General features: G+C 38.2%; 1 protein-coding gene across 1 annotated transcript; it reads left to right on the top strand.

Annotated features, from left to right (window-relative positions):
• The first annotated feature begins 21,746 nt into the window (after window positions 1–21,746).
• KCNMB2 (potassium calcium-activated channel subfamily M regulatory beta subunit 2) lies at window positions 21,747–54,714 on the top strand. The gene is made up of 4 exons (XM_046003221.1): window positions 21,747–21,817; window positions 37,386–37,556; window positions 39,964–40,159; window positions 53,578–54,714. The coding sequence occupies exons 1-4, from the start codon at window positions 21,762–21,764 to the stop codon at window positions 53,860–53,862; spliced, it is 708 nt and encodes a 235-aa protein (XP_045859177.1). The 5' UTR covers window positions 21,747–21,761; the 3' UTR covers window positions 53,863–54,714.
• Window positions 54,715–72,089: the final 17,375 nt, after the last annotated feature.

The following is a 72,089-nucleotide window of genomic DNA, read 5'->3' as shown; positions in this document are numbered from 1 at the left end:
GTTACAATCCTAGTCTTCAATGTACACCTTTCTTCAGACTGGATCTTGGAAAGATAGAGGATAAAAGAAATAAGGATGAGCAAGAAAAAGAAAGAGATCTACAGAGAACTTACTACCTCTCTCTAGTCCAGGTAGCCCACTTCCTCTAACAGAATACCACAGATTAAATGGCTTATAAGCAACAGAAATGGATTCTCACAGTTCTGGAGCCTGGCAAGACCAAAAACAAGGTGACAGCAGGTTCCATGTCTAGTGGAGATTCACTTCCTTATTCATAGATGGGTCATCTTGTCACTGTGTTCTCACATGGCAGAGGATCAAGGGAGCTCTTTGGAGTCCCTTTTATACGGGTGGTAATATCATTCATGAGGGCTCCACCTTATGAATTAATCAGCTTCCAAAGGCCCCACCTCCTAATATCATCACCTTGGGGGTTAGGAATTATAAACATCCAGTCCATTACAGTGCCGTAGGGCCCTCTGTTCCCTAGATCCCTTTGCTTCCATCTCAGTCTTGAGGAATTGGTTAGATCTGAACACTTGGAGTTCCGTGATTCATCATTCATATACCAGGATAAGTGCTGGCACACGGGGCCCGAACTGTGTCACAGACTCTGGAGAAAGCATGCACAGAGAGGACCCAGCTCTGGACTGGAAAGGACACACATGTAATAGACTTTTCAAGAATTACTTATAGAAGTACAGGAACTTCTTTTTTTCCACTCAAACTTAGAACAACTTTACCATCTTTCTCTTCCCTTCTCTCAAAGCAGATAGTAGGGACAACCACTCAAAACGCTACCAACATTTTAGATGTCATTTGAAAACCTAGGGCAGTTTTAAAGGTCAAAATTGTGTTCTCTCTACCTTACACCTCAATATTTTCCTTGTCTCTTTGACCTTAATGTTGACTAGAAGGTCTTCAGTAAGGTAGCAAAAGATTTCAACTTCCAGAGGCTAATAGGCCTCCCAGAACCGTCCTCATATAAATGCAGGTATGGAAGTGCTTTCTTATCCAGGCTCACTTTTCTCTATTTCATGTAATATTTGCAGCCTGATTCCAAAAAATGCATCAAAGTTCATCTTTGATACTCTGGAGCAAAAATTAATATTTAATTCCCACAAGAACAAATGGGCTGGAATGCCTGGGTGGCTCAGTGGGTTAAAGCCTCTGCCTTCAGCTCAGGTCATGATCCCAGGGTCCTGGGATCGAGCACACATTGGGCTCTCTGCTCAGCAGGGAGCTTGCTTCCCCCCCTCTCTCTCTGCCTGCCTCTCTGCCTACTGTGATTTCTGTAAGTCAAATAAATAAATAAAATCTTTTAAAAAAAAAAGAACAAATGGGCTATTAAAAATGGTCTGCAGTTCAATTAATATTTGTTGTGAAATCACCACAGTCACTGTCATGCTTAAGCATTTGATTCCTTTTAAAATTCTCATATTTTTGATAATGGCCCAAAACAGAGAATTAATCCCTCATACCCTGTATGGTATCTGACGTAGTACATTTCTGACAAATATTTCATAAATGAATATATTAGTAAATGAGAAGCTCACATAAAACTGTTTAAAAGATAAAAAAAAAAAAGAATACCTTTTTCTAGAGAGGAAATTGAAGAATGACCTAACATTTGTATTCTAGACAAAGTAGACTCTTAACTCTTATCTTCCTGAGACCTAAATTTCCTGTATTTTTACACTAAAATATTAGATTCTTACAATAAGAATTCATTTTCTTGAGAGAGAACCACTTACAATCATCAGACATGCCATTTATACCAAATGGTCACCCTGCTAGAGTATTCGGGGAACATTTTGAAGTGATGAATATGGCTCTTGTCAAACATCATTCTTTATGTAAAAGTAAATTCATTTACAACTGACAAGGCAATAAAGAAAGGCTTTTGCTTGAGTTTTGACACAGGAAGACATCAAGGGCAGCTCTGAGACTTCATCCTCTGGGGCTCTCAAGAACAAAAGCTAAACTGTAGCACACTGACTACATCTGGGCCTCCCATCTGATTTCCTGCACATATCCACTGACTGCAGCCCTCTATCCTGGATGTTTTGACTGGCATTTTCTTTATCCTTCCTGATCACCCCTTGCCCTCCACCAAACCCCATCCACCTGACCCCTGCCCCCAAAGCACCACTCCTTTTACTACATTGCCCGCTGTGATAAATGATGCCACCATCTACACAGTTCTCAAGGGAAACCTGAAAATCCTTTTTAAATCTTCTTCCCATCACAGTGTCTCCCTTTAATCCACTCACTCACCTTATAACCTTTCAAAACTGCCTGGATCTCTTCATCCTTTACCATCTCCACTTCCTCAGGATCTTGCCTGGATTATTGTCCTCATTATCATCTATTCCCTGCTAATCATTTCATTCTGCTCTAATTGATCCTCAAAACTAGCTTTTTTTTTCCATTTTATTTATTTTTTCAGCATAACAGTATTCATTCTTTTTGCACAACACCCAGTGCTCCATGCAAAACGTGCCCTCCCCATTACCCACCACCTGTTCCCCCAATCTCCCACCCCTGACCCTTCAAAACCCTCAGGTTGCCCCAACCTCCCACCCCTGACCCTTCAAAACCCTCAGGTTGTTTTTCAGAGTCCATAGTCTCTTATGGTTCGCCTCTCAAAACTAGCTTTATAGCAATGTTTCAAATATGTAAATATGATCATGTGGCTTTCCCCTTTGTTCAAATATATGTGAGAGATACCAAAATAAAAAATGCAAAATGGGACTCCATCATCTTAAATACAAAGTAGGACTCCATCACCTTCAAGATAAGGACCTCTGCATGGCCTTTGCAAGGCAGGTGTGGAATTTCAAGATCTGATTCTTGACTTAATCCCCTGTATGTATCACAGTCAATCGTAGCAGCCAAAAGTATGAATGTGGTCTCTCAAGATACATACATAGAATGAGGTGATAGTTTTGTCATTCTCAACACTAATCAGATGACATTAGAAGTACTATATTCAGAAAAATACAATTGTGCCATGTTTAAGGGTGTAGATTTGGAATGTAATCATCTAGAGTTCATTTTATAGCCCTCTACTTACTACCTCTGTCACTTTGGGCAGATTATTTAAAGTCTCTCTGCCTCGGGTCACCTGGGTGGCTCAGCGGGTTAAGTCTCTGCCTTCCGCTCAGGTCGTGATCTCATGGTCCTGGGATGGAGTCCTGCAATAGGCTCTCTACTCTGCGGGGAGCCTGCTTCCCCCTCTCTCGCGGCCTATCTCTCTGCCTACTTGTGATCTCTCTCTCTCTGACAAATAAATAAACAAAATCTTTGAAGTCTCTATGCTTCTGTTTCCTCATCAGTAAGAGAAGAATAATAAAAGTACCTATCTTATAAAGGTTCTGTGGCAACTAAATTAATTCACAAATATATAGCACGATTAAATAATCATTCTAAACAAATACTCTAAATGAGTATCGTTCTGCTTATGATACTTAGGAAAGACATTAACCAATGGGGTATGGTCTGAGCAGGGGACTAAAATAAAAAAAGAAATTGAGATCATGTTATGTGAAAAACAGTTGTATAACATTCAGTTTGTAATGAAGAAGTATTGTTAGGATATTACAGTTGAATGAAACATCTGGAAAGTAATCCAGCCTGTAGAACCTAGAGCAATAGTGGAACTCTAGGAAGTCATATTCCAACTCAAATTATAGAAACACTTTCCAGCAAATATAAGTGTGTGACAATGGGTTGGGAGGGATGGGGAGATTGTCTCCAGAGAAAGTAGATTCCTCACCACTGGAGTGTTTTAGAACATTCTCCTCATTTAGAACATTCCAAAGGATTGAAACATCATACACAAAGGAGAAGAATGACCTCTAAGGATCTTATGAGTCTCAGATGATGAAGGGCTTACCATGTCAGTTAACAGTGAATAGGTATTTATACTAATTGATTCTTCCATAAAGCATAAATATTTATGTCACTAACACTAGTTTATGTTGGTTTGTCCTCTGGTTTCCCTCAATAAACCTGTTTATCCAGGGCCATGTGACGTCTAGATCTATGATATACCACAGCATCTGAAACAATCTCTCTGGCCTAATAATTCATAATGGACTATTCTAGCCAAATGTACTCAAGTGGCAGCTATCCTTGGCTACTGCAGCTGCATTTCTTTTTGTTTCTTACAGAATTCCATTCCTTGAAAGAAACAATGACCATCTTTTTCCTCTATAATTTGTTTGGAGTGTTTATTTTCATTCTTTGACGTGTTTTGAAAGCAATATGGCAAACATGAGCTTGAGAAGAGCTTTATTTTCATCTTATATATCAGTTTATATAAAGTGATAATCGTTGGGAAAAAGAAATTGGTCATCTTTTGACCTTGACATAACTGAAGCTTTGAGATAAATCTATTAAAAAGAGCTACCTGATTGAGTTCCTTCCAAATGCCAGTAAGAATTCCATTTTAAAAATAAGGAAACAAGCGTACTGGCATTAAAACAGACACATAGACCAGTGGAACAGAGTGAAGAGCCCAGATATGGACCCTCAACTCTATGGTGAAATAATCTTAGACAAAGCAGGAAAAAATATACAATGGAAAAAAGAGTCTCTTCAATAAATGGTGCTGGGAAAACTGGACAGCTATATGTAGAGGAATGAAACTCGACCATTCTCTTACACCGTACACAAAGATAAACTCGAAATGGATAAAAGACCTCAACGTGAGACAGGAATCCATCAGAATCCTAGAGGAGAACATAGGCAGTAACCTCTTTGATATCAGCCACAGCAACTTCTTTCAAGATATGTCTCCAAAGGCCAAGGAAACAAAAGCAAAAATGAACTTTTGGGACTTCATCAAGATCAAAAGCTTCTGCACAGCAAAGGAAACAGTCCACAAAACAAAAAGGCAACCCATGGAATGGGAGAAGATATTTGCAAATGACAGTACAGACAAAAGGTTGATATCCAGGATCTATAAAGAACTCCTCAAACTCAACACACACAAAACAGATAATCATATCAAAAAATGGGCAGAAGATATGAACAGACACTTCTCCAATGAGGACATACAAATGGCTATCAGACACATGAAAAAATGCTCATCATCACTAGCCATCAGGGAGATTCAAATTAAAACCACATTGAGATATCACCTTACACCAGTTAGAATGGCCAAAATTAGCAAGACAGGAAACAACGTGTGTTGGAGAGGTTGTGGAGAAAGGGGAACCCTCTTACACTGTTGGTGGGAATGCAAGTTGGTGAAGACACTTTGGAGAACAGTGTGGAGATTCCTTAAGAAATTAAAAAGAGAGCTTCCCTATGACCCTGCAATTGCACTGCTGGGTATTTACCCCAAAGATACAGATGTAGTGAAAAGAAGAGCCATCTGTACCCCAATGTTTATTGCAGCAATGGCCACGGTCGCCAAACTGTGGAAAGAACCAAGATGCCCTTCAATGGACGAATGGATAAGGAAGATGTGGTTCATATACATGATGGAGTATTATGCCTCCATCAGAAAGAATGAATACCCAACTTTTGTAGCAACATGGACGGGACTGGAAGAGATTATGCTGAGCAAAATAAGTCAAGCAGAGAGTCAAGTATCATATGGTTTCACTTATTTGTGGAGCATAACAAAGAACATGGAGGACATAGGGAGATGGAGAGGAGAAGGGAGTTGTGGGAAATCGGAAGGAGAGATGAACCATGAGAGACTATGGACTCTGAAAAACAACCTCAGGGTTTTGAAGGGGTGTGGGGTGGGAGGGGGGAACCAGGTGGAGGGTAATAGAGAGGGCATGTATTGCATGGAGCACTGGGTATGGTGCAAAAACAATGAGTACTGTTACGCTGAAAATAAATAAATTAATTTAAAAAAAATAAGGAAACAAGCTATGGTATGCTTAATTGCCAACTCAAAGCCACATAGTCAATAAGGGGGAAAACAGAGAGTCACACACCAATAAAGATGGAAAACACTTGCCTCCAAGCCTGTCGTACTTGTGCCAGGACCTTCTCCCCACTTGTTCCAGGCTGACACCCTGCATCCTGGAGCCAAGCTTGTCTCAACTCTTGGAAGGACTGGAGATCAGTGTGTCACTCTCCATGGTCCTGAACCACCTTTCTCTCTTGGGAACACATTAAGGCCAGTCTTTGAATCTGAGTATAATCTTTGGTGTTTGTATTTGCACTTCATTCTTTGACTTGGATTTGTCTGCTGACTTTGTTAGCCTGTTAGAACATTCCTCCCTATAGCTCTAGCACCCTTGAACCCAACTCCTGCCACCAGTTGCTGGACTCTACCTTACCACCACCACCACTGGGCATTCAGCTGGGATACCAAGACACATTGCACTGTGATTGGTTATGAAGGTCCCTGCATTAAAGCTGTTACATAACTAAGGGCCTATGCTGCAGCCTGACCCGAAGAACTTGGTAATGCCCATGGAGTAAAGTGCATGGGAATGTGTGTCATGAAGGGTGATACTTGGGGAGCAAAAGGAAAGTGCAATGATGAATCCCACTGCAAGTACCAACAAGTATCACCTCCTCCCAGACTTGGTTTTCATAGCTCTTCCCCCTCTCCAGCTACACAACATCAACCCCCCACTTCAAGAAGTTCCAACCCCCACATACTATGTCACATCAATGAGCTTATTTGATCACCCTTCCCAGAAATTCTGCCTAATACTCTACCCTTCTTATCCTATCAATTCCCCCTCTTCTAGGAAACCTTCCTTAAAGTTCACACGTATCACCCTCCCCCTCCTTAAAGTAGAGCACTTAGAGCCTGTGAAATGTTCCTTGGGTTTACCTACAGATAATAAAGAGCCATGGAGGGATGTTAAGCAAGGGAGTAACCTGACTAAGAGCATGCTTAGAAAAAATACTTTGAGAGGAACTGGACTGTAATAAAGAATAAAAAAAGAAGAGAACATGACCTTTTCTTTCGCAGTCTATAAATCAGAATCCAAATAAAATTCACACATTGTAATTGGTAAATAATGTTTTTTTAAGTCTCATTTAATCTACAGGTTCCTTCTCTATCCTATCTTAGCAATTATTTATTAAAGACTCCAGGCTAACTGTCCTCAAAGTCTCAATTTCACTGATTCCATCTCCACTATATTTTATAACATGTTCTTCTGTCCTCTTTGTTTTCCATAAATTGTTCATTGGCTCCAAAGTTTTGATCAGATTCAAGTTTGGGATTTTTTGACAAGACTAATTCATAATTGATATTGTGACTGGCTCTCTTTTTTGATGATAACAGTCACTGATGATCAAAGTCTAGGAACTTTGGCTTCTTAAGAGTTGAGAAAGTATGATAGTTTAATTCTAATATCCCATCTTCTTTAATTAGGTGAAATACTTCTATAAAGAGAAACTACTTCACCTACTATATGGTTTTCCAGTGCTTTAGTTAACATTGAAAATGAAGGATAAACGATTGATTCTTTCCCTATACTTACCAATTTTCAAATTAATGTTTGTTTCCTAGCATCATCTATTGGTAATCAGTTTCTTTCTAATAATACTGTGAAATCACAAATTAAACATATTTGCTTTATTTCCAACCATTTCATTTTTATTTGATTGATAGATTGTTCTTTATTTGCATCTTTAAATCAGTTCCTAAATCTTTTTCAAACGACCCTGATGGTCTTTGACAGATACCTTGCTACTTGGTATGATTCCTCTTGTGTAGCACCCGCCCTAGATCTGGAATTGGCTAAGGAAACTTCATCCCTTTTTTAGGGACAAGGCTGACATTTTCACCAGCAATCTTGGCCTACTCTGAACACCAATTACATCCCTGCACCTCACTTCAGCCCTACAGCTCTAAGTGACTTGAGAAGGAAACGAGGGTCTGGCTGGTCCTCATAAAGGGGAGGACAGATAGGTTTAGGCTCAAAGATGGCTGAAGGTCAGAAATGTCTGTGACAATCTGGCAATATGGTAATTTGGTAATATGGTAATTTGGTAAATGTGACAATATGGTAATAATAACAAAAAAATGGTATTACAATCTGAAGTAACTATTTTCATGTAGCCATATCAAAATATCCTGCTGTAAGGCAGCTAACAAGGTAGGAGGCTATTTGAGGAATCCAGACAGCATGATAGACACTGGAATCAAATTGATCTGGATGTGAATCCCAGATCTTCCATTAAAAAGTTGTATGAACTTCAGATTGCTTAATCTCTCTATGTCTCAGCTTCCTCTTCCATAAAATAGGGTTGTTGTCAATGTGGTGCATATAAAACACAGGACTTATCACAGGGCAAGTACTCAATAAATGAAAATAATGATTGTTATTGATGATATATTATCGTTGCAAAAATTGGTGTAGTGACAGAGGGTAGGTTTAAAATAGCTCAAAACACTAGCCACTAGCCACATGTACCTATTGAGCATTTCAAATGTGGTTAGTCTACATGGCCATGTGTTACAAATATAATATATGCATTGAATCTTGAAGTCTTAGTTTTTTTCAAAAAGATATAAATTATTCTATCAATAATTTTTATTCTTATTACATGTTGATAATATATGGGGTATATTTGGTTAAATAAAATTTATTATAATTAATCTCTATTGTTTCCTTTTATTCTTTTCATTGTGACTTTTAGAAAACTTAAAATCACATATGTGGTTCATATTATACTTTTATTGGACAGTGGCTCTCTAAAGATAGTAAGAAATTATATACAAAAATTTGGATACTGAGTGGATGAGGCATGAGGGACAGGAAAATCATTCTTTCATTCATCCCTATATATTTAACATCTTCTAATATGAAACAACTTTTAATCAATGTTTCTTAATGGATTGGTGTCCATTTTTTCAAGAAATCAACCATATTCATTTGCTATTTTTTCTGTTTGAGAAGAGACAGTTCTTCTGGTTGGACAAGATAACAAAATCAGTTCCCTTTGGAGGAGAGATTTACATTGATTAGTACCTATCATGTGCCAGAACCTTGACATGTCTTCTCACTTAATACTGAAACCATTTTTGGAGGTATGACAACCTTCATTTTTACAGATAAGGAAATTGAGATTCAGAGAGGTTAATTAACTTATCCGATGTCACAGAGTAAGGAAGAAATGAAAGTGAGAGATAAAGGTGTGTCCCATGTGCCTCTTCCCAATTTGGGTGGTCATTTAGGGATAAATGTATGGGTTAAAGAATAACTAGGATTTGAATTTCTTTTTTCTTTTTTTTTTAAAGATTTTATTTATTTATTTAACAGACAGAGGCAAAGAGAGAGAGGAGAAGCAGGCTCCCTGCTGAGCAGAAAGCCCAACATGGGGCTTGATCCCAGGACCCTGAGATCATGACCTGAGTGGAAGGCAGAGGCTTTAACCCACTGAGCCATCCAGGTTCCCCAGTATTCTAATTTCTGACCCTCCCTCATCTTCTTAGGTGGTTTATCTTAGTCTCCTGGGTTTTTAGTCCCTAATGTGGAACCCAAAAATTATATAGGCTACAAAATGCAGGAGATGGGAGCTCCTTAAGCAAACTATCCCAAGGTGTTTATATTATAATATCCTCAGCAACTGAATTATCACATCTGGCATTTTTCCAAACAACAGTAAAAACATAGATTTTAAAAAGGACTATATATTTAATTTCATATTTCTCAACAGTGAGTATTCACCATAAAATCCAAGTACTTTAAATGGGTTTTTCTTCAACTTGTAGGCATCAAAAAGGATTCACTATTTCTGCTGCTGGTTTTTTTTTTTTTTTCCTTATATCTTTAAGTACAGTTCCTTCCACTGGATCAAAGTCGGATTCAGAATCTTAAAAATATTTTCCTTTGCCTGTTTAGTGCCTTTGCACTGTGGAAAAACTACTTTTGTAATTATACACATTTGCCTTTTATCTGCAGTCTTAAAAAGTTTAACTAAGTAAACCTAAAACCACCAAGCCTCAGTATGCCCTAGAATATTTCTGATAGCTCCTCCAGCTAAAATCAAGATTTCTTGGAATTCTGCTTCAAATGCCTTCATTAGGATAATGGCCTTAATTTGTCATATTAGGTATATTAGGATATATAAATAAACATTTATTTACATACACATAAATAGCTACACATAAATAAATAGCTGCCAGTAATGTCAGGTTCATTATTTTAATTAATCCTCACAACAGATTTTGAGGATTACATCACATTTCTCCTTCATAGATAAGGAAATTGAGACTCAGAGAAGTTAACTAGCTTGTATTCAATGTACCAGTGATAGCAAAAGGGCAGAAATAGAGCTCGAATTCAAGTTTTCTCTGCTTTCAAATCTCTTGGTTTCTATTCTGTTTAGCAATTAAAGACAAGGATAAATCAAAGGAATGGTCCTGTTGGCAAAAAGAAAGAGCTGGGTTACTCAATTTGGGGCTGAGAACAGCAAGTTCAGCTGGTTTCCGCTAGAGTAGAATTTTACATGTATTATCAGTAGTCAGTTCAGAGAGCCTACTGGGAGAGGCCATGGACAAATTAGGTTCATTCAGTGACCAACACAGCTGGACCTATGAACTGCATATTTTTGCCCCCCCAAAATATCTCTCTCACCAATCTGCTACAGCATCTAAAATTTCAACTACCATAGCTCCACCTTGGGATAGAGTGGCTTTAACACTTGGGTTAGAAAAGGGCCATATAGGGAGGCAACCTAGGAAATGGGAGAAATTATGTAGAAGAGTCTGTTGGAATCCTAACATCAAAACAAGATTTCTTCTCTAGATGTCCAGCTCTACAGAAATGCCTGCGTCGACAGAAAACCTTTTCAAGGATCATTGGGGGACTTTCCTTTTGTCTTCTTACTAGGCGCTTAATCTCTCTTACTTCCACTTTACTAGATTTCCCATGAGTATTACTGAAGACTTCATTTAAGAAATTAACAGAATGTAAAATAAAAAGAAATTGTATCTCACCAAAGACAAATTAGAAGTCAAACCATAGGAACAGACCTTGGCTGCAATTTCCAAAGCCAGACGAAATAAAATTTCTCAGATGAAAGGAACCTTAGACTCATCTCTTTCAATTCCCTCATGTTATATATGAGGAATTGGAGGGTGGGAGGCAAAGGGGCCCTCAAAAACCTCAAAAGAGGTTAAGAGAGCATGGGTTTTGGGGTTAGACAGGCTTGGATTGAAAATCAGACATCATCACTTAATAACTCTGTGACTTGAGCCTATTTACTCACTTTTCTGAACATAGCTTTCCTCTTTTGGTAAATATTGAGAGCCCTCATATGGGTTACAGAATTAAATGAAACAATGCATATAAATGCATTATTTATATAAGTATAGAGAAGTATCTCATATTTTTATGTTTATTATTGGCATTTCTAGCTCTTCTCTGTAAAAAAAAAAAAAAAAAAAAAAAAACCTCTTACTATAGTTTGGCATCCTTAATAGAAGAATTAATAGAAGAATTAAACCACATTCACCAAGAAGAGATGGATAGTTTCAGCATAAATATGTCATTTGTACCAATCTGAGGCACACGTGAGTTTTGAGCAGGTTTTCTTACACCAGCTGTGTATGTGTGATGCCCAACAGGGTGAATGTTTAACAATTAAACTGGTTTTAAATATGTAGCATAGAAGGAATCAAACTGAACATCAGTTGTGATTATCCGCTTGAAAAGCTCATTAAGAAATGAATTATGGAATACTGGACTAATTAAGCCCATGTAGAGATGTGTATTCCATTTCTGCATAAGATTTTTTTTTAAATGACTCAAGCAGAATCGTTTGATGTATTGGTACGGCAATTTGGGGGAAAAATTTCTACTATTTCCTCCAAATGAAAAACACTAACATTTACTGAGTGCCTACTCAATGCCATACATTATTTCAAATTATCTGCATGGTGAATCTTTGTGATATCTGTTATTACTCTGATTTTCTTGATGAGGAAAATGAGGTTCAGGGAAGTCTAACAATGTATTTAGGTTATATAATTACTGCGTTGTAGAGCTGCAATTTCAACCTGAAACGAATTTCAAAGCTTTTTCAACCGAGCCCTGAGATAGTCATTTCTGATGTAGATGTGATGCAAAACTTAATTCATTACACACATGCACAACGGTCTTATATTAAAGTCCCCATGCACACCTGTCTGACCGCCCCCTCATCTTGACCATAACATCTACAGAAGAAGGGCCATATATGTTGTGTTCACCAACATATCCCCAACACCCAGCTCAGTGCCTGTTGTATGTTACATCTCCAGTAATAAGAATAAGTTTTTGTAAATGGAGAAATGAATACTGAATTAACTAAAAGAACAGAGCTCATCTCCACAGTAATCCTTTCACAGGTAGCAACAGTGAGGAAAACATGAGTGTTTTGCCTTCTTTCATATTCATCAATTATTCAGCTACAGAGTGAAGACTAGAAGCCTGGAACCTCTGAACTGCTAAGCTCAATTAGAAGCCTGGAGCCTCTGAACTGCTAAGTTCAAGTCAGCAGCAGGCTGAAGGACAGGTCCATTATTTAACTGGGGCTACGTCCTCCTGAAGCAGAAGTCAAACATATCCTGATTATATCACAGCTGGCCCGCATATGTGAGCAATGTCGCAGCTAACTCCAACACCCATCTCCAGCCAGAGGAGTCCATACATTGTCAACCCAGCTTTGAAAAATAGTCTGTAATAAAAATTCACAGAACCCATTTTCTCTTACTTGATTCTTCTCAGAGGCCATTAGCCAGCAATACACTTCTTTTTTTTTTTTTGTCTTTTTCCATTTTATTTATTTTTTCAGCGTAACAGTATTCATTCTTTTTGCACAACACCCAGTGCTCCATGCAAAACGTGCCCTCCCCATTACCCACCACCTGTTCCCCCAACCTCCCACCCCTGACCCTTCAACACCTCAGGTTGTTTTTCAGAGTCCATAGTCTCTTATGGTTCGCCTCCCTTTCCAAATTTTTTTTTTAATAAACATATAATGTATTTTTATCCCCAGGGGTACAGGTCTGTGAATCGCCAGGTTTACACACTTCACAGCACTCACGATAGCACTTACCCTCCCCAATGTCCATAGCCCCCTCCTCCTCTCCCAATCCCACCTCCCCCCAGCAACCCCCAGTTTGTTTTGTGAGATTAAGAGTCATTTATGGTTTGTCTCCCTCCCAATCCCATCTTGTTTCATTTATTCTTCTCCTATCCCCCTACCCCCCCATGTTGCTTCTCCATGTCCTCATATCAGGGAGATCATATGATAGTTGTCTTTCTCCGATTGACTTATTTCACTAAGCATGATACGCTCTAGTTCCATCCACGTCATTGCAAATGGCATGATTTCATTTCTTTTGATGGCTGCATAGTATTCCATTGTGTATATATACCACATCTTCTTTATCCATTCATATGTTGATGGACATCTAGGTTCTTTCCATAGTTTGGCTATTGTAGACATTGCTTCTATAAACATTCGGGTACACGTGCCCCTTCAGATCACTATGTTTGTATCTTTAGGGTAAATACCCAGTAGTGCAATTGCTGGGTCATAGGGTAGTTCTATTTTCAACATTTTGAGGAACCTCCATGCTGTTTTCCAGAGTGGTTGCACCAGCTTGCATTCCCACCAACAGTGGAGGAGGGTTCCCCTTTCTCCACATCCTCTCCAGCATCTGTCATTTCCTGACTTGTTAATTTTAGCCATTCTGACTGGTGTGAGGTGGTATCTCATTGTGGTTTTGATTTGTATTTCCCTGATGCTGAGTGACGTGGAGCACTTTTTCATGTGTCTGTTGGCCATCTGGATATCTTCTTTGCAGAAATGTCTGTTCATGTCCTCTGCCCATTTCTTGATTGGATTGTTTGTTCTTTGGGTGTTGAGTTTGCTAAGTTCCTTATAGATTTTGGATACTAGCCCTTTATCTGATATGTCGTTTGCAAATATCTTCTCCCATTCTGTCAGTTGTCTTTTGGTTTTGTGAACTGTTTCCTTTGCTGTGCAAAAGCTTTTGATCTTGATGAAATCCCAATAGTTCATTTTTGCCCTTGCTTCCCTTGCCTTTGCCGTTGTTCCTAGGAAGATGTTGCTACGGCTGAGGTCGAAGAGGTTGCTGCCTGCATTCTCCTCAAGGATTTGGATGGATTCCTTTCTCACATTGAGGTCCTTCATCCATTTGGAGTCTATTTTCGTGTGTGGTGTAAGGAAGTGGTCCAATTTCATTTTTCTGCATGTGGCTGTCCAATTTTCCCAGCACCATTTATTGAAGAGGCTGTCTTTTTTCCATTGGACATTCTTTCCTGCTTTGTCGAAGATTAGTTGACCATAGAGTTGAGGGTCGATTTCTGGGCTCTCTATTCTGTTCCACTGATCTATGTGTCTGTTTTTGTGCCAGTACCATGCTGTCTTGATGATGACAGCTTTGTAATAGAGCTTGAAGTCCGGAATTGTGATGCCACCAACTTTGGCTTTCTTTTTCAATATTCCTTTGCCTATTCGAGGTCTTTTCTGGTTCCATATAAATTTTAGGATTATTTGTTCCATTTCTTTGAAAAAAATGGATAGTATTTTGATAGGGATTGCATTAAATGTGTAGATTGCTTTAGGTAGCATAGACATTTTCACAATATTTATTCTTCCAATCCAGGAGCATGGAACATTTTTCCATTTCTTTGTGTCTTCCTCAATTTCTCTCATGAGTACTTTATAATTTTCTGTGTATAGATTCTTAGCCTCTTTGGTTAGGTTTATTCCTAGGTATCTTATAGTTTTGGGTACAATTGTAAATGGGATTGACTCCTTAATTTCTCTTTCTTCTGTCTTGTTGTTGGTGTACAGAAATGCAACTGATTTCTGTGCATTGATTTTATATCCTGACACTTTACTGAATTCCTGTACAAGTTCTAGCAGTTTTGGAGTGGAGTCTTTTGGGTTTTCCACATATAGTATCATATCATCTGCGAAGAGTGATAGTTTGACTTCTTCTTTACCAATTTGGATGCCTTTAATTTCTTTTTGTTGTCTGATTGCTTAGGCTAGGACTTCTAGTACTATGTTGAATAGCAGTGGTGATAATGGACATCCCTGCCGTGTTCCTGACCTTAACGGAAAAGCTTTCAGTTTTTCTCCATTGAGAATGATATTTGCGGTGGGTTTTTCATAGATGGCTTTGATAATATTGAGGTATGTGCCCTCTATCCCCACACTTTGAAGAGTTTTGATCAGGAAGGGATGCTGTACTTTGTCAAATGCTTTTTCAGCATCTATTGAGAGTATCATATGGTTCTTGTTCTTTCTTTTATTAATGTGTTCTATCACATTGATTGATTTGCGGATGTTGAACCAACCCTGCAGCCCTGGAATAAATCCCACTTAATCGTGGTGAATAATCCTTTTAATGTACTGTTGAATCCTATTGGCTAGTATTTTGGTGAGAATTTTTGCGTCTGTGTTCATCAAGGATATTGGTCTGTAGTTCTCTTTTTTGGTGGGATCCTTGTCTGGTTTTGGGATCAAGGTGATGCTTGCCTCATAAAATGAGTTTGGAAGTTTTCCTTCCATTTCTATTTTTTGGAGCAGTTTCAGGAGAATAGGAATTAGTTCTTCTTTAAATGTTTGGTAGAATTCCCCTGGGAAGCCATCTGGCCCTGGGCTTTTGTTTGTTTGGAGATTTTTGATGACTGTTTCAATCTCCTTACTGGTTATGGGCCTGTTCAGGTTTTCTATTTCTTCCTGGTTCAGTTGTGGTAGTTTATATGTCTCTAGGAATGCATCCATTTCTTCCAGATTGTCAAATTTGTTGGCATAGAGTTGCTCATAGTATGTTCTTATAATTGTCTGTATTTCTTTGGTGTTAGTTGTGATCTCTCCTCTTTCATTCATGATTTTATTTATTTGGGTCCTTTCTCTTTTCTTTTTGATGAGTCTGGCCAGGGGTTTATCAATCTTATTGATTCTTTCAAAGAGCCAGCTCCTAGTTTCATTGATTTTTTCTATTGTTTTTTTGGTGTCTATTTCATTGATTTCTGCTCTGATCTTTATGATTTCTCTTCTCCTGCTGGGTTTAGGGTTTCTTTCTTGTTCTTTCTCCAGCTCCTTTACGTGTAGGGTTAGGTTGTGTACTTGAGACCTTTCTTGTTTCTTGAGAAAGGCTTGTACCGCTATATATTTTCCTCTCAGGACTGCCTTTGCTGTGTCCCACAGATTTTGAACTGTTGTGTTTTCATTATCATTTGTTTCCATGAATTTTTTCAATTCTTCTTTAGCAATACACTTCTTTACCTCCACCACTGGAGCCTCAAGCAGAGCCATTCCCTCAGTCTTTCAGGCATCAAACTGGGGAAGAAAGCTCTTCCACATTCCTGTTAGAAGGCATTGTCAGGAGATTTTTCCAAGAGTCCTCACTAGTCCCCCAAATGCTACTAACATTTAGGAGGCAGATAGAGAAACAGGCACCCAAAAAAAGAAATGGAAGGAGCACTTAGAGAGTGGGAAAGAGAAACAAGAGAACATTGTCTGGTGAGTCAAGGTTATAAAGCATTTTTAGAGGTGGGAAATGACAAACAATAATTAGGATCAAATTCAGTAAGCTGAGCAATTTAAATAAGATGTGAAGAGACAAGTAACTCTCAGATATGCCCACTGGGAAGTCACAGCACCCCTTAGATAGAGCAGTTGAGAGTGCAAATGTTGATTTGTTATTCTGACTCCTCCATAGGCTGTGCATTCCTTAGAAGTAAATACAGTGGTTTGGTGTCACCAGCACCCAGTACAGTGCCTGGCACCCACAGGACACTTAATAAATGCCATCAAAAGGATGCCCAAATGAATGAAAATAAGATGTAGTAGTTTATTTGGGGGTAAAAAGAAACATCCACAAGATATTTAAAACTGCTTTTAAGATGGACCAGTGTTTTCTAAATTCAATCACTAGGTCTAAAATTATCACCATACATTTGGCTTCTTCCTCCAAAGTCCTGAGGCCAAAACAACTCCGTTCCCATGGAGAACATATAATTTGACTTCTGCAAGGATAAAGTCTCACAGATGAGAAGCATTCCTAAATTTCTGTGCTCAGAGTGACCTTTTAAGTTGCTGCTGTGATGTCATTAGTGTAACAATTTTACGCAAGATTAGGCATGTAATTATGTGTTAAATAGTTCTGCTGGCTCCTGCTTGCTGTTTAATAAAGCAGAGTGCATTAAGAGCATCCCAGATGCGTAGCTCAAGGCCACTGACACCAGAAAACTGCATCTGCATGCTCTTTCCCTGCTTCAGACGCCACTCGTCCTTGCACTGTCACCTCAAGGCCTCAGCACAGGTACCAGTGGAGAAGCCACTGCACAGAGTAGTACTCAGAACTGTTACTCTCCCGCTTAAGCTTCTAGAGACAGGGGGAGTCCCCATCACAGATTCACCTGAAATGAAATCAGAACCTGAGAGTTTGTAACAAGCGTTTCTCATCTTGACTTGCCTCAGCGATGCAGAATCCCTGAGCAGCTTTTTCCAAAATTCCAGTGCCAGGGCCTCAGCCCAGAGGTCCTACTGGCTTGGCTGGAGACCCAGTACTTTTGAAAATTTCCCCCAGGTGATTGTAATATGTGGCCAGGCTTAGGGACACTCTTTCTGCTCTTCTTGCTCAGGATAGATAACAGAACTTAATGTGAATGAGGAAGTACTTCAGGTTTGATTATCTCAGCATCTGAGAAAACTGTTTTTCCTCTATTGAGTGCCACTGACCCAGAGGAAAAAAAAAAAAATCAATAGTCTCGATGTATAAGTACAAAGCAACTTAATTGGATTTTTTTATAAAAGGATAAAATCCAGTTCATTTGTTATCAAAACTAATAACCAAGGGGGAAAAAAAGAAAAAAAACTGATGTTTAGTATGTTCCTACTATGTGTCTTGATCCTACTTTAGGTATTTTGCATCTGTTATTTCATCAGTACTCCAAGAACCCAGAAAAACAAATGTTACCATTCCCATTTTTACAGCTGAGGAAACGAAGACACAGAGATGTTCAACTGACTTGTCCAAAGTCACACAGTTGGTAGGTGGTGATGCCAGGATGCAAAAAAATGCATAGGCCCCTCTGGCTTTCCTGAGACCACACTGCCTTTCTAAAGGAAAGCTTATTGGATGATAATTCAGAGAGCAATAGAAACTTTCTGCCTAAGTCAATGAAAAAAGACAGAGGGAGCAGGAAATTGAGGAGAAGGAGCAAGAGGAGGTAGGAGTGGGAAGAGGGAAAGACATCCCAAGCTCAGTGAAGTGTCAGGAAAGAGCCACGGCAGCACCCAGCAACAATGAGCCCAATACAGGAGGCCAAAGTCATATCAACAATCACGTTTCAAATGGACAGTTAGATGGTCGGTCAGCCAACACAACCAGGGTGGCATTGTGTGAAGTATGTTGTGCCATAAAGGTGCATAGGTATAGACCTGCCCTGCATTGCTCACAGCCTGCAGGGGAGGTGGATTTGCCTACAAGCAAAGTGGAGCCTGCTTTGCTCTAACAGGGGTTGGATACCAAGAACTGGGAGTAGAACAGAGGAAGCTGCGAACCTGGGTCAAAGAAAGGCTTCACAGAAGAGGTGACCTCTGAGTCGACCCTGAGTCGGGTGGGAAAGGGAGGCAGAGAGATCCATTATTAAATCCATTATTTAAGCAAAAACTAAGTCAAGAAGGTCAAGACCCAGGAAGGGTGTACTTGAGCAATGGAAAGAGGCCCTTAATACGTTCTTGACAGAGAAATTGTTACAGTCTCTCAGACAACCTCTTTCATCCAAGACTGAGATGGCGTCTCTTGGGGTTACTGGTTTTTAGACCACATTTGTCTGCAGCCTTATAGTCATGGCTCTGTCAGGTTCACTGTGAGTCCTAGGTCACTTCATGATGGGTTGGATCCAGGCTGCCTCCCGCTGCCAACAGCCCGTGCCACTGCTACCGCAGATCTCTGGTGGTGCTAGCATTCCAAAATGCAAAATGGCAGAAAGTGCTTTTTTTGTCTCTTTATCACTTTCCTAATCCCAACTCAAATGAGAAGTTTCTTGTCTTATAAAGTGAGCGGAGTTGAGGTAATTATTTAAGAGTTCAGGAGGACTGTGTTTGAGCCCAAGAAAACCTCCAAACAGCTTCCATTAACATATCCTGGGTGTTTCTTTGAAGCCTAGAAATTTTTTCAACTTCCACAGAACCTTTATACTGTTGTCCTTAAAGCAGCTACTCCCTTTCATTTTAATTAACAACAAACCTAGCAGGGTTTAAATCAGAGTTTATCTTTATGGAAGAAAACTGGGCTGGGGAAACTCCAAATCCACTTACTGGACCAACCTGAAGAGTCGTTAAGTCCTTTCCAACAAGCTTTAGACAGCTAATTAAAATGAATACATCTTTTGTCTCCCACTCTCCATATCCTCTTAACACAACAGAGCAAAGGTGCAATGTTAGAATAATGACACATTGTCTGAAAGTATCCGAAGTATATTAAAATCATTGCAGCTTCTTTCCCTTGAAATGATTTCAAAGCATTTATAATATGTATGGTGTGTCTATGACATGCTGGTTAATAACCAGTAACAAGGAAGGACCTCAGTAATTTATTGCTTTACTTTAACTCAAGAGTGTGCCACTTTTCTGTCTGCTCCACATCCCTAGTCCTTCAGGAGTGACCAAGGTGAGCAGAAGATTCCACCAGTGTCAATGCTGAAAGGACTTCCTGGAAGTTTAAGCCAATCCTCATTTTTATCGAGTAGATCATTCAACTTAGATTCAAATCTTTCTTATTTCCTGAAGGCTAACTGGCTTTAATAATGGATTTAATCTCTTATCTTCTTTGCTACGTTGTAAAGTCTCCAAAAAGGAACATAACTAACTTAAAATATTTCAGATCCAAGTCATTTAAACAGCTAGCAGATTCGACTTCTAAGTCCTTCTAAAACTGCTAAGAGCATCCATTTAGGTATATCCTTTAATTCCTACCATTTATCCTAGGAGACAGGAGATGGGAAGATGAATTCTTGCATCTATATGGGTTACCAAGCCCCTGCTACCTCCATGGCCTCTGTTCCTTCTATCACCAGTGCTGACCTCAGGGTTGCAGAAGGAGATCTGTTCCTAAAGCTAGTCCCAGAAAGGCAGTACACAATGGCTTGAATATGCCTAGATTCCTTCTACCATTACTGAACCACAAAATGTTGGAGCTGAGAGCAATCATAAAGGTTCTCTATTTCCAACTTTCTATGTTACGATTAAAAGCAACCAAGCTCTAGCAAAGTTAAGTGACTTTCTTAAGGCCACACAGTTAGGTAGTGACAAAATCGGGTCTCTAGCCAACCACTAACTCTAAGTCCATTGTCCTGAGACCTTGCTGTTCAGAGACTTTTGCAGACCTTCAACATCAGCATCACCCGAGAGCTGTTAGAAATGGAGAAACTCAGGTACTATCCCAGACCTCACTGAATCAGAATCCACATTGCTATAAGATTCCCCCAGGCAATTCATATGCACATTACAGTTTGAGAATCACTGGACTAAGACCATAATATGTCTTCCTACAGAGAGCATGAAAATTGGAGGCAGGCAGACATTGGTTTTAAAGAATGGCTTCACTTTTCTAAATCCGAGCAAATATCTCAATCTCCTGGAAACATCATTTGTAATCTGGAAATAATAGCACCATCCACCTTGCGGCTTTCATAATATAAGCACAACATAAATATATGCATATAAATCTCATTATATATGCATAAACAATATATGCAAAATGCCTGACATGTAGTAGCTAATATATAATATAAAAGTTAATATTTCCAGTCTCATGCTTCCCATTAATATAGTGTTCAACCAAAAGGAAAGCCACAAGGATTGCACATCATGAAGAAATCACTTTCCTTCCTTCCTTTGTTCTATTAGCTCAATCCTATTTTAACTTTCAGGTGATTATGATTTCTATGATATTATGTTTCATGTTTCTAAATCTGTAGAAAATGATTATTATGTTGAAAATCAATAATAATATCTGACTACTTTTAGTGCCAGGCTTGGAGATGAAAAACTTAACCCATAAGCCAAATCCTAACCAAGAGAACACAACTTTCCTCTAACAGCCTGATTCTGGACCCTAAAATCTAGGCCAGAGAGTATCTGCTTCTGCTTCTGCTTCTGTGACTTCCACAGAGACTCAGCCACCATGGAACGAATCCACAACTTTGGCAAAAGCAAAGCATAGATCTGTCAGCATCAAGGAAAACAGTTTGAATAGGAAAGGAGAAACAGAATTTTAGTAACTACATCTGAACCAAAATTTTGGAAAAATACAGCGTACCACAGTGTGAAACCCTTCCAAAACTGGATTTGTGGGGAAGGAATACGATGATAAATGTCAGTAAGAAAGCCATGTCCCCTCACTGTGGTGACTCTCAACCCTAGCCATGCATCTGGAACACTGAAAAGAAATCTTAAAAGTAAATAAAAATTTAAAAAGAAGAAGAAGAAAGAAAGAAACAATGAGGAACCTTTTGAAAATTGAATGCACATTCCTGAGGAAGGGACTGGGCTTCCATGTTTTTAAAGGATTCCCAGTTGAATTTAATGCACACCCAGGGTTGAACAACAGAAACCTGGCCTGATTTAAGAGTCAATCCACTGAAGCTATTGGTTGCTGTTGATACAAAGTTCCCAAACTTAAGGTAATGTGTTTAACTTCAGTGTATTCCCCTTCTAGGTCTTTCCGCCATTCCTCCAGGACTTCCACCATAAGGAAAGAAGCCCCTGGACCAACATCCTCTAAGATGTTTATATGGACCAGTGGCCGGAGCTCTTCATCTTACAGACATGATGAGAAAAGGTAAATCACAGGGATTTGGGTGGCTTTTCAGAATCATTTAACCTGACTACACAGACAGCATGCCAGTATGAAAGCCTGAGGCAACGGAGCTTTATGTTTTACAAGTGCTAATGTGGGGTGGGCTGTACACTGAGGGAGTAGGCTTTTGGACACTTTGGCCTTCCTCAGAACCTAGCACACTCTGTGCAGTTTTGCAAAGGCTGCTCCTGGTCAGAAATGCCCTTCACCCATGCACATCCACACCCACTCATCACTTGACTAGCTCCAGCTCTGCTTTCAAATATCCATTCCATCACAGCCTCCCACCATTGTCTTGACCAGCACAGACTTTGTGGTTTACTCTCCATTGAATTTCCAGCACCACCACTGTACCCACACACAGTAAATGCTCAGTAAATACTGAACCAAATGATGAAAATTGCATTTCAAGGACATATAGCAGGGAAGGAAACCCAAAATTATGCAAAGATGAAAAGAAGATGGACAAGTCCGTGGAGCCCTCAAAGTCCTTAGAAGAATAGCTTGAGGTAAGGGAGGAATGGAAGAATGAGAAGAAAGGTTGAAAGGCAAAGGCCAATGTTCATAAAAGACAAAATGATGATTACACAGTCCCGCCCCCCAACCTGGGTTTAGGGAATAAATGCATTCATAAAATTCTCTGGCCATTTTTAAACATTCATTTTCTCTCCAGTTGTTTCCTTCTGCTTCTCTCTTTTCTCATTGTCCTTATACTCTTACTTGCATTTGGTGAAGGTTAAAACACCACTGTCTATACCAGCACATTGCAACTTAAGCAAGGCTCCCCTGCCTGCAGATCAGATGGAAACCAGGCTTGATAAATGGTGCTGGACTCAGGAAGGACCTGAGGGAGGTTTACCAGTTTTCAGAACTGGTACTTTTATTTTTCCTTTTAAAGTCCATATTACCCTACAGAGGAAGCCCTTTGAAAATTTCTGAAAGCAAAATTATTCCCCGCAATAACAATGTATTATAGCAAAAAGCTTAGAAGCGACTTTAGTATTCATAATAGAAACTCTGTTAAATAAATCATGAAATGTAATATATCACTTAACACTTAAAAATGCTTTGACATAATACTAAATGAAAAATCAAGTTGAAAAATTATGTACAAACTATGATTGCAGCCACATATATATATACACACACATATATGTGTGTGTGTGTGTGTATGTATGTGTATGTGTGTGTGTGTATACATATATATAAAGCCTGGAAGGAAAAACATGCTTATCACTTCTTCATTTTCCAAATTCTTTGTAAATGTGTTATACTATCTTAATTATGGGAAAAATAATGATATGGTATTTTAGTAAAATTACAGCCCAGAAGGCAACTAGCATTCAAACAAAGTCTTAATGCTCATCACAACACAAGAAGATCAACTGAAAATTCCCTATCTTTGCTCATCCCAAGTTTTCCACATGGTTTTTCTCAATGCTTAATCAAGTTATTTTTCATTTGCTTTCAAGACAAGTAAGTGGATTCTCTTTCAGCAAGATCTTACTATAAGACTAAAACTTGGTATTGTCATTTGAAAATTCCATATTTTGCATGTAATCTCATTTCCCAAGTAAAAGAAAAAAACTCACCGATAGTGATGATGAAAAATGGCAGAAATTTTGTTGCCTATAGCAATATTGTGACTTTCAATGGTTAGCCTGTCTGAGGTTTTGAAGGCTTCATCAGAACTGATGAAGTGTGATTTATTTCACCTTCTATTTATTCTCACTGAATAATTTAATTAAGTATATTAAGTATTTAATTAAGTATATAAAGTAATTTATATTAATATTAAAGTATATAAAGTAAATTAAGTATTTAATTTAATTAAGTATATAAATAAGTAAACAGCCAATGAATACAGCAACTGAATCTGCTACCAAGCCAGTTCCTTAGTTTGATGGTTCATCCATCCGTCTGTACCTCTCCCTTGACCACACCTTCATCTTCACTGCCTAATTCATAGACTCTTGTAGGACAGGACTCAGATTTTGAAAGTGATTAAGATGCTCTTAGTAGCAGTAATCATGGTGATAATGAAGGTGATGATGCCTGATAATGAGTCTAGATAATTAAGGTCCTCAAGTTAATTATTTGGAAATAAATTGACTAGGTTCTCTGGCAGCACTGCTCAGAACTGCTAGTAATTATTCCACCTTCACTGGCCTCTGTGTATCTGACTTTTCCAGCTGTGTTCCAACAGCAATCGCAGAGACCAGGCAGCCAAAAATCCCCAGCTCCCCTCCACACCACCTCTTCTTGAGACCACAATCAAACTTGTCAAGATATTGTCTTCCCTGGGATTTCTCAAAAGATAGAATATCAGGAAGTAGCTTACATACAGGCAGAGGAAACCTGTGGAAGGTAAAGTCCACCAGAAATTCTGAAACCAAATGTCTGATGGCTCAAGGGATGTTGAAATCAATTTTGCATTTTTTTCATCCGTTGAATTCAACAGCAGTACTTGTTCTGATCATCTTCTATATTTATGCACAAAACACTGATTTCTATCCTTATCCTCCATTCCACAAACGAGCAGTATGAAAGAATACTTTTTCATCTCTGAACAAACTTGTAAGGCGAGCTTAGTTTAATCCCTAAATTGCAGGCGGCAAAATAAAATAACATCAACAGTAACTAATTCAGAATTTAAAGAGGAGAGAATTTATCAGCTAAGGACATTACAGCTGAGTTTTTATCAAATATTCTTTGGATGGTTTCTATTAATAGTGACCTGGTATAAAGGAATTTTTATCATGTTAACACACAAAGGATGATGATACAATAAGCATCTGAGCACCTTCATTAAAGCTAAAAAAAAAAAAAATCAGAATTTTTTAAGCCCTTGAGGACACTTCCCTAACAGCACCATTTTCCCTGTCCCAGCCCCTATCCAGAGATAACCACCTTCCTGAATTTTCTGTTTATCATTCTCTTGCTTTTTCTTCATGCGTTTATCACATTGGAATCTTCAAGCAATATATTGTTTATTTCTGAATGTTTGGAGAGTTTATACAAATGGAATCATGGCTTATGGATTATTCTGCTCCTGACTTTTTTCACCAAACATTATGTTTCTATCCTCTATCAGTGCTGCTGTGAGTAGCTATAGCTCCTTTTCTCTGCTGCATAGTATGCAATTATATAAATACAGTACCATTTACTCATCCAGGGTATTGCTGATAGACATGTGCATCATTTCTAGTTCTTTTTGGACCAGCAATACTGCTAGAATCCCTCTTGCCCGAATCTCCTTGCATACTTTGTACAAATATTTCTTAGGATATGTACCTAATTTAGAAATACTTGATTCAAAAGTCTGCACGGCTTCCACTCTACCAGGTAATGCCATTGCTTCCCAAAGCAGCCTTTAATGTGATTTCATAGTTCTACAACCTCACCTAGGGTTTTCAGATTTTTAATTTTCATTCATTGAGGGGGCACTGTGCTTTCAACTCCCTTTTCTCAGATGAGGAGAAGTGAGTTGGGTAAATCAGAGTAGGAGACAAACCATGAGAGACTATGGACTCTGGGAAACAAACTGAGGGTTTCAAAGAGGAGGTGGATGGGGGGTTGGGTGAGCCTGGTGGTGGGTGTTGTGGAGGGCTCATATTGCGTGGAGCACTGGGTGTGGTGCATAAACAATGAATTTTGGAACACTGAAAAAAAATTTAATTTAATTTAATTTTTTTAAAAAGGCAGCCTATTTCCCTTCTTTTCTGTGAAGTGCCTGTTCAGATATGTAGTCAATTTTTCTACTGGATATTTTTGGCTTTTTCTTACTGATTTGTAGGAATTCTTTGTAAAAATTTATATTTATATTAACCCTTTGTCTGTTTATTGTACACAAATAGCTTCTCCAGTTTGATACTTGCTTTCACTTTCTTTATGATGCCTTTTCATAAACATATGTTCTTATTTTAATGTGTTCTAAGTTAGCAATTTTTGAACATTTTGAAATCACTTCCTACTCCAAGTTCATAGTCCCTTTAACATTTTGTAGGTTTGCCTTTCACAATTAGATCTTTAATCATGTGAAGTTGACTTTTAAGTTTTGTGAAGTGGGCATCCAATTCTTTTTTCCTCTGTGGGTAACCAGTTGGCCCAGCACCTTTTATTAGAAGAGATATCCTTTCCCCAATCATCTCAAAAGCACATATGTGTTATATATGAGATTTCCACATATACATGGGTATGCTTCTGAATATCCACTTTGTTTCACTGGTCAGATTTGCCTACCTCAGACAGACACCACACTTGAGTTTACAAACTTTATCATTGTGATAACCTTGCCACCCAATAGGACAAGTCACCCACCTGGTCATTTGTATTCAGGAGTGTATTTGCTATCCTTAGATATTTGTACTTCCATATAAATCTTAGAGCCAGCTTGTCAAGTTATACCTACTCTGCTTGAAATTGTTATTGAATTTCTTGAAATTTTACTGGAATTTTATGAAATTTGTTAATCATCTTATGGGAAATTTGCATCTTTATGTATCAGGTCTTTCTCTGAATATAATTAATCTCTACATTGATGTATCTTCCCCAATGTCTCCCAATAAAGTTTTATAATTTCTCTAAAAAGAATTTGTACATATTTCATTAGATTTATTCCTAAGTACTCCAAGTACCAATTTTTTAATATTCAAATTATATTTTCTACTTTTACAGGCACATGGAAAGGGAAATGATATATCAACTTTCATTTCAACTATGCTAATTTTCTGATTAATTTTAACAATTTATCTATATTCTTTTGTATTTTCTTCATAGTCATATCATTAGTGAATAATATATTTTTATTTCTTTTTTATCAATAAATAAACCATTTATTTTTCTTGCCATATTATGCTATGCCATATATTAAATAAAACAGATAATAGTGTAACATCTTTGCTTCATTCCTGTTCATAAAGTGGGTCCTTTAAACATTTCACCATTAAGTATCAGGTTTACTATAGGTATTTCCCCTATATTATTCATCACATTAAGAATGTTCCTATCTATTTTATTTATTTATTTATTTATTTATTTATTTATTTATTTATTTATTTTTTATTTGACAGAGAGAGATCACAAGTAGGCAGAGAGTCAGGCAGAAAGAGAGAGGGAAGCAGTCTCCCTGCTGAGCAGAAAGCCCAATGCGGGGCTTGATCCCAGGACCCTGAGAGCATGACCTGAGCTGAAGGCGGAGGCTTAACCCACTGAGCCACCCAGGCGCCCCTCTTATCTATTTTTAATTCACTAAGAGTTTTCATCAAGAATGGATGTTAAGTAAATGACATGGAGGACATTGGGAGATGGAGAGGAGAGGAAGTTGAGGGAAATTGGAAGGGGAGGCGAACCATAAGAGACTATGGACTCTGAAAAACAACCTGAGGATTTTGAAGGGGCGGGGGTCGGAGGTTGGGGAACCAGGTGATGGGTAATAGGGAGGGCACGTATTGCATGGAGCACTGCGTGTTGTGCAAAAACAATGAATACTGCTATGCTGAAAAAAATAAATTAATTAATTAAATTTAAAAAAAAAGAATGGATGTTAAGTATTATCAAATATGTTTCTCTTCATATCATGGTAACGCTTTAATATATTTATATAATATATAACATTAATAGATACTCAAATGATGACCAACATTATATTTCTGGGATAGCCCCAAATTGACCATGATGTGTTTTCACTTTTATGTATTGCTAGATTTAGTAAGCCAACTTGTTTTTTAAATTTTTGCATTTATGTTTATGAATGAAATTGGTCCATAATTCTCCTTTTTGTGTTGTCTGATTTGCTTTTAGGATCAAAATTTGCTAACCTCATAAATAGGTTGGATAGCGTTCCAACTTTTTCTATACTCCAGAATGATTTGTATAATATGGGTAGAACTCACTTATAAAATATCAGAACCTGGTATTTCCATTATAAGGATATTTTAAATTTATTATTCTATTTTTAATATTTTTAGAACTATTTAGATTTTCTACTTATTTCTGAATCAGTTTCAGTAAGTTATATATTTGTAAGAATTTGCTCTATATTTCAATAAATTATGTATTTCAGAGTTTTCAAATGTCTTGATATAAAGTTGCTTTAAATACCTTCCATTATTTTTCTAATCCATGCTGTATATATTTGTTTTTTTAATTATTAATATCTGTTTGGCCCTTCTCTTTTATATTCTTGATCAGTCTTGTCAGAGATTTTTTTCATTAGTTCTTTCAAAAAATTAATTTTGAGTTCATTGTTGCTTTAATATAACTCATCTATTATTTATTATTTCCCTCTTATATTTTCTTTTAATACATTCTCTGAATCTTTTTATAACTCCCTAAGTTAGATGTCTAGAATATTAACTTTTAGGCCTCTTTATTTTCTAATATAAGCATTTAATATTATGCATGTCTAACTAGGTACTGCTTTAGTCACCTCCCATTGGTCACTCTATAGTGTTTTTATTATCATTTAGCCCTAAATAGATCCTAATTTATCATATTTTAGTCTATGACCCTTGAGTTCTTTGGAACTTGATTTTTATTGCCATATATAGAGCTATTCTAGTAATTTTTTGTTACTTATTTTTATAACATTATTGCACTAGAGCCAAATAATGTGGTCAATATAAAGGCAATACTTCTCAAAGGTGCTTTAGGTTATAAGGATACCCTAACTTACCTAATGATTCACACAATTTTCCCTTTCCATCTATATTTTTCACTGAGGACTTCAAATACGCTAAGAGATCAGGTAAAAAATAAATAAGAATTAAAAATTAAGTTATCACTGGGAAATTGCATGATTTGATAAGTTGAAGGCAGAACTGAAAACAAATAACTCTTTGTTTTGTTTCCATAATTTTGCTTTCATCTTTTGTCTATTATTCATAAAATAATCTTATAAGACTTCCTGGGAAGTCCTGTCAATTAGTAAGTTCACAATAACGTTAGATTCATGGACAAAACATATCATATTAATTACTATATTAAATGTGACTGTCATTTGTTCCCAAACTCAAAGCATATTTCCCCTAATGGAATGTATACTTTAAAAGATTGGAAACAGAATAATAATTTAATTAATCAAAATGGACTGCATAAAAATACATCTCCTAGCTCAAGGGAAAAACACAAAACCTGGAACTAAATAGAAAAGGATACACATATGAAGAAGCCATCTCAAAAACATGGAAGGGTTTGGTGGACAAAAGGCAGAACAATGGCTGTTTTAATCAATGCCACTCCCAGCTCTGCCATGTGAGATAGCTAGTTTAGTGTTCCTGAAGCAGAAATATATAGCAACTCTGCTCATTTCAGTTCAACTGTCACTCAGCAATCCACTGCCCCACACACTTACCCCCATAGGATCTAACAGAAGACTCTTTTCCTTGAAGTCTGGAAATGAAAGCTCACAGTGCGTGGAAAGCTTGAAGTTTTTCTGGAAAGAATATTACATTTGTTGGTGGTAGAGTCCAATGGGCACTGATAGGAAAAAAAGCCAGGAGCCTGTTCTAGCCATGGGTCTCTGATTTAGTTTCAATCAGCCATTTAGCCTCCTTATGCTGGCTACCTCACAAACTAGGCATGTTGTAACCATTTCTAGCCTCATAAAAGGAACATAGTCTGTGACCCTAATAAATACAAGAGAATGGAGAGACTACAATGATGAATATGGTCTGGCTTTAACTCCTAAGCAGCTCAGTATTCATTAGACCAAAAGAACAGAAATATAAATATTCGGTATATTAAGTATCATGTATGAGTTTCTGAAGCATCTCCCCCAAGTAACTTCAGATATACAGAATTCTTTACTTTTATTCATATCATCCCTACTTCTCTTTTCCACACCCACCAGGCCTTCTCACCCCTCTCACAGCTCTGGACCTATCTTCCTGCCCTCTCTGTGTTCTAGCACTTTTGTTGTCTTTTGTTTCTCTGGTGAAAGAATCTTATCAAAACCCACAGTGTTACTTATTCTGGACACAAATGGTGCTTAGATCTAAATTTTCATCTCCTCTGCCACTCCTTTTTTTCCACTCCTCTTATGGAACACCCGAAACACCCTCTACCTCCAGACATAAACTTTTTAAACCACCAGCCACATTAATATGAGTGATCTTTCTAAAATACAAATGTAATTATATCATTTCATTCCTTAAATTCTTTTAATGGTTCTTCTAACTTAGAAGACACACAAGATCCTTTTATCTCTGGCCCCCTGCATATCTGACCAGCTTGCCGCCAGCCTCCCCCACCCACCAGATCCTAGAATCCAACCAAACTCAACTACTCCTAATCTCTTACATTCTGCCTGGATACTCTTCTCTTTCTCAATTGTTTGCTCATCAAAACCTCACTTTAGTCTATTATAGGACCTTTAATCAGTCTATTATAGGACCTTTAATCATTACTGCTGAAATCAAGTTAAAGCCTTCCTTCACTGGCACACTTCTACACCACTGTCCTGATTATAAAGCATAGCCCTGGGGCAGTTTACTACCACTCATCTACTGAATGCCCAGTTCAAGGAATAACCAACACAGTGATAGACAATTTGCCTGAAGCCACTCTACCAAAAAATCAAATAAAAAAATAAAAATAGAAATTGCCCATCAATTATTTCCATGAATTTCTCAAACTTAGCTATGTGCCAGAAATTCAATAAGATCATTGTAACCCTACATAGTTCTATGGGTTAGCAGGTTGACAAATTGTGCATTATGCATAGTTCAACTTCAACTTTCTCCCAGCAGAGAGTCCCACCATTCCTACCCAGATCCCTCCTGTTACAATAGCAGAAACAGAGCAGAAACAAATTAAACATTTTGTAAGATGATGTTACAAGGACAAAAAAACAAACAAACAAAAAAAAAACTGTTTCAAATGAAACTTCACAGAATCTTCAAAAAACTCTTAAAATTCTTGCCCAAAATTAATTACCAGTACCTTATGAATTATTCAAACAAACAAACTGTGGTTAATTGATAAAGTTGACAAATCTATCAAATTAGTCAGTATGAAATTTGCCATAAGAATCTTTTTGTTTGTTTGTTTGTTTATTTTCAGGGTAACAGTGTTCCTTGGTTTTGCACCACATCCAGTGCTCCATGCAGTACGTGCCCTCCCTATTACCCACCACCTGGTTCCTCAACCACCCCCCCCCGCCCCGCCCCTTCAAAACCTTCTGGTTGTTTTTCAGAGTCCATAGTCTCTCATGGTTCATCTCCCCTTCCAGTTTCCCTCAACTCCCTCTCCTCTCCATATCCCCATGTCCTCCGTGTTCTTTGTTATGCTCCACAAATAAGTGAGACCTTATGATACTTGACTCTCTCTGCTTGACTTATTTCGCTCAGCATTATCTCTTCCAGTCCCGTCCATGTTGCTACAAAAGTTGGGTATTCATCCTTTCTGATGGAGGCATAATACTCCATCGTGTATATGAACCACATCTTCCTTATCCATTCATCCGTTGAAGGGCATCTTGGTTCTTTCCACAGTTTGGCGACCATGGCCATTGCTGCAATAAACATTGGAGTACAGATGGCTCTTCTTTTCACTCCATCTGTATCTTTGGGGTAAATACCCAGCAGTGCAATTGCAGGGTCATAGGGAAGCTCTATTCTTAATTTCTTGAAGAATCTCCACAGTGTTCTCCAAAGTTTGCCATAAGAATCTTAATGATGTTAAAATATTAGGAAAACAGCAAATGACTCTAAGTTTTGAAAAAAAAAAAATCAGTATAAACTGAGATTCTCCCAAATGAAACACTAAATTGTTGTTATATCTATTATCTATATCTAGCTATATCTATTTTATTATATCTATTCACACACATAGTTAAGAAAGATATATCTATGAATGTATTCATAAGAATATATTTATAAAGAGACTCAGTCTCCCTAAAAAGCTTAGCTTTGGAAAAAAAAAATCGAAAAGATGTTACAATGCTGCTAAAAAGAGTATATTCATGAGAAAAATTTATTTTTTTTATTTTTTTTTCCATTTTATTTATTTTTTCAGCGTAACAGTATTCATTCTTTTTGCACAACACCCAGTGCTCCATGCAAAACGTGCCCTCCCCATTACCCACCACCTGTTCCCCCAGCCTCCCACCCCTGACCCTTCAAAACCCTCAGGTTGCCCCAACCTCCCACCCCTGACCCTTCAAAACCCTCAGGTTGTTTTTCAGAGTCCATAGTCTTTTATGGTTCGCCTCGCCTCCCCAATTTTGAATGTGGTCTTACAACACGCATAAAAAGGTATTCATATTCATTTACCATACTTAAGACAATACTCCTTAAAATAAGTCTTTGTTAAGTGTGTAAATGTAATAAAGTAGGCAAACTATTCATTTAGCAAAATGATCCTTCAGCAAATTGGTTCTTGGTGAATTAGCTATTTAGTAACTAATCCTTTGGCAAATCGCCGCAGAACATTGACTTGCTTTCCCTTTTCTACTCTCAAATTAGTTGCATTGGTTTCTCACAAGGCCCCCTCAGGATGTCTCAGTCATTTGTATCCCCAGAACTCAGCACTAAGTGTTTCATCTTATGAGGACTTTAAAATATTGAAAAATAAACAAATGAATTAATAAATAACATTTACCCTGCCTTAACTGAATATTTTTTTTTCCCCAGCAGGCTAATGACCAGGGGAATCTTGAATTAGTAACCTTTACCCTGCCTTAACCTGAGTATTTTTTTGCCAGCAGGTTAATGACCAGGGAACCTTAATTTAAATAGGGAAGACTAAGGAGAAAAATCTTACACACTTTACTGTTTGTTATCACATAATCTTATAAATAATTTGTTTATGAACTATAGGCTGAGTCCTAATATAAAACTTTAAGAAGTTACGCAAGGGGTGCATGGGTGGCTCAGTGGGTTAAGCCTCTGCTTTCAGCTCAGGTCATGGTCTTGGGGTCCTGGGATCAAGCCCCGCACCAGGCTCTCTGCTCAGCAGGGAGCCTGCTTCCCCCACTCTCTCTCTGCCTACTTGTGATCTCTGTCTGTCAAATAAATGAATAAATCTTAAAAAAAAAAAAAGAAGAAGAAGTTATCCAAATATGGAGTTCAAAATAAAATTATATTGTGCCAACTATTGCTTGGGAAAAAAAGCTTTATTGGAAAATTGAAAATCATTTTCTATGCAAGATATTTTGTTATACTTGGATTTGCCTTGTAGATTTATTATCAGAACTTTGTTTTACTTGGATTTGGCTTATATATTTATTAGTAACTCCCATTCACCAAAAAGATGTGGACAGAATGCTCCCTGTACATGTAATAAAGACTGTACATATCTACTATTTGTTGCTGTCACCATCTATAAATGTTGACTTATATCTAACATATTGATTCATAGTTCACCATGAAGCCAAGACTGCCTCAACAGAGCTCAAACATACTGCTTTTCTGGAACATACCAAGGCTAGATCTGCATCAAACTTATAAATCCAAATTCATGCTCTATACCTACTGTTGGACATCCCTCTTATTCAAAACTGAACTTATAGCCATATCCCAAACTTTTCCTCCTGAGACCTCTACTTCATTGAACCATTCTGGCCTTCATTCCCTTATGTTCCTCCCTACCCCCTCTCAGGTAGATTTATAGAGAATAAATGCAAAGAACCAAGGGAGATGAAATACAAGCTCTGTTAACAGTGGCACAGTAACTCCCAAAGTACAAGCTTTCCTAGTACAAAGCCTGAAATATAGCACTGAAGACAGCTTGGCATGAAAGGGCCCAGCTGACTAGCCACTTAGTCTCAGGCTGTGAACACCGCCTTCTCCAATTGGGGCTTACTACCTGAAGAAAGGAAGGCCAAGGCATACCCGGCCTGAACAAAGACAAGCCCAAAAGGATTTTTTAAAAATTGTGCCATACATGAACAATGATATTCAAACTCACCCAAAAGATAGACCTGGCCCCTTGACGGTCAGGTTCTGGACCATTTCACCAATCAAATTAGTCACTCCTCTACCTGAGCTCAGGACACTATGCTTGTGAGGGAGAGAAGCTATAAAGGCACCAAAGGCCTCTCCCTTCTTAACCAGAGTAGGAAATGTCCCCTCTTGGAAACCCTGAAAGAGTAAGGATGTGAGAATCCCGATTTTAACACTTTCTACCATTTCTGAAGTGATCCAAGCCAAGTGCTTGGGCATAAAGCTCAACTACATCCCTCTGACTTCCTCATCATCCTCTCCATTCTATCAATCACCAAACCCTAAAGTTTTATCTCCACTTATTTCTCCATACATCCCTTTCTCTCCATCTATCCTACCTCAATCCTACATCCAGGCCTCATCATCCTCTGTCAGCACTACAGTAAAAATTTCCTAGTTCTTTCTGATCTGTCTTGTTCCATTTCTCATCTAATCTCCACACTGCAGCCAGAGTGATCATTCTGAAACTCAGTTCTGATTATGTCACTGACAGCTTTCCTTTTAACTACAGGATAAAGGCCAAGCTCTTTAGAATGACTTACAAACCCTTCATGAATGACTTACAAAACCTTCCAAACTCATCTGCCCATTTCCCTGGCCCCATACTCATCCCCATAATGCAAAAATGTTTGTAGTTTCTGATTGCCACCATACAGTTGCAAATCTTCATCGCTTCATTCATGTGATTCCTTCTGTCTGAAATACCCTTGAGTCTCCTTCTCATTTGGTTAACTCTGATTTAATCTTGAAGATTCTGGTTAAGGCATTACCTCCAGGAAGCTTTCCCTAACTCTAATGCCTTATTGCTTCCTGTCCGGCTCTCTCAGGCTACAGGAAAAATCACTCCTCTTTGTACTCACTCTGTGAATTGCTCCATCATTAAATTCACTACCCTATGTTGATACTTATTTTCATGTGTGTCTTGGGCAAGGACCCAGTAATTAAAGGCTATCAGCCCTCAAGATAAGTTTGTGGACTTAAACTGAGCTCTTTGTTCTCCCATATCATTCATTCCTTAATTTATCTATTAATTCAATAATAATTTATTGATGAATTTCATGGGTACGGCCCGCCCCGCTCATCCACTTTCTTTTTGCTGAGTAGTATCCTGATCTCCTAGATACCTTTTTTCCTGTGTGAAAACCAATCATTCTCCTTCTTCTCTACAAATTTCAGAGCATATGAAGAACATTTGTTAACCATTTTCAAATTGTGATTTTTTTAATTGCTCATTTGAATCTTTTTTATATGCTTCTAGTCCTGGTGACATAACTGACTGATTACACTGCATCTTTCATGGGTATGGACTGACACAAGTGATGTGTAGTGACAGCCTAATCCTCTGGAACTGTGAGACTGCTGCTTTCCTTTGCTGGCTTCCATCTGCAGGAAATGCAAATCTCAGAGGCAGCCATCACAATTAAATACATTTTGATAAATAACAGCCTAGAAACATCACATTACAACAGCTCTTTGAAGTCACTCAAAGACTGAGCCTATCTCTTCCTGCCTACTACTGGCTTTAGCAGCTAATGGGTACAGATTTTTTTTAGTTCAAGTTAATAAGGAGTCAAGTTAAAAAGGGTTTGATATAAATCTTACATTTTCCAAAGGAAATCTCAAGAAACAAATAGAAAAACTTAGAGGGTGGGTGGTGGCCAATCTATGGAAGTCAAAAGCGAGCAGAGCAGCTAGTCAGAGGAATTGGGCTTGGCAGCTGGAGAATAATGGAAGATATGGGCTGTCAGGACTTCTGGCACTGAGGATAATGAGCAGCAGGGAGTGAAAAGGAGGAGTTATGAAGAACACAACCACAGAAATATGGCTTCTATTTCGCGATGATTCTTCTGCTACAATGGGTCCACTCTTCAAGGAAACAGTAGATTTGTATACACTACCTCATGAAGAGAACTTTAAATAATAATAAGCTAATTGGTTAATTTTACACTCTAATAATTAGATTAATAAATACCTTAAAGCCTTCTGGAAATCTATTAAGTCCATATATTTTCTCACACTTCTACAGGGAATCAAAATATCTAACAACCAACCCAGAATGAACTAGCCAACCAGAATGACATGCAAACCACAAGTATCAAGAAGGCCATCTCGGAGCACAGAGCTGAACAGAAGCCCTGAATATACACACAATTGTACAAATAACAGGCTTCTCTACCTTCCCCTGAAACTTCCATTCTGGATTTTACTCTGGTTTCTTTTCCAAGCATAAAGAATGACTAGTGATAAAAATTTAAAAGAAAATCTGAAGTTATTCTTTGTGTATATTGGCTTCTTGCCTAAAGCTTAAAAAAGGGTGTAAGAGATTCTTCCTCCATTTTCACCTTTCTAATTGTCTTCCTCTCTATTCCCAGACCCTAAATAAGGTCATCAACTCCCCTACTCCTGGACCCCTGTAATCCAAAGCTCCCTTCTCAAAATAGAAATTAAAGGAGTCTGAGCTGCCTCTTCCCTGGCCATCTGTTTTACCAAATCCCACACTTCTCACTTATCTTTCCAAGCATCCAGCACCCCAGCAACTTCTTTTCTGTCTTCTCCAGATCTTGTTTCAGATCCAGTCTTTCACTCATAAGTTCTCCACACTATTTATTTTTTTGCCATTCTGTTGTTTACAAATTCTTTGGAAGATTGTAGCAATTTTAGGATATTTTGATGTTCCTATCATAGAGCTCTAGCCCACCCCACCCCATTTTCCAATGGCAGCACTCGTTAAATGCTTCATGTCAGTCATCTCCCTGGATAATTTACTTAAGTCTCAGTTAATCATTACAATGAAGTTAAACATTATTCCCACTTTGCAGGAAACTGGGAATCAGAAAGACAGGAGTTTGCATTGGTCACACAGGTAGTAAGTGGAGAAATTGGGTTTCAAAATCAGGAGCCAGTTTGGTCCAATCTCATGTTTTTTCTTACCCTATGTTTCTGCTCTAAAATAAAAAAGAAAATACTAATAAAACTATCCAAAGTTATGGAGTCTGGTCCTGAATGATATTTTTCAGAACTCAATCAAGTGTTTATACCTATTAAAAAAAGACTGGGTCACCACTCCACATTTTCACATTGCTTATAAATCTCAAGTCAACAGAGCCCTAAGCAACCCTAAGCTTGAGAAAAATGTTAACCAAAATAACTTCTGTCTATTACTACTGAAGGGAAATAAGGTATTAAGTTGATAGATTCCTGATGTCTACTGCCATTTATTTGAATTAATGCTCCATTAGGCATTCAGAGAGTATAAAAAGATCAATGATGACCAGCTGGAGGTTAAATGGCAAATCTAAAGCAGTATTTTAAGAGTCGAAGGGAGTGCTTTCTTTAGATTAAGAGAAGGAAAAAGTATTTCCAATTAGACATGGGCCCCACATAAAGAAGGGTGACTTGTTTCTGCTCAAGGTTGTTGCGTACACATGTGTATTGGGAGGCAACTGTCGGTCACATGCTGGGATCTGATTGCATTCAGGTAGGTTTGGAGGGCTCCTCTAGGCCCCTCTGCCCTTAGGAAGGCATGAGCAGAGATTTACCCACTCTTTAGGGGTCTGCTGATTAACTGTGAACTTCATGTAAGACTGTATTATTTTCAACCTCAGAAATATTTACCAAAAAATCAGGGACCACGACCTCCTGGACAAAAGGAAAACTGTCACAGCACTGAAAGCAGGAGAGGACCGGGCCATTCTCCTGGGACTGGCCATGATGGTCTGCTCCATCATGATGTACTTTCTGCTGGGAATCACACTCCTGCGCTCATACATGCAGAGGTAATACCTTTGGGTGGTTGGGACACGGTCGTTGGTCTTCGCCTTCTCCTTCCTCTCCCATAGCTTATCAGCCCTAAGCTCCTCTTCCTCACCTTCTTTCCTAATAAGTACATTGTACAGTGCCTGGCACATAATATTTTTAATAATATTATCAAATAATAATGATAAAAATAGTTCTGTGTATAGGCTGCCTACTATGTGCAGGGACTTTCCATGCATGACTTGCTTAATGCTCACGGATACTTTATAATGGAAGTTTGATATGAATATACTCATTATAAAAATGGCCAAACTGAGGCTCAAGATGGTTATAATTTGCTTGATATCACACAAAATAGCATATGGCATAGATAAGATTCAAACCCACATCCCACTCATTCCAGAGTCCCTATTCTTGCCTCTTCACACCTTGTTCTCTACCATTTTTCCTTTTCTAGCCCACACCCCTTTTCATCACCCCACACACTGGTGGTTCTTAACTACAAATTTACATTTTCTGGGAAACTTTAAAAAAGTACCGATGCCCAGAACCCCCCACAATCACCCCAGAAGATCAGATTTAATGGTCTGTAGTGGGACCCAGTTATCAGCATCTTTCGAAGTTCCCCCTCCCCCACCACCCCGTGATCTTAATGTGCTGCCAAGCCTGAGAAAGACTGCTATCCGTCAACTTCTAACAATAACAAGCTTGAACATTTTCATTTTAATACTTGCTCTAGGTTTACTGAATAGATAGGGAGGCAATTAAATACTGAAAGAGCAAGTGTATTTGCCCCTGAGTAAGCTGCATGATAAATCCCCCACAGCCTCTCTAGCTAACTGTTGTCCATAAATTGGACACTGAGCACAGGGGAGCCTGGCATTGCTGTAACTAATGGAGAAAGTCTCACAGTGGTTCAGCTTAAAGAAACGAGGCCCTTTCAAATGAAAATTTGAGATTTCGGTCTGAAAGAGAATCAAACCATTTGGTGGCATTCATTTCTCCACCTAAATTAATACTTTCATTTTAGAAGCAAAATCTAGCAGAAATACAGTGATTTGCTAAAATTAAGGCATCATCGTTCCCATTTGTGGCTGCTCCGCACTGTGTCTCTGATGCCTTCAGCTGTGCTCCTTCTCAATGAAAGCGCTGATGCCTGAGGCCTGTGTGTTCACTGATTCCAAAACCAGTTTCAGATCTTCACATCTGCTAAGAACCATCTAAGACTTTTTTCCTTTTTGTATAAGCAAAGTCTGACCATCCATACCCTAGGAAAATACAATTTGCCACACCAGAGGGGGTAAGGGCTAGGATCCCGCCACTGGCATGAAGTTGGACATGAAAAGGGAAGTCAACACATGTCCAGCAAAAGCAAGGGGTATTAATCTGCGAAGAAAATGTGCTGCTTTCTGATTATGATGGTAATCAGCTTATACCCAGAAGTAAAACTTTGATTGCTAGTGTGTCACTTCTTAATCACAAATATTATCCTTGATCTTAAAATTATAAGCATTTTGGAATGAAAAACTAACCAATGAGCAGCTGGAGGTTTATTTGTTTTTTTTTTTTTTTAATCTTTCTAATAGAGGTTCCCAGGGCAGTGACATGAACCCATTATCTCCACAAAAGGGCCTCTTTGCCACTGTGTGCAAAGGGAGGCAACACAGTACCATGGAAGGAGCTTAGGCTTTAGAGACATACAGGAGTAGGTAGAATCACCATTTCCATCACTTACTAGCTGTGTGCCTTTACATGTTTCCTGATTTCTCTGACCCTCACGTTTAAAAAAAAAAAAAATTTATACCCAACTTGCAAAGTTTTGGAAATGTATATAAAGCACCAATTAGGGTAAAGACAGATGCCACAAGTGATTGCTTTTGGTACAATAAAAGGATGGGGTTATATTTTCTCCCTTATTAGAAAGACTATGGAGAAATACATCATAGTCCTTCTGTCTATCAAGTTAGAAGTCAAGCCCCTTCACCCCTCTACCATCTTCCCCCACTTCTCCCTTACACCTTCACTGCCTGCAAACTGGGCAGACATTGCAAGTGAGGCCTGGCATGTGGCAGAAAGCTGCTTACAAGGTAGAACTCAGGGTGACTATAGGCTATGATATAAAAGATGCCTTATGCTACCAGCAAATGTGAGAAGGAGGTAAAACCTAACTTAAAGCAAGCATTGGACATTAAAGTATGTCTGACTGAAGTCACTGGAAAAGTTTTCAGGTGCCAGGCAAAGTTTATCCATGTTTATATTATAGTTTGCCTAAAGCTGTTCTATTTAAAGCATAAATGCTAACAAATAGATTGTATGATAGATTTGGAAAAGATTCTTCAGGTTAAGGAACCCACAGATGATCCCCTCTGATAGACACCTTCCTGGTTCTTAGCATCTGGGTCTGTTTCCTCTCCCCTCTCTCTGCAGCGTGTGGACCGAAGAGTCTCAATGCACCTTGGTGAATGCGTCCATCACAGAAACATTTAACTGCTCCTTCAGCTGTGGTCCGGACTGCTGGAAACTCTCTCAGTACCCCTGCCTCCAGGTGTACGTTAACCTGACTTCTTCTGGTGAAAAGCTCCTGCTCTACCACACCGAAGAGACCATGAAAATCAATCAGAAGGTAGGGTGTGGCATAAGCACACTGCATTTCGGTCACCCCCACAGAGCAAGCAAGCTCAGCCCTTCTCCCTCTGAACATCCCCTGTGTCCACATTTCAAAGGAAAATACCATTAGGAAGCAGGCCCTGCTTCACCCATTCACAGAACGATTTAACTCTTGCCTGGGAGACATTTATCTCCTGTGCATGTTGCAGACAAATCATTCCCTCATTTTGTGGTAGTGCAGATTTATCCTTTACTTTCATAGAGAAGAGTAAACACCCTATCATTCATACACAAATAGACTGAGTCTTTCAAAGCAAAGGTGCAGCTTAGCCCAAGTCATACAAGCCAAAAACAAACAAACAAGCAAACAAACAAAAAACACAAATATTCATCATATACCTGAGAGCACCAGAGTAAAACTATATTCTCCTTTCCCATAGTCACTGTCACTTAGTTCTGTGTCCTTGGGGATGTAACTTGATCTCTCTGAGCTTCAGCTTCCTTTTCTCCTAACATCTTTGCAAGGTCATTCTGAGGATTAGGGCTATGTATGTAAGGTGTGGAGCAGACCACAGTGCCTGGCACAGGTCATGGTCATAGTGTATGTGCGTCTGTGTTTCTTTCGTTACATAAGTCATATTCATAGAGGCTGAATTTTCCAGCATTGATATATTCAAATCCACTGGATGGATGCTCAGCTAATGTGTATTGTATGAAAGCTGTACATAACACTTGCGTTTACAAGGTCTGGGATCACCAGTAAGTGCCAACAGAACCTACCTGCCATTATCAGTTTTAAGTTAAATATATTGAGCTTTTGGTTCATGGTAGCAATTTAGATATGCCAAGAGAACCTGATGCTACTCTCCAGTAGGACAACTGGCTCTCATTACTAAAATACAACCCTCATAAACCCCACTCTTTCTTGGAAAAATGAATTTTCACCACAATTATCAGCACCTAAATGATACATATTACAGGTATTGAAGAAATGCAGTGCTTTGGAAATTAGATGATAGAGCATACGATTTGCTTTGTCATATATTGACACAAAATAAGAAAATCCATCTTGCCTTTTGGTCACGATAACTTAAAAGAATCCTTGAAGGTATCGCTGAGGACTGAATGTAATGAATATTTCAGAGACTGTCATTTGAAAATGTCTGCTCTGATTTCCTTTCATTTGTGACAGCCACAAATAATACCAATCCTAACCCTGTTCTGCAAATACATAAAGCTTAGCTCTCCCACAATGTTTGTTTTTCAAGATCTTCCCTCAAGTCAGTTCTTTAAATCAAAGCTGACCTGTAATGGTGAATGCCTATAAAACTCTCAGATCTCCTTGGAACTGGAAATTGACCAAAGTTGAAGAGGCATCCAAAAGTAGAACAAATTTCCATTTCCTCATTTTGATATTTTATTACACAGCCCTGTGAATGCATTATTTAGGCTATAAACAGGGAGTGAACCTTCCAAAGACAGGCTCAGTTAAAAATTTAGGACCAGTATCTGTTTGCTGTCAGCATGATACTAGGTCATTGTTTGGTTTATTTGCCCCCTGACCTTGTTTTTTAACTGTGAATTATAACACACATACAGAAACATGCAAGAAAGGAAAGAGGGTGCAGTGCAAGCATTTATTACAGAGATCACCATGAGAGTAGAGAAATAAAACATTTCCTGCACCACAAAAATACCCCTCATGCCCCTAAAATAACTATAGGCTTTGTATCCTGCCAAATATAACAACTATTCTGACAATACAGCAATTATTTTTTTTTGTATTTTTCTTTGCAGTGTTTTCACCTAAGCATATATCCTTAAACATTATTTAATTTTGCCTGGTTGTTAAGCATTATGTAAATGGAATTATACAGAGTATTTCCCTTCATGTCTGGCTTCTTTCATATAACACGGTTGTTACAGCCATTCCACTTGGTGGTAGCTCACTCATTTTCATTATTGTATCTTATCCCATTGTATGAATGTGCCAGTTTATTTAGTCATGCTACTTTTGATGGACATTTTGAGCCATGTGTAGTTTGGGGCTACTGCTAATAATTCTGCCATGAATACTCTTGTACAAAGGCTCTTGGAACACAAGCACACACACTTCTGTTGGGTAAAACCTGGGAATGAAATCTCTAGATCACAGGGTACACCTATCTGAAAGTTTCGTAGATAACATCAAATGTTTCTCCAAACTCCCACCAACCCTGAAGATATGAGAGTTTTTATTGTTTCAGATCCTTACCAACACTTGGTAACATCTGTAATTTTAATTTTAGCTAATGTAGTGATACTTCCTTGGGATTCTGATGACTAATGTTGCCAACTGCCTTTTCATTTATTTATTGGCCATCTGGATATCTTCCTTTTTTTTTTTTTAAAGATTTTATTTATTTATTTGACAGAGGGAGAAATCACAAGTAGGCAGAACAGTAGGCAGAGAGAGGAGGAAGCAGGCTCCCTGCTGAGCAGAGAACCTGATGTGGGGCTGGATCCCAGAACCCTGAGATCATGACTTGAGCCGAAGGCAGAGACTTAACCCACTGAGCCACCCAGGCGCCCTGGATATCCTCTTTTATACAATCTCTGTCCCATTCCCTTGTTCATTTTTCTATCAGATTGTTTCTTCTTCATGTTCATTGTAGGAATTTTTATATCTAGATATGAACTACTGTTGGTTATATGTGTTGCAAATATCTTCTCTCATTCTATGGCCTTTTCACTCCCTTAAAGATGTCTTCGAAAGAAAGAAATTTCTAATTTCAATATAGTCAAATTTTGTCAATCTGTTTTTGCTGTTGTGGAGGTGGTGGTGGTTGTTTTGATGTTGGGGTTTTGGGGTGGGTTTTTGTTGTTGGTTTTTTGGGGGGTTATCTTTTTGTTTGGTCGGTTGGTTGGTTTGATTTGTTTTTCTGGTATTTTGTTGTCCTGTTTAAAAGGTCTTTACTTGTCCTGAGTTCACAAAGTCACTCTCCTAAATTATCTTCTAGAAGCATTATTATTTCTCCTTCCACATTTAGAATACGATCTCTTCACATTTAGAGTACATTTAGAGTGGAATTGATTTTTACACAGGAGTCTGGCTTCTGGGTTTCTCTTTTTTTCTCTCATGTAGATAGCCATTTGCCCAAGTCCACTTATGAAAAGACAACACTTTCCTCAGTGGATTATTTTTATAATCCCATCCATCCCCCTTTTTTTCTTGGAAGTTATCAGTTGCATTACTATTCTTGTAGGGTTTAGCCTAGATATTACAACTTGCAATCTTGACTACTTAAGGACATTAAAACATCTTCACTCCTACTTATTATCTTTCCAACTTACATATTATTTCCATTTTATTCTATAGACACACTAAGTTTATGCAGACATTATTACTTGAAGAGTACATTCACTGGACATAAAATTCTAACTTGGCTGGTATTTTGTTCATGCACCTCAGAAATATTCCATTGTTTTCTGGTGAGCATTATTACTATTAAAAATTGGCTCTCAGGGGACGCCTGGATGGCTCAGTCAGTTAAGCTGCTGCATCCAGCTCAGGTCATGATCCCAGGATCCTGGAATTGACTCCTTGCTCAGCAGGGAGCCTGCTTCTGTCTCCACCTCTGCCTGCCACTCTGTCTGCTTGTGAGCTCTCTATCTCTCTGATAGATAGATAGATGAAATCATTAAAAATAAAAATAAAAATTGGCTCTCAGTCTAATTGCTGCTTCTTTGAAGGTAATCTTGGTTTATTTTAAAGATGAGTTGATTTGGTTTTCCACAGTTTAACCATTATATGGCAGAATATGCCTTTACTTATTTGTCTGCTTAGCATTCCCTGGGCTTCCTTCACTATTTCTTGATGCTCTTTATCAGTTTTGGAAAGTTCTCAGTCAATATTTCATCAAATATGTCTCTGCCCCAATTCACTTCTGTTTCTCCTTTTTGCACTCCAACTGGCCATATGCTAAGCTTTCTCTTTGTATCTCCTGTGTACTTACTTTCTCTCTTTTTAATCTCTCTGTGCTTCATTCTGCATTCTGACCTATCTTCTAATTTGTAATTCATTCCTCAACTCTGACAAATCTACTATTAAACCTACCCATTGCATTCTTAATTTATATTGTTCATTTTGAGAATATCCATTGGAATCTGTTTTGCCGTTTCTGGTTTTCTGAAATATCCTCATTTTTATCTTTTAAGTCCTTCAACATAAAAAATAAAATTATAGTTATTTTAAAGTTTATCTTGAGGACTTCAATATCCAGAGCTGCTATGTGCCTATGCTATTTGATTTTCTTCTCCTGTTTTTTCATATCTTGTAACATCTGGTAATTTTTTATCAGGTATCATATTTGCAAAATCATTTATAAGAATAATTTTATGCCTAGGGTGACATCATCATGTCATCTTTTCCAAAACATATTTCCATTTGCTTCTGCCAGGTTCCTGGGTGTATGGGCCATACATGATCACCTCATTCTGACTTCATAAACTTGAGATATACAAGCCTGAACTCAAGTCCCTTTGAGGATATGTCTACTTCAGGTTGCCATTTTTCCTAGGATGCAGTCCTTAGGGTCCCAATACAAAGTGAATGGAAGGTCATCAGACTCCCTACCTGATAGGCCTTCAGTGATGGGTCCTGCACTTAGCTCTGCAAGGCTGTCCAAAATGTCATTCAGTATTCTAGACTCTCAGCCACCTTCTAGAATCAGCATACACTCTCAAGGAAAAGGTAACACCAAAAGTGGCTCACATTCCTGGCCCAAAGCTCTTCACACCTGAATAGTTGTCCTCTGCCTTTAAGCAGAAATATATGTAATTAGTCAGTCAGAGAAAGACAATTATCATATGGTTTCACTCATATGCAGAACATAAGAAACGGGGCCGAGGATCCTAGGGGAAGAGAGGAAAAACTGAATGTGAGAGGGAGAAAAACATCCCATCAGAGAGGGAGAAAAACCATGAGAGACTCTTAACTATAGGAAGCAAACAGGGTTGCCAGAGGGGAGGTGGGTGGAAGGATGGGGTAATTGATGTGATGGCCATTAAGGAGGGCACATGATGCAATGAGCATTGGGTGTTATACACAACTGATGGACTGTTGAACACTACATCTAAAACTAGTGATAGCTAAAGGTTGACAAATTGAATTTAAATTTAAAAAAAGAAAAAGAAAAAAGAAATATATATATTGAAAATTCGGTTACCTCTATATCTGAAGGTTATTAAACCACAATTTTCATGCAATATGAGGAATATTTAGAATATTCCTGGGGAAAACATAAAAAAAAAACTCTATGTGGATCTTTCTTTCCTGTTATCCTCTCCCTAGCTCACTAAAAATAATAGTCTTCCCCAGAGTTACCAAGAAATGGGCAGAATTTTACTGACACGCATTACTGACCCTGTTTGATCTGAGAAAACAGGAGGCAAAGAATATCAGTCAAGCTGTATATATCTTTGTAGAAAATAGCCAAAAGAATTTTATTTTTAAATTTTCACACTCTCTCGTATACTTTCTTTTTAGCCTTTAAACCCAGTGCCCAGCTTCTTGTCAACATTACAGTTGGAGCTGCTTAAGCTGACAAGCTGGCATGCTCTTGTAGAGCAATTGGCTGACTGTTCCAGGAAGCTGCAAGTGGGCTCCAGGGCCCCTGCCTCTTAGGGCCATAAGGCCATCAGAGGAATCATGAACAGTGGCTACTATTAATTCACTATGGTTGTGAAATTCTTCAATGCTGATCTCCTTTTGGGAGTTTAAAACCTATTCTGCCTACCAGGGATTCTCTAAACATGACTATCCAGTATGGAGGGGAGTTGGGGGGATGGGTGAGCCTGGTGGTGGGTATTAAGGAGGGCACATATTGCATGGAGCACTGGGTGTGGTGCATAAACAATGAATCTTGGAACATGAAAAAAATTAAATTAAATTAATTGTTAAAAAAAGAAAATGGAGTTTCTAAAACAAGAAAATATATCCTTTCAAGGGATTCTGAACCCAATTACAGTATGTGGAGGGCAGGAGGAGGGGTTGTTTCGCACACCATCAAGCAATTCTGCAAAACCAGCTGGGTGTCCTACAATTCTACTCAAATCTGATGCTATCTACCCAAAGATAGCATTAGATTGTATAAATTAAGAGTTCTGTCCCACAAGACTACCCCCACCTGAGTTCAGAGGCCAGTCACAAGCCCTGCTTATCAGAGCTTCCAACAATCCCCTCCTTAAGCTCTATTAATTTGCTAGAGTAGCTCACAAACTCAGAGACATGTTTTGATTATTAGAGTCCCAGCTTATTTTAAAATGACAGAACTCAGCCAGATGGAAGAGCCATATAGGGCTAAGTAAAAGGAAGGGCACAGAGCCCTCTTCAAGCATGCCACTCTCCCCAAATCTCCCTGCATTCACCAACCTGGAAGCTCTCTTAACCCTGTCCTTTGGGGTTTTATGGAGGTTACCATATATAGGCATGATTGATTAAACCATTAGCCATTGGCAATTGATTCAGTCTCTAGCCCTTCTAACAGGAGGTCGGGGATTAAGACTGAAAGTTCTAACCCTCTAATCACATGGGTGGCTCTCCTGGCAGCCAGCCCCATCCTTAAATGTGGTCCCAAGTAACCTTATTCACCTAACAAAAGACATCTTTATAGCTCTTATCACTTCAGAAATTTCAAGGGTTTTAGGTGCTCTGTTCCAGAAATAGGCACAAAGAACAGATATCACATACATTCTTTGGTATGTGGGATAGTACCATATTATATTTTATGTTATCGATAATTGTCATGGGAAAGATAGCTATTTTTGGAAGAGGATAAGTACTATAAATCAGCCAATTATTTGCAACTTCAAACTCACCACCATTCCTTTCATCAACCATTCTGAAGCCTACTGGGTTGCCTAAATGCAGAAAATATACATATCTAGACCAGGGTTTCTCAACCTCAGCATTACCAGTATTTTGGGTGGGATAATTCTTTGTTCTATGAGGGTGGGTTCTGCCTTGTACAATGTAGGATATCTAGCAGCAACCCTGGCCTCTACTCACTAAATGTCTAGCATCGTCCTCCCTTCAACTGTGACAACTAAAAATGTCTCCAGACAGAGGCCAGTGGTAGAACCTCTGCTCTAGATTTTACTTAGCTTTGAGTTTGGATGCTGTGAGATTCCCAAATCCTGCAAAGCTTGAAAGCACTTAATTCCTCTGCATCGCATTGGTAGGGTAAGAGTAAAAGGGAAGAAATGAAAGAGAAGTTGAAAATCTAGATAAGTAAAAGGATCAAACATTTATCAAGTGTCTGCTATATACTGTGTCCCCAGAACTCTGGTAAGAACTTTGTAAAAATCATTTCATTTGATCCTGACTAAAACCGCACTCCGAAAATTATAGCCAAATTTCATCAAGAAAGAGTTTACAGCCTGCCAGGCATTGTATTAAATATTTTACATTAACTTACTTATTTAATTACAGCAGCAACCCCACATACTAGGTATCATTATCATCTCCACTTTTGCAATAATGTAACTAAGCTCAGAAAATGAAATAATTTTCCCAAAGTCACACATTCACTAACTAATTAGATCTAAATAAAAATCTAAGTCTCTTCACCTCATCCTGCTCTTAAAGAGAAAAACATTAGAGCATCTCTTAAGAGGATGAAAAATCTAATCCTATGAAATATTTATCCTCAAATGGCATATTTTAGTGAACAGGTGAGAATCCATCCCATTCCATCATATCCCAATAGCTGCTTAGGATCAAAAGGCTGTTGTACATGGAACAGAATTATCTGTGATCCATGAAGTCAGGGTTGTGCATTCAGCATGAGTTTACACAGAATAGATATTAAACAGACAGAAGTGCACCCTCAAAGAGGGAGACGGGGGAAAACATGCCCGGAAATGTGACATATGAAATCCCCATAATTAGCACTCTAAGTTGAAGGGTATCTATTAGACATTTGCTGAAACTACCTATGGACCAGAGATGCAGAAATACTTTTATGATTGACAGAGTTCAGTCATTGCTCACCAAAACTAAATTCTGGGACAGCCCACAGCACCTTTGTGCAGAAGTGAAAGGAAGAGTGTGCCCCAAAGAAGTTTGCTAAGCATCAAGAAGAAAAGCATGGAGAAGAAATCTGCTTCTTTCCAATTGCTGAGAAAGAGTACCATGGCAAGGGGCAATGTCAGACAAGTTACGTGACTTACTTGAGGCCTAATTTGATACATCATGAACCAGAAGGGGGCAGCCTCTGTGCTTTAGCCATCTGGGTACTGACGGATCTCAAGGCTCCAGATGGCTTGCATTTAGTGCTTGCATTTAGTAAGTAGATTTCCTAGGTCCTTTAAACTTCTTCTCTACTCCAAATCAAGCAGAAATATTGTAACAAAGGTGAAAGCTCTGGGAAACGCAGACAAAAAAAAAAAGTGTCTCTTGGGAGGTACCTGTGTCTCATACTGAAAGAAATGTTAGTGCATAGCAGAGTGTAAATTGTTTTCCTTTCCACTCCTAAACATTTCAAAAGGTCCCACTTGCCAAAGTCAAGTAGACACTAGAAGTTCAAACTAACAAATCTAAACCAAATTTTGTGGGATTCACTTTTTTAGAAGTGATGATGAGGAACAAGAAACCTCAAAAGGGAAAGAAAGAGACATCTGAATTCACACTCTCACCTCTTCTGTCCATTACGGTTACCAAAAAAAACTGGAAAGTTCAAAATGCACATGCGAACCAGAGTAACCCAAGGCTTCCAGCTGCTGATCTCTACACTCTCTGAACGCGGGAATCCCATCTTCTTCTCCAGCTCAGAGCACAGACCTTGACACATGACACACCAGACAGGCTTACCAAACATGTGCACCATATTCATTGTCTAAAGATGCTAGAAAGAGTTCCGTCTGACTTTAGAACAAGAATATCACTGTTTCACATGAGCGATATTTTTGTTTTTAATCTCAGGGTCATGATGGGCTTAGGATCCCAAGGCTACTAACGAGTGCTGAGAGCAAATTTGTGGCCCACCTCTGCAAAGGGTATATCTTTACTCAAAGCCTTTTTAGCTTCACTCCTAAGTGAAGTCCCATTGTACCACCCCATCCTTGTTTTGTAATACCTTCCTGTCTCTTTCTAATGATCTGTCTTGTATTGTTTCTGTTTTTGATAGCTGTGGCTAGCACACTGCTTGGCACATTACAGACACTCAACACTGATTGGATTTCATTAAATTTCTAAACCCTCTCTGAATATAAAACCCTTCTCTTTTTATAAAAGAACAAATGAAGAGCAAATTCTTCCCTTGAGTTGATGCTGAGAATTAATAACTCCTTTCCTACCATCATTAAAAAAAGAGGCTGACCCATGAGGTTATTCAGCCAAACCATCTCCATTCCCCTGCCTCCACTTCTCCCAACATCTTTTATTTTTAGGGTGAAGGCCTGTCACTATTTGCTTCACACATGCCTAGCAAAGCATGTCCAAGCAAAACTCAACAGGTAGTTTCTCAAAACTTTGTCCATCATTTGAATAAAAATAACTCTATTTGCATGTAAGATTCTGGAAGTCAGGCTAAGAAAAGTTTCAGTCACTTTTTCGAAGAATTGTAGAAAAGATGCTACTGCACCGTTATTGCCATGGAAGGGGAACAAGAAAAGTTGCCACAAGCTGGGCTTCTTCAGCTGGGAGAGGAAAGGTCATACCCATGGGCCAGCTCCATGGTTTTCAATACAAAGGAGAATTTAAGGGATTTGGGAGAGCAATAAGGTTTATTAACAAAACTCCAGATTAAGAAAAGAGATGTGAGACTAAATCTTCCATTGAATAGCTGCCTCAGAGGTTTGCAAGGTTTCTATTTTCATATGTTAAAGCACCAAGAGAAGAATGACCCAAGGTCATGATAAAATATATACATATTAAATATATGTCTATATAATATATATATAAAATATTATATATTTAAACTTTATCTATAAAACATACTTTGATTAATACTTAAGTGTCTTGTGTATATAAAATTAGTACTCATATGTTCCTTTATGTTATCTATCATGCAGAATCTAAAAGTTAAATCTTTTTTATTCCACACCTTCCACTAAAAAAATATGATTTAAAATGCTAGATTTTTATCTTTTCAGTCTACATTACATTTTCCAAGTAAGCATTGATAGTGAAGTTTCCATTTGTTGAAATGCATTCTGTGTATTCTAAACCAATCACAAAATCATCCACCAAGCATGTGATAAAATCATGATATCATTAAATCTTCACCCCAAATTCATACCAGCTTCAAGAACATACACATGGCTGTAGTTGGAACCATAGAAAAAGAAACCTACAATCCTAGTGTAGGATTCAGCCAAATGTCAAATCTCCTGGGACACAAAAGCTAGGAACATAAGAGTCATCGAATAAGACTGCCACTGTGAACACTACATAACTAAAATTTTGCCCTACTTAGAGGTTTCAGAGTTTAGTATATGGCACTTGGTTAAGGCTTTAGAAGATCATATGGACAATGTGATACTCCAATAATAAATATGTAAATGAAAATTTATTGAGGTTTTATGCATATTATTATACATTTAATCTTTACACAACCCTGGCCAGGAAGGTTCTGTTAACCCCTTTATACAGTTAAAGAAGTTGACTCTGAGCAGCCAAGTAAATTGCCTATAGAAACACAGTAACCAGATCCACAGAACACAACTTGGGCTTATTATACTACCTCATGCATTCATAATGACAAAAGAAGGACCCACCAATAATAAAAGTAAATGAATGACATATGGTAGAATCAGTCCAATAATGTATGGAATGTGCTTTATCAGGTCATTCCACATTTGAGACCCCGAAGGCTTGAAACTTTAATAAGCAGTATTAAACCTGTATAGCAACCTTGCTAGACAGTCTCAAAAGTAGTTTATATCTCATTTTACTTGGAAGAATCTTACCTAATGACAGAATTATTGTCACTTGACTGATAAGCTTTCTTTAAAAAAAAAATGTAAAAACCAGATCAATTCACAAGAACATAAGAAAAGAAAAAACTCCATTTTAATGGAATTCCATTTTTATTGAGATCATTTCAATAACTTAGTACTGTTAGCCACAGAAACTACTACTATAAACTGTTTTGGCACAAAAATATACAGAAGACTGATGCAATTGTAATCTAAATTTGTTCTGTCTCAGTTCAACCACAAATGGCTTGTCTGTGATTTTTGTAATGATTTGCTTCAGAAAACATTTTTTAAAACTATAAAGACATGAAGCAGGTTTGAAGGAAAAAAATAATCAAGGTAGATATCTCCATCCTGCCTTACACCCTTTTGATCCAAAGACATCCAACTGGTAGAAGATTTGTTTCATGGAGTCATAGGCTAATTTTATACTAGGTTGTAACTCACTAAGAAATTCTGCTTTTTAAGAGATAATTTCAGACCCTTAATGTTGTGCTAGCGCCAGCTCTCTTCTGTACTCGTATTTATGAGTGTACTCACATTTATTCTTAGCTGATTAAATTTGAAGGTGTCAACCAGCCCTGCTATGAGAACATTATTTTAAGCATGCTCAATCCCCATTCTTAACTAAGTAAGAATCTTCCTGCTGTTTAGAGTCAAAGAATCCAATTATTACAGCACTATAAACAAAGCTAGGTGCCTGTGTGCCCACTAATACAGTCAGAGAAAAGAGTAATCCAAACATACTCCATTAGCAGAACTCATTCCATTTCTTTTATATTTTCTACCCATGAAATCTACAGGTCTCTAGGATCCTACCCCCAAAGCTTCCATCAATGTACCTCAAAGTTCAACAATAGCCCACCTCATTTGTGTCTCCACATACATTCTGGGAGTTGTGTACTGCACAACCTTTGGGGTACCAATCACATGGTAAAAGTCATAGATATGCAAAAAAATTTTTTTTAATCTTCCCATTTGCAATGACGTGGATGGAACTAGACGGTATTATGCTGAGCGAAATAAGTCTATCAGAGAAAGACAATTATCACATGATCTCTCTGATATGAGGAATTTGAGAGGCAGGGTGGGGGGTCGTGGAGGGTAGGGAGGAAAAAAATGAAACAAGATGGGATTGGGAGGGAGACAAACCATAAGCGATTCTTAATCTCACAAAACAAATTGAGAGTTGCTGGTGGGGAGGGAAAGAGTGGCTGGGTGATGGACACTGGGGAGGGTATGTGCTATGGTGAGTGCTGTGAAATGTGTAAGCCTAATGATTCATAGACCTGTACCCTGGGGAAAATAATACATTATATGTAAATAAATAAATAGTCATAGATGAGAATATTTGTAAGCATGATTTATAAATTGGTAACAGCAGTAAGAAATGTGGGTTTTTTCCATAATAATTTTTTAAAAATCAGTTTTGTCACTGCCCATTTACAGATCAAGGAAAAAGGATCACAGAGATTTCATCTTCTTAAAGACTGCTTTTTAAATTAGGGAAAAAATGTATCCAAAACTATATGCAATAAATAATAAAACCTTGAAGTTCTTTCATTTCATTTGTATCTAGAAAAGAGAAGACAGGGGAGGGGAAAAGGACAGGAAGAGGGAGCAGAGGTGAAAATATAAAGTGAGGTGAGGAATCGGGGCAAGGCAGGGAAGGAAAAGAGATACAAAGAAAGAAATTCAAGGACCTAAGTACGTAGGAAGAATGGAGAGTCATCTAGAAGAGATATAATGAGAAAGATAAGAGAGGGGAAAAGACAAAAGGAAGGATAGTGTAAATTTTCAGATGAGTGATGGCTGAAGAGTAAAATCATTTGGTTCTGTTTCATCTTTCCTTGGTTTATGGAAAAAGGTACTTTGTCACGCTAACTGGGCACAGTCAATTCATCACAGCTCTTCAAGTATTCAATATCTCTACAATTTCCAGGATTCTTTTTCAGCAACTCACCACAGGTTATAGCTGTTTCCTTGACTACAGTAGCAATGTGACCAAGTGGACTTGGCTGAATAAATTAAGCCAAGCCAAAAAGAGAAGAATAAACTACTTTCCCTGAGAGACCTGGTAGCTTCTGATATTACATGGACTACTATGGATAGACATGACAGAAAGATTGACACTCTGTTTCCATGTTAAAGTATGTTCAATAAGGAATAATTAAAACACACCTTGCTTAGCTATGGTCAAAAGAATCCACTGGAGTCATCAAATTCTAATCAATAATTAAACTATATATGGGAGAACTATTTAGGTACATATAGGTCAGACACCTACAAACATTGTTTTTTTTTTTACTGTGTGAAGTCTTTGGGTTCCTGGAGACACTGGTTTGAATAGGAAAAGAATAAACATCATGGTTATTTTACAGATCATTAAGTTGACCTCAATATCCCATCTTTTCCTAGTACCAGATATACACAGAGAAAGTATCTTCTGGTAACTGTTTATCTCATTTTCCACAGTGTTCCTATATACCTAAGTGTGGAAAAAATTTTGAAGAATCCATGTCCCTGGTGAATGTCGTCATGGAAAACTTCAGGAAGTATCAACAATTCTCCTGCTATTCTGACCCAGAAGGAAACCAGAAGAGTGTCATCCTAACCAAACTCTACAGTTCCAATGTGCTGTTCCATTCACTGTTCTGGCCAACATGTATGATGGCTGGGGGCGTGGTAATCGTTGCCATGGTGAAACTCACACAGTACCTCTCCCTGCTCTGTGAGAGGATCCAACGGATCAATAGATAAAAGCAAAATGGATGAGATCATTTTCTTTGAAGCTCAAATACTGTTTTCTTTCATTCTTCACCAAAGAACCTTAAGTTTGTAATGTGCAGTCTGTTATGAGTTCCTTAATATATTCTTATACATAGAGCAATAATGCAAAAGCTGTTCTATATGCAAACATGGTGTCTTTATTATTCAGGAGAAGAAATAACTGTTTTGTGTTGGTTAGCTGTTTTCATAATCTTCTTTTGATGCTGGAACTAGTACTTCCTTCTCTCGTTCTGCCAAATTAGGGCTCAGTTATTCATTTGCCAAGCTTTGTGGAGGAATGTAGACAATATCAACATGATAAAGTTTGTGTTCTCAATTGTCAGATTTCTTGAAGACATTTCTGCAATATTTTTCATCATTCATTGTTTACTAAAGCTGCAGCCAAAAATTTTTTTTCTTTTCTTACTCAAAACTGAGCCATGTAGCAAGTGAAGGGACCAGATTTCCTAACTAAAGGATGTTAAGCATTTTCCTTATATTTCTACCATATCACTGTAAAGAAGGGGGGAAATCCAGACAGTTATTTCTCTTTTATTATTTTCTATTCATACCTTTAGAATTTTTAACTGATTTCTAAAAATAAGGTTTTCATTAACCAATTCTATAATCTCTTCCTGTGGTTTAAATAGAAAATGAACAGAGCCCTTTTCCATTTAAGACCCTGCTACTGTGTGAGGAGATAACACTTAACAAAGAGTTTCATTACCTGTGAATTGACTGAACGTTGAGTAAATGTACCATTGCTACCCAGGAAAGTCTATGTCACTAAGATATTTATGTGAAAATCTTTATTTCAGTCGAACTGTTAGATGATAAAATGAAGATTGGACTTGCTGGTCAAGACCAGTGACCTGATTTCAATGCGTAAATCTATTGTGGCAAATTAACATATTGGAATGTGACTCTTTGGGAACTTATGTTTAAATTAATAAGTGTGTAGTCTCTCTTTCTGACAAGTGTTCCCCATTGGGATTTTAAAACTGTGTGCACAGAATTATTTGTCTCCTCTACATGTTTTATTTTTCTATTTACAATTCTCTTTTTTGTTGCTAGATTTTATACAGAGTAGACCTTTTTCCTAACACACACTTAAAATGAATAACAGATCTAAAGGAAGACTTTGTTCATATTTCCCTTTACTTACTGTGTTGGGGGTGGTGGATGTGGATGCAGAATGAGGGACTGGTTTTAAACAAAAACATTCCACCTTTTATTTAATATCAATATCAAAAGGAGAAGACAAACATCTATTTTTTTCATCTATATTTAAGCACCCCTTTATAACATAGTATTAAGATTTTCTAGATATTGGGAAATTTTACAAAACATATTTGTGGAGTACATGGTGAAACTAATCCAATGAAGTGGAAAGTTTCCTGCAATATTGTAATTCATAGTTCGACTTCCCATAAGCACATAAATCTTAGGGTGTAATTGGGACTTCAAATGTTTTATTAAAATTTTAAAAAACAAAATCCATTACATCAGCATGATTTGAATACCTCTTACAGTCTAAGCTGACAAGCCCATGCTATTCCAAAATCTTATGAGTCACTACCTTTAAAGGTATTTAAAGAAATTATAAAGAAAGTTCCTTTAACACCCAAACACACACAACTTTCAAACAATATTAGAAATTTGTTTGTTACTGGATATTGTTTGTAAAATATTGTTACTCAATATTTCTAATATTGTGTGAAAATATGATGGAAAACTTGATTCCTACTCTACTTTAAAAACATAATTCTGAAGATGTGATTTCAGAATGTGACTATGAAGGTGAAAATTTGTCATTTTTAATGTTCCTTGGACCTCCCTACAAGTAATCTGAAGATAAGGTTTTTTTCGTACTTATAATTAAAAATTCCCAACTGATGTTTCAGATAAGATTTAAGAACTCTCAAAATAATGACACCAAAAAAAAAAAGTTAACTAGTGCCTTTCTGAACTCCAATAAAGCAAGAGCCCCTTTAAGTAATTTAAATGTACACACAATTAGATGCTCATTATTAAAAGAGAATAAAGTGGATTAATAATAATGTTTTAAATACATTGCACATGTTAACTAATCTTTATTTTAATTTAATTTAATCTTTATTTTAACCCTATTGGAGGGAGCACTATTATCTTCCTATTCTGTAGAAGAGAATGTTGAAGTCTAGAGATGTTAGGTAACTTTCCTAAGGTTACCCAGAAACGAAGATTGCAGAGAGCTAAGAAAATACCCATCTTGTAGCTGTTCCATTACTATAATGTTCCATTACTATAACCATTTCCATGACTTTGGGGTATTTTAAAGAACACTGAAGAATGATAAGTTTTAGAAAGGATTATAGGGGTGAAGAGTAAAGAAGAAAGACCACAGAACTAGAAGTCAAAGATGTCATTCAAGACATGGAGACTAGGTAACTTCAGGCTTCTCATTTAGTCTCTTGACTTCTTTGACTATAAGATTAGATTGTGAGGCCAGTTGACGACTGAGTTCCCTTTGAACGTTAACATTTCATCATAGGTATGTGAAAGGAAGAATGGATACCATTCCCCAACCTGTGTAGCACAGGTCTGATCCTCAAATAAAATCTACTAGTATTAGTCCATGGATTAAAAAGCACTCTCCCCACTAATGTTCCCTATAAGCCACATGCCCCTCCTTTAGGGCCCAAAGCTTTATTTACACCTGCCTGAAGCAGAGCTCTGAGCCTTCACATTAAGCAACAAAGATGATATTTCTCACAGAGTATCTGTGCTTCCAAGTCACTTTCATTATCCAATTAGCATATCCCATCTAAAACTTTATTGATTCCAAATTCCCTGAGTTACAATTATATTAAAACCCAGAAAATAGTAAATACACCAATGATTGCTTGCAAATAGCCATAATAAAAATATGATTCTATAGAAAGCTGACTGATTGTAATGATGGTGTAGACAACCATAAAGTACCTCTTATGTAGGCCATGTGACATTTAGGGTTCCAGCATGTTACTCTTTTCTCATTGCTGTAAATGACCAAAAGAGTGATTAGGTATGGCATTTATATAACAAATATTATTTTCAATATGTCAAACCATAAACATCTTATCACATTTCAGTGGGCAAAAACATCTCGAGACTGTAATCATTCCATTGACAGCAGAGAGATCTGTAGGACAGCAAAATAATATGAGCAACTGATTCCAGTGAGTTAAAACAGCAATTTTAATGCAATGATTTGTCATTCACAAGCATAATTAAATTTCCTCCCCTCTCCTAACAAAAGACTGAAGTGAACAATTGTTCAAGAAAGTAAGGGAATTTTTGTCCTGGTAGGGGAAAGGAGGTGATTAAAGGGTGGACACTGTTCCTTCTCTTCCCAACTTCTACTTCTTTCCTTTTCCCTTTGTAAAACATTCAGTAAGAACAATCTCACAGTTCTACAGCAACCATTCTAATGTATGTTCCACTTGGGAAGTTTGACTCAAGGAACAAACTTTCAGGACTCTTCTGAAAAACCTGTCAGGGTGACCCGCACAACAGAACAGAGCAAACAACTTTTAAGTTGCATCTGTTCCACCCTTCCATATTTGCAGCAACTGTAAGGAATAATACAAAGTATACAACACTGTCTTCTCTCCTAAGAATGAGTTTGCAATCCACTAGATGGGTCAAGACAACACACATGAAGGAAAAATAGAACAGTTAGGTCTCTAACCCATACCAGTGAGCATAGTATCTACAGAGAGTTGATATGAGTCTCACCTGAGATGTATATGTAAAATGCCTAGCACTGTATATAGCATAAAATAGATGCTTACAAGTGGCAATTATTACTATCAATAGAAAATTGTAGAAGTAGTATTAATAGTATTAGTAAAACCACTAGTAGTATATAGTCTCTTAGAGCTAGAAGAACTCTAAAATGTCGTTTTGCCCAGAATCCACACCAATGCACAAATTCCTTCTACAACATCATTAGAAGGGATCATCTAGCAATAGGGATAGTTACTACTTGAATCCTGCAAGCAGTGGGATAAGTTACCAGTTAATAAGAAAATGCTGGAAAGTTTTCCTGTTTATCAGTTTGAAATCTGCCTCCCTATAATATCTACCCACTAAATTCACACAAAATCAGATCAGTACTCTGTGTCACTAACTCATCCTATTAGTGCTATTTTATTAAGAAAAAAAAACAGAGGAAGGAATGGGGACAGAGCAATTTTCATTTGTTTAGAATATGAAACCATGGCAAATCACACATTCAACCAGGATTATGACATATATGAAAATTTATAAATGATATCAACTTTAAAAGGTTAATGATAACCTATTAGAACCTAAACATTCATGAATGAATTAAATTGATGAGCTAACTTGACCCTCTGATGCCCATGTGAATTTTAATCCTGTACCACCTCTCAAGTATGAATGGTAACACCATCTGAAGTTCTACATTATGGTTTTATTCAACTCTATGACCCCAGACTAAGTTGTCTAAGTAACCAGATTACTTAGGAGCATAGATATGTTCCCAACAAAACATTGCAACAATTATGCCATGAGTTCTTCTTGGCTAAAGTACCATTCTCCAGTGCAAGGTCGAGGAACTGGAAGGAAATGTCAATTTATGAACTCCAGTAGGGACTTTTTGAATTAAGACTTTCATTTAGGTAGGAGGAGAAGTTGTTTTCTCAATATCACTAAACTAGAGCTTCCAGAACTGCTCTTTAGTCTGGTTCTTCCAAAACAAATATAATCCTCAAGCCTTTGCAAGCTATAATATGACTTGTTACCAACATAGGGTGAGATGAGGACATGGAGAAGGCTCAAGATCCTCTAAACAATCTCACCCCCTATTAGCACTATTAGCAGTACCAGAAATTACTTTACATAGAAATCACAACTTCTTTTCATAAAAATCTCCTATCTCTCTCTCTCTCTCTCTCTCTGTGTGTGTGTGTGTGTGTGTGTGTGTGTGTGTGTGTGTGCTGCTCTCTTTCTTTCTGTCTCTTTCATTCTCTTTCTGCTGTTTTCTGTTGGTTGTATTCCTAATGTTCATACACCAGCAAAGATGGTCTCATGTTCAGAAAAATCCCTTGTGTCTATAATTGCAGAAGGAGAATAGCCCAGCATTTCTCTCAGTCCTCAAAAATGCCAACTCTCTCTGTATCACCTGTCATGACAGAGGCAGGGTATGTAATTTGCACCCCTATTCAGTGAGGGGCCAAGTAATTCTCCAAAGGAAAATGGGCATGTGTTAAAGAAGAGAAGAAGAGGTACTGAGCACACAAAAACAACAGATGTCCACTACCTGCAACTTGGACAGACTCTTACCAATTACTTCTACCAACAGAGACTCTGGCTGAAGGAGAAAAAGCACTGCAGATATAAAGAAAAAAAAACTCATGGACTAAGAGGGTAAAGGAGAGAAAGAACTAGTGCTCAGAATTTACTTTGCAATTTTTCTATTAGTTATTAATAAAATCTAAAAGAAAAAAATTTCTGATTTTCATTCAATGGGAGATGTGGGGATATTTTGGTTTCAGCAAAGGACAAGAGGTTCCCTTAGAAACAACTGAGATCGCAAGAAGAGGAAAGAGTTGATAGGCAACAAACTAATTTAAAAGAAGGGAGAGGATCATAAGACATAAGAAAAGGAGAGTGGAAATTATAAAATCTAATTAAAAAAACTATTGCTACTCCATCAGATACCAGAATTTCTCCATGCTTTTCTTAAGAGCCTTGTTCTTTGGGCTGATAAATACCTATCTGGACTAGCACAGATTCAGTTGCCACATTTTCTGCTGATTTGGGAATAAATTCATTTAAGGACCCCATGAAGAGACCAAGGCTTGGATTCTTTCTACCACTAATATTTTCTCACATTATAACATTTAAGAAAATGGTTCTTAACAAAAAGAGAGAGAGAGAGAGAGAGAGGAGGAGGAGATGAAGAAGAAGAAGAAGAAGAAGAAGAAGAAGAAGAAGAAGAAGAGGAGGAGGAGGAGGAGGAGGAGGAGGAAGAGGAAGAAGAGGAAGAGGACAGGGAAGGAGAAGGAGAAAATTATTTCTTCTTGAACCATCCAATGAGAGATCTTGTCACAGAGACATTAACAGGAAACATTACTCACCACCTGCAATCTGACCTACCATCTGCAAAGCCATGGTGACTTCAACATCTAGACATTCATAGAATGCCCTCAACTTAGGTCTATCCAAATTCATGAGTCTCCTCCAGCTGGATAGTCACCAAAGCTCAGCCCTTTTATTTGCTGCATTAAAAATCCAGCAATTTGTGAGGCAGCTGCAAACCCTGAACTTAGGTCCTTCCGGTGGTAAGCAAACACAACAGCCATCCCTGCGTGCTCCTTGACAGAACCACAGTATCATTTTGGAACAATTTACAGTGTTTGTTTCTAACCGAAAGTATTCAGCTGCTGTAGCTAACATCTAGAAATACTGGAAAGAAAGGACAGAGTTCAGACTGGGGAACTCATACTGCATGTAAAATATATCATTCCTTTCAACAGTTGTGGCAAATACAGAATTCAGTGCCAATACTACACTGAGGTCCATCTCTAGAAAGTCATAATCAGCTGAGAAATTTCAGTTTTCCTAGAGAAAGGGAGTGCTCTAAATGCAGTTCAGGCATTTGTCAACAGAATCTCAGGAAACAGGTCCAGCCCAGCCAGTGGAGGCCACTTGCCACAAACTGATTTTGAGCTAACACCATCAAAGATGCTTTCCAATTCTTAGTTTCTTTAAAAATGCCATACTGTGGCTGTATAAGCAACTCTTTAAATGCTAACCACCTTCCAAGTTGGCAAACACCCAAGACTTTTTAAGAGATTCTACTTGGTATGTTTGAAAAGCCACATGTCCAAACTATCCAATAGTGGAAATCAGCAAATATTTCTGCTCTAAAGAACGAGGCATTTTAATAGTTGAGTAGCCTCAGAAACCATGAGCATTTACCGGGAAACTCAATTCAAAAAAAAAAAAAAAAGCCCATGCAAAACTGGAACAAAGGGGTCCTTCAGACCTTCAGAAGACCAGTTTAAGCCTACAGTTTAGTTTACCTCAGGTATCAGTGTAGTCTGTGATCCCTGAACAACACCCATTGGAAAACTCTATGCCACCTTCCTCTGGTCATTTCCCCCATTTTTACTGTTCTATTGTATGTAAAGTTCTATTGTATGTAAGTTGGGACCTGCAGGCATCTTAGCCCTGCTGGAAAGAGGAAGTTTTCATTCAACTGACTGTAGACCAGTCTGATGTTCTGCCTTTTACTTAGGAAGATGTACATCCCAAGAAATACTGGTGTCCATGACTTGGATCATGGAGTGAACCGGCCCTGTGGTCTCCTTCCCATTGTCACCCCCTACACTTCAGCCATCTAATCAGTGGCCATCCCCAGTCTTCCAAATTCTTTCTCACTTCTGGGTCTTGGAGTGTACCATTTCCTGTGCCTGAGACTCCCTTCACTAATATCCCTTCTATCCACCTAGATAACTTATGTTCATCCACTAAGATTTAGCTCAAACTTCATCTGTGCCAGTTGGCTATTTGAGCTCCCCAGGCCCAGAGAAGATGCCTGCTTTGTCTGCCTCTATAACACCCTATTCCATTCCTCTATAAAAACACTTATCACCCACATTATTGTCTGATGCTCCTATAAGATTCCAGAAGGCATGGATTTATTTTATTCATCTCTGTTTTATTTTGTTGTTATATTCTTATCATCTGATCCAATACATCTCCTGGCCCACAGAAGGGGTTCAATAAATGTTACTTACATCAATAAATGAATAATAGAATTGTTAATATAAAGTAGGCAAATTAAGTAGATTTCTCTCTATAGGAAGATCTTCCCAAATGACAAAATACCTGAAAAGCAACCATTAGAGATCTGTTCCTTTTACCATAGGTTCTGGTGGCCTGGCAGGAAAATTACAGATGACCCCAGACAATGCTGTATTTCTCTACCAGGATGTCCTCAGCATCCTAGAACCATCCATGACACCAGAAACCTAAGACTAGGCCTACAGGGAAATAAAGACAGTAAATTCTGATAAGACACAACTAGAGTCTTAAACTTATAGACTGAAATAATACCCAAGAAGGGGAAGGTAGTGTAAATAAGTGAGTAACCCACAGGTCTTGTCATCATTCAGACCTGAGTTTGAATCTTGGTTCTGCCACTCACTAGCAGAACACAAGTCTCACTAATGAGACTTGGGGACATAATCTTAACTCATTCATGCATCAGTTTCTTCATCTGGAAAACAGGAATAGTAATATCCAAATCACAAGACTAAATGAGATATGAGACATGTGAGATAACATACTAAAATGCTTAGCAAAATGTCTAGCACATAATAAATGAAGAATGATAACAATCACTTTATGACAATTAACAATAGAAGACAAAGATTGTTATTATTTTTAGTACTAAGCACTTGGAGTTTTGAGGCCAAGGTACAAAGATGGATGAAGCACAGGCAGTAAAAGATGAGTAAGATGAGCTTCATCGATTCTACAGTTGTTTCTAGGACTGGCCCCAGCCTTTGCTCTACCAAACAAAATTTCATAACTAAGATCAGATCTGGGGAGATCTGAAAGCATCCCTAACTACAGAGGAATGTGGACAGCAAGTCAAGAGATTGATTTGAGATATTCTATCACAGGATCCCCAGTTTCTTTGGAGGAAAAACCTCTGAAGGCAAGTTTTGTCCAATGCTCTCACCAAGTGGTAAGAGAAGGGACTCGGTCCCTATCAAACTTCATCTAGCCAGTGCATGAAATCCCAGAAATCTTTTTAAAAATAGAAGCACAAGAGACTGAGGAAAGGAGCATCTGAGTTGAGGGGCTCCACAGAACCACCAGTAAAAGAAACAAGGGATCAGGGAGAGATGCAGCAGAAGAGTAGAATAGGAATGTGTACCCTTGAACCAGAGTCGTTAACACCAAACCTCCATTCAAGAGTGCCAGACGCTGGATCCAAGTTCTTGTTTCTTCTCTGAAAAGTCAAGAAAGTGGCAGTGATTAACCATGCACCTTATCCGAGCCCATTGACATTTTTATGCACAGGATTACAGGGCACTTACTCTCACTTGAGAGTAAGAACATAAATAGCAGCTATCAAGTCAGAAATGGAAATGTTGTTTATCCCCTACTTTCTGTCTCCACTTTCCAGCAAACTGGAAAGAGTAAGAAGAAAATGACCCAATATGTGGTTAATATCCTTACACTGGAAACAGTTTTATTCTCCCTAAAAAGGAAAAAACAGTTAGAGATGGAATAGTTTCCACCCTCACAAAAATAAACTTTGGATAATCAGGTGTTGGGAAAAGGAGCACAGTGCTTAAGAATCTACACACATGCTTCTGGATGGGGGGGAGTAGATCATTCAAGTTTTTTATCGGTCAGGGCTTCTTGACATTTTCTTCCTGAGTGAGTCATTAACATATAGTGGCTCTGTTCTGGCCCATTTTAAAGGGGGATAGAGAGAAGAAGACAAAAGTTTTCTATAAATGGTCCCTTATAAGTTATAAATTAGTTATAACTTGATTTCTATCACAATTAAAACAAAAGAAACAAATTCTGGTGATCAAAGAAAAAGATCATGATGGTGATGTTTTTCTGCCAAAAACAAAATCAGTAAAATTGACTGGAAATTAGTTAAAACAGCAGAAAGCTGAAAAAACACAACAGAGGGTGCCCTGTCATAATCTGGGGTCATTTTTTCTCATCGTCACTTACCATATACTCAAAGAGGTGGCAAAGCAAATTGTCAACCACAGCAAGAACATGACAAGCCCTCTCCTGCTCTCCGCATCCGTGAACTCCTTCTTCAGTCTGTTCAACTGAGTGCATACAACGGCTGCCCCAGGGATGTTGCAAGGGCTTGACTCACTTATATGTATGTGACATTGTCAGATTTTTTTTCCCAAATAGGTTAAAAAATGACACAAATACTGCATGTAATAAAATATGTCACAATGTGCACATAATATACATATAAAACCTCTCCTGCAATGTTTTCCAAAGCTCAGTATCATCTCTCTAGCAAATAAGAGAAGGAAATAGGCTTTTTTAAATCTTGGCAAAAAATAGCTGGTTGTGTTCTCTGTATTCAGAGGTAGCTCTATGTCAGGGTCTTTTCCTGACATGATTTACGGTAGTGTTTGGAGAGTGCTTTCCCCAGAGCATAAAAGGAGGAAGAGAAAAACCTCTGGAAGATTTGCTATAGGCATTTAAGATGTCCACTGAATAAATGTGAATTATTACAGCCTAAAGCTTAATTCTATAGAGCTGGTTGGATGTTTAACACATGGCCAAAAATAATGAAAAGGGAAGACAACCACGGTGACAGGTGATGCAGGAATGAATGGACTGAGAAAAATGATCAAGCATAAGCCAAGCCTCCAAAAATGCACCTGCAAAGCAAGCATTGCCTTGAAGGATAGGATTTGTTCTATGCTTGTATCTGACCATTATGTTAAATGTCTCTCCAATTATCAGCAGACAAGTAAAAATGCAGAAAAGAATATTATATACCATGCTTAGACATACACTAGATTTCTACAATATAATAGAGACATATATAACATGAGGAAAGATATACTTTCTTTTTTTTTTTTTAAAGCTTGTCTGGAAAGAGCTTATCATTCAATATAAGCATGCAAACATATTTTTGGAAGGACAGTGTTGAATGATAAGAATGCTAGACATGGAGCCAATGGATCTATTCTTTGCCTCAGTTCTTCCCCTTTCCAGCTAAGGGAGAAGCCACCTAACCTCTCTCCATCCTGATTTTCTCCCTTACAAGGTGATGGTGAAAATTATCTTTCCTCCCTATCTCAGATGGTTATTGCGAAGAGCAAACAAGATCATGTGCACAGCCTTTTCTTCCCTTTACCCAAGGAACCCATCCATGCCTAGGGCTTTAAGATCTTCAAACAGCATCGACCACAGCAACTTCTTTCAAGATATGTCTCCAAAGGCAAAGGAAACAAAAGCAAAAATGAACTTTTGGGACTTCATCAAGATAAAAAGCTTCTGCACAGCAAAGGAAACAGTCAACAACCATCAACCACGGAATGGGAGAAGAAATTCACAAATGACACTGCAGAAGAAGGGCTGGTATCCAAGATCTATAAAGAACTTCTCAAACTCAATACACACAAAACAGATAATTATGTCAAAAGATGGGCAGAAGACATGAACAGACTCTTCTCCAAAGAAGACATGCAAATGGCTAACAGACACATGAAAACATGTTAATGATCATTAGCCATCAGGGAGATTCAAATCAAAACCACATTGAGATACCACCTTACACCAGTTGAATGGCCAAAATTAGCAAGACAGGAAACAACATGTGTTGGAGAGGATGTGGAGAAAGGGGAACCCTCTTGATGGGCATGCAAGTTGGTGCAGCCACTTTGGAAATTAATATGGAGATTCCTTAAGAAATTAAAAGTAGAGCTACCCTTTGACCCTGCAATTGCACTACTGGGTATTTACCCCAAAGATACAGGTGTAGTGAAAAGAAGGGCCACCTGTACCCCAATGTTCAGCAATGGCCACAGTCGCCAAACTCTGGAAAGAACAAAGATGCCCTTCAATGGATGAATAGATAAAGAAGATATGATCCATATATACAATGGAGTATTATGCCTCCATCAGAAAGGATGAATACCCAACTTTTGTATCAACATAAACGGGACTGGAAAAGATTATGCTGAGTGAAATAAGTCAAGCAGAGAGAGTCAATTATCATATGTTTCATTTACTTGTGGAGCATAAGGAATAACACAGAGGACATGGGGAGATGGAGAGGAGAAGTGAGTTGGGGGAGATCGAGGGGGAGACAAACCATGAGAGACTGTGGACTCTAAGAATCAAACTGAGGGTTTTGGGGGGAGGTGAGTGGGGGGGGTTGGGTGAGCCTGGTGGTGGGTATTATGGAGGGCACATATTGTATGGAACACTGGGTGTGGTGCATAAACAATTAATTTTGGAACACTGAAAAGAAATAAAATAAAATGCAAAAAAAAAAAAAAATCTTCAAACAGCAACTGATAGTCCAAAATCTGTATATCTAATTGTGGGCTTTTCCCAAAATCTCAGAGTTCTATCTTTATCTGCCTCTGGGTATCTCTACCTGGGGAGCGTCCAGCCACCTACAACTCAATATGTCTGGTTGAAACAGTCCCTTTTCTAAACCCACATAAATACGTGTACTCACACATGCCCCAGTTCTCCCTGCCACCTATCCAACACCTGTCGTTCTCCGCACATGCCCACAACCACATCTGTCACCATGTGGCATTGACCCTATGCCCTAAGCATCTATCATGTTAGCTCTTTCTTTTCTACCCACGCTGTCACTCTCCTAGTAACTATAGCTCAGAACCAGTCTTCTCTCCAGTCGCTCTACTGCCTCTCACCCCCAATTCATTCTTTACATCAAAAGGAATTTTGCAAAGGATATCTAATCATTTCAGATCATATCACACCCTGAACAGAACTGTGTAATGACTTCCCATTGTCCTTGTAAAAAACCTCAAATGCTTTAACTTGACCATGAATTCACCCTGGGTGAATATAATAAATAAATAAAATTTAGCCATGAAAAAAGAGGAGATCCTGCCAAGACCCTGGATGAGTCTTGAAGGCATCATGCTAAGTGACATAATTCAGACAAAGATAAATGTTATATGACATCACTTATATGTGGACTCTAAACAAGCCAAACTTAGAGAAAGAGACTAGAATGGTAGTTTTCAAGGGGTGGGGGGAATAGAGAAACACTGGTCAAAGTGTACAAACTTCTAGTTATAAGATAAATAAATTCTGGGGATCAAAACAGCATGATGACTATAGTTAAAAATATTGTATTGCATTATTGACACTTGCTAAGAGAGTAGATCTTAAATATTCTCACCATATATGCAAGAAAGTGTAGTTATGTGAAGTCACGAAAGTGTTCATTAACCCTATTGTGGTAATAATCATTTCTCACTGTATACAGACTGAACACCTTAAATTTACACAATGTTACATGTCAGTTATATCTCAATAAAGCTGGGAAAAAAGAACTGCATATTAGTAACCCAGTAACTTTACCTCTCAGATGGCTATCTCTCCAGTGGGATTCATGAAGCAAGAGTTATTCACTATTTCTCAGAGTTTCCTTGTGGGATGACATGTCTGCCACCCACAGAGGTAGCAGCTTGATAACATTCTCTTTACTGGGGGGAGCTCTTCTTCCCTTTTTCACTTCCTACCCTCCTACTGGTATTTTCTGAAACTCCAGATAAACTGCTGGCACTTGAATCTTTGTCTTGGGGTCTGCTTCTGGGTGAACCCGAACCAAGACAAATAACATGCCCGGGGTAGAGAGAGGATTTGAACCCAGGCATTTAAACTCTGAGCCCATGCTCTTACCAGTTCCTCTACTGACACTAAGAGGCAGATTGGGCAGAGAGGAGGGTAAAGACACAGAGCCTTGAGAAAGTCTGGTGAATTTGAATGGTTCAGTATGGTTAGAATAGAACATCTAGGGGGCCAAGATGTGAGTAGGGGGAGATGAGGCTGGAAATGCAACCCGGGGGAGTGTACATTCAAGATGCATTAATAATAGGGACTCAGTTAATATTTGTTGAATATAGTAATAAGTGGCTATGAAATGAGTACCTACTATGTATTAGTCATTATGCGAAGTACTTAAAATAAAACAATGATGAAAACAAGGTCACTGCTCACAAAAAGACTGCAGAGGCAATACATAAATTAATGAATAAAAGAAATAGACATTACTGAGTTAAAAAAAACTTTAGGAAGAGAAAAGGATAGTCAAAAAACAGTCACTGATTTAGGTTAATGCTCTTTAACCACCACACAAGGGCTAAACGGTCATTACCAAAACTGGCCTAGAGACTGAAGCTCTGAAAACTCACCAGGCATCTTGCTGGCTTGGCTTCTTGCTGTGGACTGAGTATTTTTAGTTCCATGAGGTCAACTCAACACATTAGATATACTACACAAGTTGGGTCCAGAAAGGAGCTTGCTCCTCATTGTTCACTTCCACTAAATCCCATTGCTATAAAACCAGTCTAGCCACATAAAACAAAAGGAAAAAAAAAAAAGAAGAAGAAACAATCTCTTAGAAAGATACATATTCCTAAAACTCTTCATGCACTGATATGGAATATCTTTTAAGACCGATTTAGTGAAATGAACTAAGGGAAAGGTCAGAATGTAGGGCGTGCTTCAAGCGAGAAGATGACCTGGTCCGTGGATACCATCAGCATGTTTCCCAGCCACCCCTGTCATCATCCAAAGGGCTCATGAACCAAGTGGCCATAGTGGTAAGGATGGAAGTTACATATGGGCTCAGCAACTTGGACTCCCATTCTCTAGGGCTGATCTCTTGAGTACCCAATCTGCTAGCAGCAGAGGCCAAAAATGAATCCTTGAAAAGGCACCATTCCCCAGAACGATCAGCCATCTAGTGGTCAGTTGATTACATTGGACCTTACATAGGGCCACTTCCACAATGGAAGGGGCAGCATTTTGTTCTTACTGAAACAGTCACTTATTCTAGATATGGATTTGCCATCCCTACATACAATGCTTCTGCCAAAACTACCATCCTTGGACTTACAGAATGCTTTATCCACTATCATGGTATTCCACACAGAATAGCTTCTCATGAAGGAACTCACTTCTTAGCAAAAGCAGCTGAGCAATGGGCCTATAATGATGGAGTTCACCAGTCTTACCATGTTGCCACCATCCTAGGGCACCTGATTTGATAGATCATTGGAATTGCCTTTTGAAGACCCAGTTAAAATGATGTAATAACTTGCAGAGTTAGGGCAAGGTTCACCAGGAGGCTATATTTGCTCCAATTTAGCATCCAGTATATAGTTCTATACTACCAGAGCCAGGATTCATGGGTCCAGGAATTGAGAAGAGGAAATGGGAGTGGCGTCACTCACTATTAGCCTTAATCATCTACGTGCAAAATTTTTGCATCTTATTCCCATTACCTCCCATCCCCAGCAGACCTCTGTTCTGCTAGTCATAAGGTCCAAGTTTCACAAGGAGAAAGGCTCTCACCTAATCACAACAATGATTTCTTTGAACTGGAAGTTAAGACTAGCACTCAGTTACTTGCTCCTTATGACTCTGAATCAATAGGCAAAGAGGGAGTTACTGTACTGGCTGGGGAGATTGATCCTAATTACCAAGGGGAAATTGAGTTGCTACTACACAATGAGGGTAAGGAACAGTATGTCTGGAACATAGGAGATCTCTAAGGATGTCTCTTAGTACTACCATCCCCTCTGATTAGAGTCAGTGGAAAGATACAATAACCTAATTCAGGCAGGAATGCTAATGGCCCAGACCCTTCAGCAATGTAATTTAGGTCACCAAAGAGCTAAAATAAGCTAAGGTTCTTGCTGAGGGCAAAGAGAATGTGAAATGGGTAGTGAAAGAATATAGCTATAAATACCAGCTACAACCACTTGACCAGTTGCAAAAATGAAGACTATAATAATTATAGATACTTCTTCTTTATTTTGTTATGAATGTTTATATATATTTTACTATTTTTTGTTAAAGATTTTATTTATTTATTTGACAGAGATCACAAGGAGGCAGAGACAGAGGTACAGAGAGAGAGGGGGAAGCAGGCTCCCTGCTCAGCAGGGAGCCCGATGCAGGGCTTGATCCCAGGACCCTGAGATCATGACCTGAGCCAAAGGCAGAGGATTAACCCACTGAGCCACCCAGGTGCCCCTCTATATATTTTAAACAAATATATTTGTTTTCTCCCTTTTCTAGTCCCCTTATCATCTAACATAAGATATAATAATAATAGGTAACCTTATGTCACAAGAGTTAAGTTACAGAATACAAGAATAAGAGTGAACATCAGCAAAGGACTTTGTATCCTCTTATGGGAAAGTGTCAGTGGGTTTTCACTGTATACAGTATAGTTATGTCATGTTAGGTAGACATTTGCTTTGGCTATCGCCTTCATTTGGACAGTAAGTATGGTTTAGGGAGATGTGTCTGAGTGCCAAGATGACAAGACGTGGATTGTGAGTTTCAGTTTTATGTGCTGACTTGGCTAGGACATAGTGTCAGTTACCCAAACAAATCTAGGTGTTATAGTTCAAGTATTTTGTAGGTGTGATTAGTGTCTAGAGTCAATTGACTCCAAGTAAGAGTGATTGTCCTAGGTAATCTGAGTGGGCCTGATTCTGTAGTTGAATTGCCTTCAGAAGAACCAAGGTTTTCCTGAAGAAGAAATGCTGTGTTGGCCTGCACCTTCAGCACATGTCTGAGAGTTCCAGCTGGACTCTCCTGACAGCCTGCCCTACATATACTTATCTTTTTTATACATGACTATCTTTGCAAAACACACAAGAAATTGGTATTGTTACATGTCTTCTGGAGATAAATTTAGTAGCTGGAAGATAGGGAAGGGAAAGACATTTTTTTTTTTATTTGACAGAGAGAAATCACAACTAGGCAGAGAGGCAGGCAGAGAGAGAGGAGGAAGCAGGCTCCCCGCGGAGCAGAGAGCCCAATGTGGGGCTCCATCCCAGGACCCTGAGATCATGACCTGAGCTGAAGGCAGAGGCTTTAACGCACTGAGCCACCCAGGCGCCCAAGACATTTTTAATCATGTGCCATTTAGTAACCGAGTTTTGAGCCACTTGAATTCATTACCATTTCAAAAACTTATTTTACTTTAAACAGATAAAATTCCTTAAAAGAGTATAATTCTAATGCTCACTGACTTTCTCTCCCCTTTCCACCTATTCAGGTTTTATCTATGTCCACCTAGGTAGGTTGACCTTGAACGCAGTCACTGACTTAACACACAACTTTCCAAGTGTGACTCAAAAACTACCTATACACCTTGAAAAGTTCAATGGACAACACAATTTTAAAAAGACTTTGAAATTGTTCATGAGACTCTATGTATTTGCCAAACTTTGGGGCCCTGAGCAAGATAAGGGAGTTAATTCAGTGTTGTACATAAAAATATTGTTGAGATTCACTTTGAAATGGACAAAACATCAAAGAAACCAGTGAGTACTGAATTGCAGCCCAATAGGGAGTCCCATTACACTATGTTACTGGGTAATCATTCATAGTTCGTGTTTCCTGGGATTTGGGGATGTCATTTGAAGCCATGTAATATATGGTGATTTGTGGGCCAGGACTAATTACTGCAGTATGAAATGGCAGATATTTTTATTTTAAAAAAATATACAACATTCATATCAAACACCATTTCCAGTTCAGATCCTTACTATGATAGACGAAATGATAGGGAACTAACTCTCCACCAATGCAATAGCAGGGGATAAAAAGCTAACATACAATTAATACAGAGGGTAGCTAAGAAATAGCCACATGACCCTGGGGTATCAGACTATGGGATTCTCCACTGACTTCTTGCTTTCCTTGTCACTGATTTTATTGTAAGAAAAATGCTGTCTCTGTGAATTACAGAATATGAAATAAGGAACTGAATAAACTAGCTTCTGGTTCTTCCAGAAAATAAAATTAATTAAAATAAAACGTCATCAGAAGCATCCTTCTAAGAGAGGCATAGGGAATCTTAATGCTGTACATGGAGAAGGCCACATGAGACAGGCAGAGATTGGAGTGATGTGGCCACAAACCCAAGACTGCCAGCAGCCACCAGGAGCTGGAAGAGGCAAGAAACGGGTTAAGCTCTGAAATCTCCCATGGGAGTATGAACATGCTGACACTTTGATTTTGTCCCATTGACACTGAATTTGAACTTTTGGCCTCCAGAACTATGAGAGAATATATTTCTGTTGTTTTAAGCCATCAAGTTTTTGGTCATGTGTTATAATGGTGACGGGAAGCTAATAAACATGCACTTATATTAAAAAATAAAAAAAAAATAAAGCAAAGGCTTCTTTTATGACTAGAGAAGTAGCCATGATGTCATGGAAAGAATGGGGTCTTCAAGTTCAGAGACTTGAGTTCTAATTCATGCAGCATCACTAGCTACATGGCTTTGGGGAAACCTCTTAGATGCTGAGTCTGTTTCCTTATGCATGAAATGGGGCCTACTTGCCTACTTGCAGTAGACAAAGCAATGGCCCAAAGATGTCCATGTCCTAATTCCTGGAACCAATGCATATGCTACCATA

The sequence above is a fragment of the Meles meles genome, chromosome 4 (genome assembly GCF_922984935.1).
Source record: "Meles meles chromosome 4, mMelMel3.1 paternal haplotype, whole genome shotgun sequence".
Classification (NCBI taxonomy): Eukaryota; Metazoa; Chordata; class Mammalia; order Carnivora; family Mustelidae; genus Meles; species Meles meles.
Note: the sequence above shows the minus strand (reverse complement) of the source record. Positions and strands in the feature narration are given on the sequence as shown.

What these genes read in the sequence shown, in the direction of transcription:
- KCNMB2 (XM_046003221.1), top strand. Translation starts at nt 21,762, where the DNA reads ATGTTTATATGGACCAGTGGCCGGAGCTCTTCATCTTACAGACATGAT. An exon ending in CTGCGCTCATACATGCAGAG is followed by an intron (nt 37,557 to 39,963) that starts GTAATACCTTTG and finishes CTCTCTCTGCAG; the next exon opens with CGTGTGGACCGAAGAGTCTC. An exon ending in CCATGAAAATCAATCAGAAG is followed by an intron (nt 40,160 to 53,577) that starts GTAGGGTGTGGC and finishes CATTTTCCACAG; the next exon opens with TGTTCCTATATACCTAAGTG.